Genomic DNA, 72,089 nt, shown 5'->3' on the forward strand with positions numbered 1-72,089 from the left:
CGGGTTCAAGTCTGGGCTCTGGCTGGGCCACTCAAGGACATGGAGAGACTTGTCCCGAAGCCATCTTGCATTGTCTTGGCTGTGTGTTTAGGGTTGTTGTCCTGTTGGAGGGTGAACTTTCACCCCAGTCTGAGGTCCTGAGTGCTCCGGAGTAGGTTTTCATCAAGGATCTCTCTGTACTTTGCTCCCTTCATCTTTCCCTCGATCCTGACTAGTGTCCCAGTCCCTGGCTCTGAAAAACATCCCCACATCATGATGCTGCCACCACCATGATTCACCGTAGAGATGGTGCCAGGTTTCCTCCAGACATGACACTTGGCATTCAGACCAAAGAGTTCAATCTTGGTTTCATCAGACCAGAGAATCGTCTTTGTCATGGTCTGAGAGTCCTTCAGGTGCCTTTTTAGCAAACTCCAAACGGCTGTCATGTGCCTTTTACTGAGGAGTGGCTTCTGTCTGGCCACTCTATCATAAAGGCCTGATTGGTGGAGTGCTGCAGAGACGGCTGTTCTTCTGGGAGGGTCTCCTATGAATGGCACACATACACAATCCATTTCTCAATTGTCTCAAGGCTTAAACATCCTTATTTAACCTGCCTCCTCCACTTAATCTACACTGATTGAAGTGGATTTAACAGGTGGGATCATAGCATTCAGTTGGATTCACCAGGTCAGTCTTTATCGTGGAAAGTTCAGGTGTTCCTAATGTTTTGTGCACTCAGTGTATGTGTCTTTGCTTAATCACCTTTGTATTTTTCACATTATATTTTTGCAATACAATGTTTGTATCTCTAAATACTGTGTTCCATTCTGTTAATGCTTGCGTTCTCAGAGAGAGAGGACTACTGGCTGTTGAAATACTGTACGTTATTATCAAACTAAGGGGCCTCTCTCATTAAGGCAAACCGCAGGATTATCTCTCTCTCTCTCTATCTCTCTGCCTGTGTGTGTGTGAGAGAGAGGTTGCCAGAGTGTGTTCCTGTCATGCATGTCATTGCCTTTGAGAGGTGAAGCCTTATTTAACACAAGACAGATGGAGGTATTTGCTAATTTTTTAAGTACTCTTCAAAGTATTTTGCTGTGTGTGCCCAACACCATGGTTGTTTCATCCTCCCCCAGAAACACTTTTACTCAGAGCATCGAAATAGAAACAGAACATTTAAGATGATTATGTTGTGAGAGGAAACACTAATGAAGGTGTGTGTGTGCCTGTCTGTAGGGGTGCACATATGTTATGTGTATGGCAGCAGAGCAAAGAGCATGTGAAAGAGAGTTTATGCCAACACATTTAATTTCCATTAAAACGGACAGTTAGTGTTCTTGCATTACTCGCCAAAGTAAAGAGTGGAGGCTTACCTAAAACACCCTGTGTTGTCATTCCTACTGCAGGGACAAGCTTGTTTTCATTGTAAAAAGCAGTGGAACGGAACAGTCCTTAAATCACTTCAACCCAGCATTTATTAAGGAAAGAAGGCATACACATACATCTCAGCCACCTTTCAAACCCTAATTACAGGAGCAGGCTAATGCATATGCAGTGGAGGGCCCAGCTAAGATATATAAATACAAGACCAACCCTGTTGATGTTCACTGGCTTTGGAGGTGGTCTGTATAATATTGGATTGACAGAAGGATACCAAGCCAGCGGTCCACACTGGAACATCCCATTACATGTGTAGTGTCTTAGCTCTTATTACTTAATTATATAATGAGAAAGACTCTGAAAACAAACAATTGAACTGGAGCTTCACATTTACTAAAACGAGTTAGTACCAGAATAACATAGAACAACACTGCGCATGACCACGGGTGCTCCATTCTTAAAGGGGACATCAGTAATTAACAGAACATAACAACACGCATCCCTGGGCGCCGATGACGTGGACGATGATTAAGGCGGCCCCCCATGACCTCTCTAATTCAGAGGTGTTGGGTTTAATGCGGAAGACACATTTCAGTTGAATGCATTCAGTAGTACAACTGACTAAGTATCCCCTTTCCCTTTCTCCAGATACTCATATAGTAGCCTACACACATGAGCACGGATGCACACACACACAGAACACACAGACACGCGGACGTACTCACACACACACAAACAAATGTACGCACACACACGCGCACCCACTAGGCATCCATAAACACTCAACAAAAGCATACACTTTGGCGAAACACTGCACACTGACACACTGCACACTGACTGAAGGGGAAGACTCTGTATGACCTAAGTTGGGAAACATACATTTTTAAAGACTATTCATGCTTGTCTGTTTTGTTCATTACAATTTCATCTGATCAATATCGCTGTTGAATTTCAAGGAGAAATTAGGACTTGTTGAATAATACAGTGTCAAAGACAGTGTAACTTATACTGAAACTGTACTGATGATGTTCCAGTCAGTCTCCAGAGTGAGTCAGCCTGAGGAGAAGTGAAGAATAGGAAGGTCTAAGGAGCCTCTCTCTGGATCAATGGTGCTACTACACTGTTTCTGATTATATCTATGTGGACAATTTGTGTAAAAATCATAGCTCTTTTTTCCCTGATTCTCTTGGCAGTAAGAATACCCTGGCACATGTCGAAACCTATCTCTCACTCACTCACTCTACTCTCGCTCCCCTCCTCTGTCTCTCATTTCCCTCTCATCTCTTGTCTATCCCTCCCCTTCTCCCCACCCCCCTTCACTTCCCTTGTTCAAGTTGCCATCTCAGTTTGTAACCTGGCCCCAGTGGCCTGTTTGCCATTCTGCTCATTACTAAACACAGGAAGGTTTTTTGGAGTTCAAGACTACATATTGATCAGTCACAAGACCCTGATATCAACCTCTGTCTTTTGTCTGTTAGCCAATCCTCCAACAAGGAACACAGCTATTGATCAAGATTCAAATTTACCTAGCAGATATACTCAGACAACCCCAATACAGCTCCAGAAATGCATAACCTTTTTTGTTCTTCGCTAAGACAGTGTAGCATAATTTGTAACATATTTCATAAAATCATTACACACAATAAGGCCTTGACCAATACATTTTTAGATAACAAAGTTTTACAAATAAAGTGTCAGAAATGAAAAATGTAGTCATTCACCAAGAGAACTAGTGGGTGCCCCACCTCCACCCGGAATGCCACTCGCGATGCTCTAACTCTGCCATCCTCCTCTGAATGCCAGCGCACCAGGGGTCTCGTTAGCCCTCTATTACAGATGTGACGAGCGTCCCATAATGGGCCAATTATCCCAAAACTCGAAATTTCACTCCAAAGGAAAATGACTGTGTAGTGATTAATGGGAAACACTTTAGGGGGAAGAGTAACACAACGCTGCTGGATGGGGAAGAAATATGTATCAGTCAGCCACCACTACAGATGCTTCCTCCCTTCTGACAACTGCAATTCATTTGAGATGCTATTAACATGCATAATTATGCTAATCAAGTGGTAATTAAGTGCCAATTCATCAGAGACAGTTTTTTGTGTGTGTAATTTTGTGGAAAACGGTTAGTTTGTTGTTGTTTACGTCCTCTATTTCCTTTCACAATATTGTCTAAGTGTTGTGTTCACGTTACATCCACTGTATCAGCCCTCTCCTCCATGTCTCCTCTCATATTGGACTGTACACATCATCGCATCCAACATTCACAATCAACCGTAACACTTTTCAAGAGAAGGCCTCAAATAGAAAGTAGCCTATGATGAGCAATATAAAAGGAACAGTTCCTACATAATGTACCCAAACTAAACATGGATTTTTATTCTCAAGCTGCCAGCAGCGACTTTGGGTACATACTGTTTGTTACAAAGATATTAAACCCACCATGTTTGATACAGCCGTGTTCTTAATCCTCCATACAGTCGGTCCACTACTAGCTTCACCCCTAATTAATGACTCGCTCACTTTTCAAAATCTGATATAGGCCTACTTCATCCATAATGGCATCCATCACACTTCTCTACATGGATATCACTGGGAGTGAAATAATCCCTCTCTACAGCCCGTTGACTGTGACTGGTAGTCTAATCATGCTGGGTCTGTCTTAAAGTAGCTACAGTATATATATATTTTCTCTCTCTCTCTCTCTCTCTCTCTCTCTCTCTCTCTCTCTCTCTCTCTCTCTCTCTCTCTCTCTCTCTCTCTCTCTCTCTCTCTCTCTCTCTCTCTCTCTCTCTCTCTCTCTCTCTCTCTCTCTCTCTCTCTCTCTCTCTCTCTCTCTCTCTCTCTCTCTCTCTCTCCCTCTCTCTCTCTCTCTCTCTCTCTCTCTCTCTCTCTCTCTCTCTCTCTCTCTCTCTCTCTCTCTCTCTCTCTTTGGTTCCAGGTAGAACCCTTTTGGTTCAATATAGAACCCTTTTGGTGTCCATGTAGAACCTTTTCCACAGATGGCTCTACATGGAACCCAAAAGGGTTGTACCTAGAACTAAAAAGGGTTCTCCTATGGGGACAGCCGAAGAACCTTTATGGAACATCTATTTCGAAGAGTGTAGGCTATGCCTATTATCGTTATGTGCATGCCTACTCCAGTGACCCAATTTGGTATACAAACTTCATACAAAATAATAATATTAAAAATACTACAAATATAGTTTGTTTTTTTGTCTACAATACAACTTGTAACTATTTGTGTGTCCTAGTGATTTGTGTCGGTCAGTGCACTATGCCATAGGAAAACACATCTGAAACATCATTTGCCGTGGCATCCCTCTGTCCAGTTTCACCCTGAGAGTTAGACAGGTGTTCTCATTGGACATGAAGGTCTCTGATGATTGATGTCACTCTTGATCACCACTAACGCTGGCCTGGGGTTATGAAACTGCTAGTTTCCCACCAACATGGGATCTCTTTGGAGTTTCAGCACTTTTAGGATGTTTTTGGCAGCTGCAACAACCTCCAACGCTACATCGAGATGGACAGAGTCTCACAACAAGGGGCATCATTTCTCTTTCCCTGTCTTTCGCTGTCTCTCTCTCTCTCTCTCTCTTTCCTGTCATTTCTAAAAACAAAACACTGTATTAGAGTTTCTAAAATGACCGAAGTGTACTAGCGGGCAGCCGTTTATAGCTTTCATCATTTAAAGGCGACATGGAAGTAGTGCAAAAGCATTTTGCAAAGTCCCGAAATTAACATAAACCTCATTATAAACTGGCAGAATTATTTCATTGGTAGCTTTTCATCCACAATGTGCGTTATGAAGAGGCAACTATTTATGTATTGCTCAATTTACTTCACTCTAATTAAAGAATTGTCTCTTCATATCACACATTGTTGAAGAAAAGTTTCAAATGAATTCATACTGCGAGAATATTATAATTTTTACGGTATTGTTAGGTCTTTCTACAATGCTTTTTCATTACAAAAATGGAAATGTAGCCCTAAATCTTTGTTTCCAAAATACATAGACATTGATTTAATTCTGCATCCTTAAATACTATACATGTGTGAATCTGGCCAGCTCTGTTGTTGTGGCACATGTTGTTGTCTGTGCTCCCCTCTAACAGTTAGCAGGCCTTGACAGATCTATTTAATAACCCAGGCTGTGCCCCTCTCTACACAGCACTCTGGCCCGGTTCACAGGAATAAGGCTGAGAAAACAGCCAAGCGAGAGGTCACCATAACACACTGTGCAAATGTTTGACCTCAAAATCTTTCCTCCATCTCTCCCTCTCCCTATTACTAAATGTTTTCATGACTATTTTTCTATACTCCAGCTCATGTGTGTTCCTCTTTCTACACATCTCTGTCTCGCTATCCTGTATACAAAATCTCTTCTTCTATGTCTCTCCAACACCGCTCTCCTCCTCTCCTTCCTCTCTATTCCTCTCCAGTTTGAAGACACAGAGGGCCCCAGGTTCCTCAGACTCCCCATGGTCTCCCCTGACCCCAGCCTATGAATGAATGATGACTGCATGGCCGGACACATAAAGACTCTTTATGGTGGTGGACCTGCAGCTGGTGCTCCCAGGGTGTCATGTTTATGATGTGGAGGAGAGAGGAGAGAGGCGCTGAAAGGCAAGGCCAAGGCGCTGAAAGACACGGCTGCATGCTCCCGGGATGGGGAATGTAAAGCAAAATCAAGTTACGTTGCTTCATGTAATACATACTGGACTCAAAAGCCACATGGATGGATAGTAATTTAGTACATTTATCATAGATGATCACAGAGTTTAGGGAGAACATTTATCATGCTTTTTAATTTACACCAATATTGGCTCCCATAATCTCCCAATGTTGCATGAAGAAAAAGGCCTCTGAAATAACCTGCTGTTTGAAGAAATGAAAGCAACAGTAGAGGAAGTATACCATTTCTGTATTCAACTCCTTCGTCGGAGTGGATCAATCAAATCTCAAATGATGTTGTCTGTACAGTAGGCTGTGGTTGTGTTGTCCCATTAGATTCCACGAGTGGGAGAGATACATATATCCTATTCCTAAAGGCCTGTGTGCAGCGTTTGCTAAATGACCCCGGAGAGCAATGACATGATGCTCGATCTCTTGTGTGTTGAAGGACTCCTTAAATGTCTCTATAATTCTCTCATCTCTCCGTGATGGATCTCTCTCCTGTCTCAACATGTTCCCGGCGCATTTTTCAGGCAGCGAAAAGGCCAGTCCTTTTTCAGCTCTTAAGCACACATGACAGGGAGTTGTCTCGGGAGCCTGTAAAAAGGCCCTCGGGTGCCGCGGGCGGCCGATCATAACAGATCCCAGTTAGTCCTCTGAATCATACCCCATCAAGCTTGTTTTGGGACGTTAGTTGGGCTGTCTGTTTGTCTGTAAAGCTCAGACCACTGGGAGGGGGAAGGACAGATGGACAGGCAGAGGTTGGAGAATCACTGAAAAGGCACATTTCCCATGCTTCCAATTGCTCATTCGAAACATCCTGAAATATAACTCCATTTTGAAGAATAAGACAACATAAAGGAATTCACTTGGTATATTTTAACTGGGAATTGAAATTAAACAGATGCACTATGCAGAAATCGTTCAGACAAATTAGTTTCCCTAATTTCAGTTTATGTGAAAAAATAAGTATGTCTAGTGTAGAGAATCACTGTACTATCTTTCCCATAACTAAAAGTATTGTATTTTCAGCTTTTTGAAGCTGGTGAACAAAACTGAAAGTAAAAGATGCAAAAAAACGAAACTTAAGAACGGGATGCATAGAAATAGCGACATAGAACAGATCTATGACTTCTTAGACTTGCTGTCAATGATCATGACAGATCTATAACTGAGATTTCTATGTGAATGTGGCCTGGTCGCCCAAAAAGTCACATATTGCAGCTTTAATGCTAGAGAAACACACAGTATAAGACAGAGAGACACACAGATAGGACTGCTCCATTTGATACAGTGAAGGTTGCGACAGACAGACGGGCAGGTTGGACGGAGACACAGAGGTCTTGATACAGCACGGCCGTATAGGACAAGATAGGCTGTGAGGTTTGACGAGGCAGAAGGAGGCTTATGCGAACGTCTGGCTGCTCCTTTTGACGACATGTCAGGCTTGGCTCGCAGGCCGCTTGGCCACGTCCGCATGACGCACTCATCGTTGTGGCAGGCCTGTCAGAAAACACTGGTGTGCGGGAGACAGATCCGACCTCGGCTCGCCCAACGACCAGTGTGTGACGTATGCGCCACCCTGCCAAGGAATATGTTCCCCAAACTGGCAAGCTGGTGGCAAGCCTGTTGACGAGAACGACCAGTGACATCATACAACAACATGATCACGCTCCGCTCCAGACATCTGAGGGAGCTCAAGGATCAAACAGACAGACACACCGACAGGGTGATGAAGGGAGGTGCTTTCAGATTTGGTTGTTACTGTGACTTCTAACACTCTTGATAGAGAATGCAAGTTTGCTCTTTACAGAAAGAAGGCGGGTTTGATTTGAAAAAATCTGTAACAATTGTAAAATACCAACAACACACAAAAGCAAGCAAGCAGGCACACTTACAAGCGGAGTAGGACTTTGTCAAGAGGGTCATTTTTTCAATGCCTTACCGATCCAAAGTGTTTTATGTGATATGTTTCAAGTGAATGGACAGGCACAGTGGGAGAATAATGTGTAATCATTAGCAAAGGGTTTACAAATTATTTATGTAATCTAAGCCATGATAATTTACTCTTTTTTCCTGACTGCCATTAACAAGTAACTTGGAATCCAATAAATGTCACAATCGCTTTCACTTAATTAAAACAATAGATATCATATAGCAAGGCGTGCTGTCATTCATCCCCTAGTTTCCTGCACACTGCCATTTACAGCCAATGCTTTATGAGAGAGGGTGACACAAATAATAGTCATTAAACTGTCAGCCAATGGGAGCTGGATCACATTACCGAAATTAGCTAAGATGCACCATTCTAAACAAGGCCTTCCCTCTACACAAGCACACACACACACACACACACACACACAAACATTACAGGAGGGAAACAGGCCAAAAAGGAGGAGAGGAAAGGTCTTTCTTCTTACTGCTAACACTTACAGAGCAGTTCAAAGGCATACCGCCCAGCTTTAAGGTTGTTTCCACACGGAAGGCTCTTTTGTCCCCACCATATCTGGGCGGGTGAGTTGAAACACTGTGTCTGATCCCATTAGGGCATCTGTCTTGACCATCCTGACTCCCATTAGGGCATCTGGCCAAATTCTGACTGTGACGTCCTGTTAAATAAGTGTCCATCGGACCACGCAAGATGAGACTTTGTGCTTGACCGGTGCTGTGACATCCAATCATGTCCTCTGCGTTGGCATCATACCCCTGTTCATCTCCTGCCCGTCAGAGAGACATTTTTTTGGGGGGGGGGGGGGGGGGGGGGGGGGTTGTCATCACGTATGTCCTGACAAATGTGTCACATTGAGATGAGGGGCTGTAACAGAGGTAGTATTACCATGACCCCGCTGATGCCCTGACTAACACCAGCAGGACTGGGAACTACCATTACAAAGTACGTGGGGAAAGGAACATTGAGATGAGGGGTTATAACAGAGGTAGTATTACCATGACCCCGCTGATGCCCTGACTAACACCAGCAGGACTGGGAACTACCATTATAAAGTACGTGGGGAAAGGAACAATGAAAGACAAGAGTTCGCATTATCATTCTGTAAATCGACTTTAAAGTGTTTACTTCCAGCAAGGTCCAACCTATGTTAGATGACATTAGGCAGTTTCAGTCAAACTTAATTGACACACTCATTCCTCTTAGTTGAGAGATTATAATGGCCTGACAGCACAATACAAAATTGTAGAAAAAGAGCGGTGTTAGTAGGCATCGTCACGGCAACTTATTCTACAGACAACACTGACACCTGTTGGTGTGGAACATCAGTCAAATCTTCACAGTCCAACATGATATTTACAGTACCGCCATTGCCAAACTTTTCTGAAACTACCACATGTATAACGCCAATCACATACAGGCAACCTCCTACAGTTTAACCCACAGACCAATATCTTTATACATACCCCATCTCCCCTTTAGCCTCAGCCCCATCCCTGTCCCCTCCTACCCATCCCATCCTCCACACCCACTCCTTTCCCTCCTCCTCTCTTCCTCTAATAAGCATTTAACATGGGCCATTGATTGGTGTGGCACACTATCGGTGGGACTCATTTATTTATGATCTTGTCATTTCCAATCATTGATCTGGATGTCCTTCGTTAGGGAACTAATGATATGCAGAGGTTAAAGATTCACTAATTATTGTGTTTGGTCTAGTGGAGGCTGTGCTGCAGGAGTAGAGGGCGCCAGAGGGGAGATGACTACTGGAGGAGAGGGCTCAAGAGGGGAGATGACTACTGGAGGAGAGGGCTCAAGAGGGGAGGTAACTGTAAGAGGAGAGGGCTCCAGAGGGGAGGTGACTGCAAGAGGAGAGGGATCCAGAGGGGAGGTGACTGTAGCAGGAGAGGGCTCCAGGGGGAGGTGACTGTAGGAAGAGAGGGCTCCAGAGTGGAGGTGAGTGTAGCAGGAGAGGGCTCCAGAGGGGAGGTGACAGTAAGAGGAGAGGGATCCAGAGGGGAGGTGACTGTAGGAGGAGAGGGCGACTGTAGGAGGAGAGGGCTCCAGATGGGAGGTGACTGCAAGAGGAGAGGGATCCAGAGGGGAGGTGACTGCAAGAGGAGAGGGATCCAGAGGGGAGGTGACTGTAGGAGGAGAGGGATCCAGAGGGGAGGTGACTGTAGGAGAGGGCTCCAGAGGGGAGGTAACTGTAGGAGAAGGCTCCAGAGGGGAGGAGGCGGCTCCAGATGGGAGGAGACTGTAGGAAGAGAGGGTTCCAGAAGGGAGGTGACTGTAGGAGGAGAGGGTTCCAGATGGGAGGTGACTGTAGGAGGAGAGGGCTCCAGAGGGGAGGTGACTGTAGGAGGAGAGGGCTCCAGATGGGAGGAGACTGTAGGAGGAGAGGGCTCCAGATGGGGGTGACTGTAGGAGAGGGCTCCAGAGGGGAGGTAACTGTAGGAGAGGGCTCCAGATGGGAGGTGACTGTAGGAGAGGGCTCCAGAGGGGAGCAGGTGGCTCCAGATGGGAGTTGACTGCAGGAGGAGAGAGCTCCATAGTGGAGGTTTCTGTAGACTGCAGGGGAGAGGGCTCTGGACGGGAGGGTGCTTTAGGAATAGATGGCTCCATAGTGGAGGTTTCTGTAGACTGCAGGAGGAGAGGGCTCCAAAGTGGAGGTTTCTGTAGACTGCAGGAGGAGAGGGCTCTGGACGGGAGGGTGCTTTAGGAATAGATGGCTCCAGCCTCTAACTTTCACAGGGGATGGGGGACACATGTCCCCCCCTTACACACACATTCTGAAATTGCATTTTAGTCCCAACCCAGTTTTATCATTGGAATGTTAGAGCTGTCAAATCCACAAGTGGCTCCCAGCATTATACCAAAAGCAGACATTGTCATTGACTTCACGGAGTCACATAAATCCTTTGTTCAGAAGTTTGAACACTGGAAAGTGAGATGTAACCTACACCTAAGTTAGGATGATAAAAATCATGAAACTAAATAACGATTTCTAAGTTTGGGCATTAACACTGAATGGTTAAGGTAAGGGTTAAGGGTTAAGGTTTGGGATAGGCTCAAAACAAAAATCGCAAAAAACAACTTTCTATTGCTGGATTTGAACATGCATCCTTCGAAATCAGAGGCAGATGCTTACACCCATCCACCATACGCAGCAAAACTGAAACATATGAAGTTAACGGCGCTCTCTGTTGCCCCCAGTGGCCGTTTTCACATCTCCCAACGTCGTCAGACATGGATGGATGTCACATACCGACTTGAATCTAGGCCAAAATGTTTTTTTCTCAAAGTTGTCAGGATGTCACATGTCCTACTTATTTTAATACACTCGTAACAACATAAGCATTGTGAAACTTCTATTCAATCAAATAAGCCACACAGCAAATAAGCCTCTCATTGACCTACAAACAAAAACTCCTCGCTTGGTGAGCAGGAAAAAAACTAAAAACCACCACCTGCTGGAGAACACAGATTTTAGGCCCAGTTATCCCTGTTGCTTCGCCTCTTGCTCTCTGAAATAGTCAACTGGGTTGGACTTCCAACTTCATTGGCTGATCCTTCCTTGCAACACTGTTGGAGTCAAGTCCAACCGGGTCATCAGAAGGGATCAGCCAATCATAAAGAAGAAATTGACTACTTCAAAATGGAGATTGCTTCAATGGCACTGCGCATGCTGTCACAGACAGTATCATCATGATGCACAGATACAAAGATGATGTGACCATGGTATTATGATCGGTTGGTAATGTAGCCAGGATACAGGCTACTCACATGTATTGTCATATAACCCTAGGCTGGTTCATGTAAACTGGAAATGTGGGGAATATTATTTTGAGACACTTAAATACATCCTTGACGGTCAATGAAACCAAATGTAAACTGCTGCAAAGATATATACAGTAATTAATCCACAACATGCATTATGTTGACGATTGGTGCTGCACTAGTAAACTAGACTGCACATACAACGCACGGCACTATGCATCTACACAGAACTGCATAGGTCTTTGAGTTATGTACATAATAACCAGGAAACGAGGTCAAACACTTGATATCGAGAATGTATATTATATATATTGTAATGAGAATTAAAGGCAGAAATAATGGGGGAAAAATGGTTTACCTTCACGCCGAGCCTTTCATTTAAAATACTTGTCTAACGGGGTTATTCCTGTTTTATTCAATTCTATAAAACTCAAGAAGGGAATCCAATCCTGAGACATGTCCTTGCCTTTTTAAACCAGTAGAGAGCAGTACTAGACCAGTCAAACAGATCACCTTAAACCGGTAGAGAGCAGTACTAGACCAGTCAAACAGATCACCTTAAACCGGTAGAGAGCAGTACTAGACCAGTCAAACAGATCACCTTAAACCAGTAGAGAGCAGTACTAGACCAGTCAAACAGATCACCTTAAACCGGTAGAGAGCAGTACTAGACCAGTCAAACAGATCACCTTAAACCAGTAGAGAGCAGTACTAGACCAGTCAAACAGATCACCTTAAACCAGTAGAGAGCAGTACTAGACCAGTCAAACAGATCACCTTAAACCAGTAGAGAGCAGTACTAGACCAGTCAAACAGATCACCAGACTTACTTTTTTCCCCTCAGACAGTCATGAACTATTCTTTGACAGAGATATAATTGTTCACGTTGGACAGAATAACCTTTGCTGCCATGTCTACAAAATCAGTCGTGGACAAGCGGAGGAGTGAGATGATTGTGTGAAGCTGGGTAAATCACATGACATTCCTCTGCTAATGATGAAATGCAAGAAAAGCCCTAATGTAAATTGGATTGTTGAATGTTTATCGGTTTCTTTTCTGCACTTCTTTCCTAATGAAGATAACATGTCTTCTTGTTTGTACTTTTCAAGATGTTGGTCCTCTAATAGTGTCTGAACTGGTCATTCATGTTTTGTTCTTCCAATCCAACTGTTGGATACGTATGCCTTTTTTGACATTTGAAGGAAGTCACTCAATTTCATCATTAACAGAATAACATTCTTGATCAAAGACGTTGCATTGATAAACTGTAAATATTTTTACAGCCATTGATTTCCCTCTATTATAGCTGAATAAATGGTGTGGGCTTCCAACCTAAAAATATCCTTCAGAGAGCCACCCTCCACTTCAGATCTTCACGAGGGTGAGTACACAGGGCTTTCTGGGAATTTCTGCTAGTTTGGTTTCTGCTTATCACAAATTCCAAGGCAGAATCTGTTCACGGCGTTGGCTCTTCACACTGGAATAACACATAGGTAGACTACACAGAAGCTAAAGTATAACTTTAATGATGGACCTGAGGATACAATGAAGACCATAATGTTGCAATAACATGGAGGCGCATGGTACGTAACAGTGCAACATACTGAATTATACTCCACCTACTGTAGCATTGTAACTTGAGCCATAGTGTCACAAACATCAGGAGGGGAAAATGACATACTGTATGATAAAGAACATGTCTTCAGTTCTCTGAAAAACAATGCTGAAACCTCATCATGTTGTCCTCAGAGTCTGAGCTGGAGACAGAACTGTCCTCAGTGGATGCCTGATGGAACATTAATCAGCAATCTGAAAACATTAGCATTCATGGCTTACCAGTCACATGATAGCATACAATAGTACAGATGTAGCAATGCCGTAAATTCAGGTGTGCATTGACGGAATAATTATTTTAAGCCGCTGTAGCATCGTCTATAATCCATGATGTGTGTTATAGTAGAGTCAGTCAGCAAGAGCACTCTGCTTCAGTCAATATTGGCTAGTGTGGCCTTTAACCCACTCACCTTACACCACATTAAATAATGCATTTAGGCTTCAAATGAACCAAACAATCACCTGCTAATTATTATTTATTTTCAATATATAATTATAGGCCAGTTGAGTTGGGTATTGTGTGCAAACCTGAATTTTCATGAGAGCACCTCATTTTGTGAATTTGCCAATTATTAAATATAGCACAAAATAAATCAAACAGGCTTATGGAATAGGTATTCATTTGTACCATAACTCAAGAAAGGCAGTTAATAGCTTAGATAAATCCAGCAACGAATGGAGGAAGACTACAATAGTCAGTAACATCATAAGGGTTGTGTTCTGAAGCAATTGCAGAAGATAGGAAAATGTAATCCATCTCATTTTTCCAGGAATGCAGAGAGCAGCTTTCAAAGGGAAGCATTATACAACCATAGCATTATGAATCCTCATTTAGCCTGTCAGGTCAGTCATGATTTCAACATTTCCAGGTCAATTACTTAATAAGCATATCCAGTAAACAAGTAATTTGCACAACCGGCTAATTATCATCCAGCAAATAACCAATTAGCACATCGTGCTGATATTCATTATATGCACACACACAGTATATTGTCCAGTGAATCACCATTTGGTAAAAACACCGCTTTAGAATTTACACTGAATCAGCACCTTGATTCAGGGAGAGCGGGGATGTGTTTACGTAGGCATGTGGGTTGGGGTTTAAAAGCCATAAGATTTGCAGTCATTGGCTGAGGGGAGCGTCAGCTTTTGGGCCCCACCTGCTCCCGCTTCTCTGACTCGCTGTCCAGGATGGGGCTGAGGCCACGGACCCCTGCGTACGGCTGGTGGGAAACCCCATTCATGACCGAAAGGCCCCCACTGTCTATCGGGCAGATGTAGTCCGCCAAATTATCTGGGCTCCTCTTCCTCAGGTGACTGAAGTGGGTCAAACCAAGCTTCTTGGGCTGAAATAATACAGGAAGACAAGAGCTTAAGCTAGGGTCCTCTGTACACAATACGTATATTGAACAATAACTACTGTGGATTATTTCTAAAACTCTCAATAACAGCATATTAGGCAGATTTCATTACATGTACATAGTATTCACAGCACATTATACAGTAATCATGGGCCTTCTTCCATGGACACACGGCAGTCATACCCGGACTTTGGCAGCGGTAGTGAGGGGTGCATGGCCGGTGGCGTTGGCATACTCCCGTTTGTCCAGAGTGGCCTGCGTCCCCACCAGGGCAGTGAAGGCGGTGGCCAGGTGGCGGCGGAGCAGGGTCTTCTGAGGGGGGATGTTCAGCAGCATGGCCAGGGTCTCAGAGCTGAACCATGGTTCCAGAATCTAAAGTACAGGGGTAGAGGGGACAGGGCTGGAGCTCACTCAGGTAGGAACATTCTCCAGTCTTCTTCCAAAGTGTGTACCTGCAGATGCAGATGACTGCACACTTCAGAAAAGTTTGGGGAATTGGGACGCGTGCATGGTTCTGAGGTGCAGTCCACTCACAATGAGACCTCCATGGACCCCACTGCCCCGTAGGTTGGGTGCATACTCAGCCAGGTCCACTGCCCGAAGCCACTCCATTACACGATGGTTGGACCATTGGATCACTTCTGAGGGAGAGGGGTTCCTCTGACCAGGGGAGAGAGAAATGAGAGAGTTCCTCCACTGAGCAGTAAAATCTTATTAAACAAATATTAACTCATTTCTCATCCCTCATTCTAACTTTTCCTCTCGTCCATCTTGCCAACTTTTGCTTCTCCTCTCATTTCCCTCCTCAGGGTCCCTACCCTCTCACCTCCTCTCCAGGCCTGCGTCGGAGGCAGTGGGGGTTGAACTTGTTGACGTGGAGGACGTGGATAGCACACTTTATACCGAGGTGATGAAGCTGACTGGTCACCTTCAGGAAAAGCAGGTCATTCTGGGAAACAGTTTAGATACTGTAGTTCAGTAGGAAAGCTAGGGCATATTCACTGTAGTTCAGTAGGAAAGCTAGGGCATATTCACTGTAGTTCAGTAGGAAAGCTAGGGCATATTCACTGTAGTTCAGTAGGAAAGCTAGGGCATATTCACTGTAGTTCAGTAGGAAAGCTAGGGCATATTCACTGTAGTTCAGTAGGAAAGCTAGGGCATATTCACTGTAGTTCAGTAGGAAAGCTAGGGCATATTCACTGTAGTTCAGTAGGAAAGCTAGGGCATATTCACTGTGGTTCAGTAGGAAAGCTAGGGCATATTCACTGTGGTTCAGTAGGAAAGCTAGGGCATATTCACTGTAGTTCAGTAGGAAAGCTAGGGCATATTCACTGTGGTTCAGTAGGAAAGCTAGGGCATATTCACTGTGGTTCAGTAGGAAAGCTAGGGCATATTCACTGTGGTTCAGTAGGAAAGCTAGGGCATATTCACTGTAGTTCAGTAGGAAAGCTAGGGGATATTCACTGTGGTTCAGTAGGAAAGCTAGGGCATATTCACTGTGGTTCAGTAGGAAAGCTAGGGCATATTCACTGTAGTTCAGTAGGAAAGCTAGGGCATATTCACTGTGGTTCAGTAGGAAAGCTAGGGCATATTCACTGTAGTTCAGTAGGAAAGCTAGGGCATATTCACTGTAGTTCAGTAGGAAAGCTAGGGCATATTCACTGTGGTTCAGTAGGAAAGCTAGGGCATATTCACTGTAGTTCAGTAGGAAAGCTAGGGCATATTCACTGTAGTTCAGTAGGAAAGCTAGGGCATATTCACTGTGGTTCAGTAGGAAAGCTAGGGCATATTCACTGTAGTTCAGTAGGAAAGCTAGGGCATATTCACTGTAGTTCAGTAGGAAAGCTAGGGCATATTCACTGTAGTTCAGTAGGAAAGCTAGGGCATATTCACTGTAGTTCAGTAGGAAAGCTAGGGCATATTCACTGTATGGGAACACTTTTATACTAATTGTATATTAAAATGGTGATGATATCACATTAGCACGTTAACAGGATTCACTTTCAAAAATCTAATTGTTTAGCTTTACCACGGTGAGATACTGGAGCATCCTGCCATCCACTCGCCCCTCGTGGAACTGGTCCTTGTACTGAGGAAGGCCTATGTCATCCAACCATCCTGCATGTGACCAATCAGAGCTAACCATTTAACTTCGTTTTGAACAAGGAACATTTCCCAGCAAAATATCCTACAGACAATGCAGTTGACTCATTGTGCACCTCAAATACCACACTTCTGGCAATGTCTGAATATAGTAGATTTTAATAGTACAGCTTAAGTTGTAGACATACGTGTAACCCAAATGTGGTCTAGTTCAGAGGACTTTTCCAGGGCTTTAGTACTGAACCCCCTTAGAGCCAGCTGTAGTTTCTTCCTGTGTAGCGGGTGTTTGATACCCATTTCCTGTGGACACAGAAACATTTACATTAAAATAAGGTTCCCAAACACATGCAAGGTTTTACTGTGGTTTCCCAAAGCCAATCAATGACGGTTTCTAACTTCAGAACATGATCCTGATTCCTGCTGTGTTACATGTTCTCCAGAGAGTATTATGACAATGGAGTGTCCATATGGAATCCTGCTGAGACTGAAAAGTTCTGAGTGACTGACTTGACCTACTTGCTACCCTGAGGCTGTCCTAATATAGGCACCATAGAAGCAACAATTTTGTATGTTTTTAAGTTCATCACGGTAGAAACCCTCTCGCCCTCAATGACCTTCTCAAAGTCCTGTGGCCTTGCGGACAGGAGCGTCTGTCCGTTGTCGACCCACTGCCGGGTCAGGTTGACGTACTGGCCCAGACCATAGTCCTCCAGCCAACCACACACCTGCTCCCTGGTCCACTGGCTGAATGGTATGTTCATATCCCTGAGACAGAATTTGTGAGAGCAAGAGAGAATACTGATGGAAAACCTTGTTTTGCATCGGTCTACATGTATTGTATTTGGCCAACTCAACATCTATACTATGTGAACAGTATACCCTATATTGAAACAGGTGCAGTAGCAAACATATGTTACTCATTTCCGTAAAGTAGGCATATGTCGCAAGTCAATACTATACTGGAGACCTTTTTTTATTAAAATTACATATTTTATCAAAAAGCTTTTTTTGCAGAAATGTATTCTGGAACATGTGAACTTTCATGTTCCTTTAAAAACAAACTTGTATGCTGTCTGTAAATGAAAATGGATTTTGTTAAATTATGAGCCTAGTTGGTTTAACCATGGAAAAACAGTAAAGAGGGATAACTAGTCAGTTGTACAACTGAAATCAGTTTTCTGCATTTAACCCAACCACTCTGAAAGAGATGCAGAGGGCTGCCTTAAATCAACATCAACGCATTCAGCGCATCGGGATTTTTAAATTGTCAGCTCGGGGATTCGATCCAGCAACCTTTTGGATACTGGCCCAAAGTTACTACCCGCAAGGCTACCTGCCGCTAGCCATGATTGGCAGAGATAATGGTTGGGCTGGACATGGCGAGAGGAGCTCGGATTGGTCTGCCATGTAGCGCGCTTCTGTCTATAACATGAGCTGCAAAGTATGTTAAGATAATACTTTCTAAAGTGGCACTTAGTGAAAGATTTCACAAAGAACTGCAGTGTTGCTAAGGATCTTCAACTTTCTGGGAGGACAGTGTTTTGAAATCAGTGGAATGCCTGGTGGAAGCAGAGTATGATCGCTAAGGAGATGGAGAAAATGCAGGCTTTTGATTGCAAATGCCGAGGGAGTCAGAGAACACAGAAGGCTGTAGTATACATTTGTCTGGATTACATTGTCAAACTAAGGGCAACCATGGCATTTGTGACAAAGAGGGAGAAGCGTTTATACGGTACGAGAGTCTAGCTAGCTACATTTTCTGATATTATTATCTTCTAATTTTGTTAGAACGTCATTTTTCATTGCACGTTAAAGTGTACTGTTAACGCTAGCTGGCTGGCTAATATTACGTGTATGATCTGTGTTATAATGTTATTTGTATCTCAGAGCTATTTACATTGCTAGTTATAGACTAATGTTAGCTAGCTAGCTAACATTGAACCTAGCTAGTTTGTTAGCTTTAACTACCTGTAGATTCATGCTGAGTATTAATATTATGAGTTGGGATTATGGTTCATTGTTTACCAAGCTACATGTCTAAACGAAAGACTGCAAGTAACCGTTTCACTGTACCGTTTATACCTTTTAACAAGCTAGAAAACTAAGCAAAAACATTGTTTAGAAAGTTGCCTTTAGTTGCCTGGTTTGCTAGATTGATATATTAAATGCACAGATTTATTGGTGTTAAAATGCACCAGTTATGCTATTGTTACCTAATGTAAAAAAAACATTTCAAATGTTACTACATAAGACCAAAATCAGTCACATCTTGGGCACCCTTTATTTGGATAGTCCGGAATTTTTATCTGTAGATGCTCTACATATGGGCATACTATCAACAAGCCATCTGTTGATAAGCAACTGTTTGATACTGTAAGGTTAATAATAAGGTTTAGTGTAGGGGTTAAGGTTAGTAGAAATCGGTAGATGCTCTAAATTAAGTGTTACTACATTTTTTTTTCATGCCAATAATCTACTGGGGAATTATGTGGTGTCAAGGAGTCATCCCCCAAACCCAGTCTTACCGAACAGAGCTGACAGACTCAGGGGTCCGGGTCAATCTTGGCCCCGCTGTGGCACGCAGCCCCCCTCTCCTAAACTGGTTTGGTTCCAGGTCCTCCCCCTGCAGACCCCCTGACTGGGTCCGCCTGATCCTGGAAGAGAGGACAGTATTTGATTTCATAGACATACTGTAGATAATATACATGACTTGGGTGTCATTCACATCCCAAAGCTTGCAATTTTAGGTGAGGTACATATGCCTAATTTACTGTATATATATATATATATATATATTTTATTTAAAAAATATACCCACTCACTTTCCCCAGAGTTTTCTGATACTGTTATTGTTCTTCAGGTGCTCTGGAGAGCCAATAGTCTGTTGACCTGACTCCGCCCCTGATGACTGGGGTGAAAGGTCAGAGGATGAGGTGTCGTCCATTTTCTCTGTCTTTCCTATAAGAAGGGGGGAAAGAACAAATATTTTTTATTTTCTAGTTGTTTCAATCGGGCGTTTACATCTGTGCGAAGGTTCTGGTTTAGCTTTCATTAGAGTTGCTTTTGAAAATGAAAGAAATCAACTTGTTCAAAAAAGTAATTTCTTTCCAGGTCCGCAACACAAATAGCTGATGTTATCTTTGTGCAAGTAAGTTTCATACAGGCGGGGAACCTTCAGTCTTAATGATTGAATTCTGTTTATTGCCAATAGCCTGTGGAGAGATGAGTAGCACAAACATGTTAATTAACTCCTAGCTAGTGTCATGGACACTCTTACGTGTACATATCCCTGAAAGATAAGACACATGAATGGATTGGAAATTCCAAGTTGTATGCAGTCAACTTACACAGCACTGACACACACACTTACCCCACCAGACATGTCACCAGGGGTCTTTTCACAGTCCCCAGGTCCAGAACAAATTCAAGGAAACAGTATTATACAGAGCCATGAGTGCATGGAACTCCATTCCATCTTATATAGTGCAAGTGAACAGAAACCCTGGTTTTTAAAAATAACAAGTAAAGCAACACCTCACAGCACAATGTCTCTCCCCCATATGACCATCTTGTGTGTATGTACTGACATGTATGTGTAACTGATTGATCACACACACACACTTAAAAGCGTTAACATGTTTTATATGTAAATTGTAAAGTATTTTGTCTAATGTCTTTTTAGTTGTGTGTGTCAGACCCCAGTAAGACTCACTGATAGGCCCAATAGGGGATTGGTAGCTTTGCTTTCTCATGTTTGTATTGGAGGCCTTTGGCTCAAACCGACCACCCAACAGGAGTGAGAGCACATAGAAAGGCGCTCCAGCTGCTGGGCCTATGCCTGTTTATGTGCACAGCACAAAATCCCACCACTGCATCCATAATATGGCACCATTTAAAGCCGGGAGGCCAAAATAGATTCATTTTGTGGGAGGATCATACACTCATGGGCTTGATTTGCCACTCCAAAGCCCAGGGTGGAGTTGGGGTGAGTGTGGTCCGTGAGAGAGGGTGGGGTTGTGTGGACCTTGATCATTTAGAAAGAGAAGGTGGAATTGAGGTAAGCGACCTTTGCTCCGGCTGGGACCTCTCCATTATTAGCTTTGATCACAGTGCCACTAGCCACTGATCAGAGACCTGTGTATGTGCCCTGTCTCAAAGGGAGGACCAGGGCTTGATCTACCAGGGGCTTTGTGCTCTGTGGTGTAGAAGGGGCCAGAACTCAGCACATATGTTTTCTCAGAGCAGGTCTGTCCACCATATAAACACAAGACACAGGGAAACCTACAGTATATTCTGAGGTGAAGGTGTCTGAAGCACCTATGGACAGTGTGGGGGTGGGGTAGTGCTTCTTCAGACTTACTTGAGTCTCCGTCTTCACTCCCCTCTAGAGACCTCTGGCTCGGTGTCTCACTGCACTCTCCATTATGCTCTGGTAGGGAGGACTTCACCGGCAAGGTCTGGCACCTGTTATCTACAGGCCCATTCTGGAGAACAAACAGATCAATTAAATTAGACCAATAGAATGTTTCATTTTACTTTTAATTCCTAGATTTTTTTCTGTAAAATTCAGATTGACAAGACAAAACAATGTGGTCAGAAGTGTGACCCAAACACAAAGGGAACAGTAAGATATGAAAGTGAAGAGTTTTGTTCACAGTTATAATACCGCAGTAGACACTTCAGCCTCTACAGGAATCACCACTACATGCTAGAGGTAGGAAAGGTGAAGAACAGTCATTAGATGACAAGGAGTCAGTGGTGTGATACAGATTGGGGAGAAAAGTAATGCCCTTTCTAGTCAGATTTTCCTACTCTGGTCAGTAAATGTTAACAGGTAAAAATGTCTCCACTACCTTCGGTGAAGATCCATTCTGTAGGTTGTCCATACTGCTTGATAAAAGTCGGGGATGCGTCCTGATAAAAATACATTATCATCTGATCATTCCCAATGAAAAATATTGATTAGTGCAGTCAATTGTGTCCTTGTGTGTGCAGTCCCTTGTGTGTGCAGTCCCTTGTGTGTGCAGTCCCTTAAAAGGTGTTCCATTCCCCAGAGTCTCACCAGAGTTCTCTCCCCTTCTGGGTTGGCAGGTTGGACACAAGCTGGGGGGATGAACCGCTGAAGGACATCTGGACCAGAGTAGAGATGGAGATAAGGACAGGGAACAAGGAATATGACTGTAGCGCCACAGCCTCTAATTCAATAGAAGACTTGTGGGAAAATGAGACTTCTGAACCATATTGGGCAGGATCAATCATGTTTTAATCCAAAGGCACTTTCAACTTTCATATTATGCTGATACTGAAAACTGGAGTAATTGTCAGTGTATGCTTGGGGCTGAGAGAACAATGTGTTCCCCCATCTGAACATTCCCCTTCCTCTGACCCACCTCAGTCTTTGTGTTCTCAGGGAGTGCACTGGGAGGAACTGTCCTCATCACCACTCCATGCTCCTCTTCTTCGCTGCTGCTCGACAGAGTCCTCTCATTGGATACTGAGAGGATAGTGGGTGGAGCTATCAAAGAAAGTGTCATTGCTTTAAACCATCATGAGTAATGGAAATGTTCTGCTTTATTATACATTTGAATGTAAGGAATGTTTTACCCTTTGTGGCTTTTAAGAAATAAAATCAAAATCAATAACTAGAGTATGGGAAGGTTGTTACCTTGTCTTTGGGTCACAACATCTCTGAACTGTCTGCACTGGACTAAGAGCAGTGTGAGATCCTCAATATGCCGGTCCTGTAACAGGGAGATTAATCCATACAGTACCTTTCAAAAAGTATTCAGAGTATTTCTTCTCATTGTGTACTAGAAAGTGGTATTAAAATTGAATTGTCAATCTACACAAAACACCAAAGTGGGGAAAAAAAATGTAATAACTCAAATATTCAGCACCAAGAGTCAAAACATGTTAGTAACACCTTTAGCATCAATTACAGCCATGAGTCTTCTTGGGTAAGTCTAAGTGCTTTGCACAGCTGGATTGTGCAATATTTGCCTATTCTTTTTAAAATAACTATTGTCACTTCCTGTTTAACATGAAACGAGGAAGAGCTCTGTTGTGTTTTGAAATGTTTCCTGGTAGCTAGCTAACTTTTTAGTTTGGATCCCGCGACAGATTTGGCATCAGTTGCCAACTAAGGCCAGGTCTGAGGAGCCATCTACCTAGCGGGGTTGAGGGCAGACCGCGAAGCGGTTAGCCATTGTGGCTGGGACCGCAGATCGTCCCGAGTTTATGGCCGTCTAGATCTCTGCTGTTAGGTTCAATCGTCCCTGTGACCTGCCCTGTCTGGATCTTGCGAAGAGAAACAGCGTAACCTGTGTTGCTATAGCTACCATGACAAAGTTCTACAAGCAGTTGTTACAAGAAAATAGCTTTGTGTTTTGTCAAAATATGGGTGGATTCAAGTAACTGAAGAACAGTTTGCAGTTCTCCCAGTCAGCACGATGAGTAGAAACAGAATGGTAAGATGAAAGTCATTGAGAGAGAGGAAGGGTCGGGACAAGTCTCTGAATGTCCTTGAGTGGCCCAGCCAGAACTCGGACTTGAACCCGATCAAACATCTCTGGAGACTTGAAAATAACTGTGCATCGATGCTCCACATACAACCTGAGAGATTGAGAGGATCTGCAGTGAAGAATGGGAGAAAAGCCCCAAATACAGTTGTGCCAAGAATGTAGCGTCATACCCAAGAAGACTCAAAGCAATGTTTTTGCTTTGTCATTATGGGGTATTGTGTGTAGATTGGCGAGGTTAAAAACAATAAGCATTTTTAGAATAAGGCTGTAACATAACAATTTGGAAAAAGGAGTCTGTATACTTTCCAAATGCACTGTATATTCAGTCATATCCCTGTAATGCTTAGAGAAGAGCTTACGTCAAATGTTATTGAAGTGTTGGTTGCAGGTTCACTTAGCAAATCTCAAAAAAACGTTTCATTTGGGGTGTTGCTATAGCCCACCAAGTGCTAACAGTCAGTATCTAAATGTGTAAAAAGATTGATAGTGTGATGTAAAACAGAGGTCTACTTTCATGGAGTCCTGAATATTGACTGGGATTCATCACGCTTCACTGTAACCAGTGTTTTTAAATCTGGTTCAAGTTATTAATCAACCTACGAGGGTGTTTAAAAACACCAGAGGAACAAGATCCACATGTATCGATCACATTGTTAAATACTGTAGAACTTTCTTTTAAAGCTGTGTCCGTACCCATTGGATGCAGGGATCACACTATAGTGGCTATAGTCAGGACAGCCAACTTTTCAAAAGCTAATCCTGAAATAGTGTATAAGACATCATACAAAATATTTTGCTATGACTCTTACGTGGATGTTACATATTTGTTTGTCTGATGTGATTAATGAAAGGCGCAACCAAACGCTGCACTTGAATTTATGAAATTGCTTCTTCCAATTATTGATAAACATGCACCTGTTAAGAAAACAGACTGTTAGAACTGTTAAGGCTCCATGGATTGACGAGGAACTTAAACTGTATGGTTGAAAGAGAGGGCAAAAGGACTGGCCAATAAGTCGTCTACGCAGCTGACGTACTGCAAATTGTGACTAACCTCAAAAAGAAACTGCGTTATGAAGCCAAGGTCAATTATATAAATGGAAAAACTCAGATGGCTTATTCAAAGCCATTTAAATGTTGGCAATTATTTTAATGACTTTATTGGCAAAGTGGGCAAACTTTGGAAGGAAATGCCAAACAATGAGCCATCGCAGTCATGTATAAATCTATTGATTTTATTTTATTAATTTTGCAAAGCTTGTGTGGGAGAGGTGGAAAAATTGTTACCAATCAATGACAAACCTCCTGGCATTGACAACTTCGATGGAAAGCTACTGAGGACTATAGCCACTTCAAAGCGGTCAGGTCAACTGTGCCTAGAGGAAAGTCTTTGTCCTCAGGCTTGGAGGGAAGCCAAAAGTAGACTGCTCAAAAAAATAAGGGGAACACTAAAATAACACATCCTAGATCTGAATGAATTAAATATTTTTATTAAATACTTTCTTTACATAGTTGAATGTGCTGACAACAAAATCACAGAAATTGTCAATGGAAATCAAATTTATCAACCCATGGAGGTCTGGATTTGGAGTCACACTCAAAATTAAAGTGGAAAACCACACTACAGGCTGATCCAAATTTGATGTAATGTCCTTAAAACAAGTCAAAATGAGGCTCAGTAGTGTGTGTGGCCTCCACGTGCCTGTATGACCTCCCTACAACGCCTGGGCATGCTCCTGATGAGGTGGCGGATGGTCTCCTGAGGGATCTCCTCCCAGACCTGGACTAAAGCATCCGCCAACTCCTGGACAGTCTGTGGATGGAGCGAGACATATCCCAGATGTGCTCAATTGGATTCAGGTCTGGGGAACGGGCGGGCCAGTCCATAGCATCAATGCCTTCCTCTTGCAGGAACTGCTGACACACTCTAGCATTGTCTTGCAAGGAACACAGGGCCAACCGCACCAGCATATGGTCTCACAAGGGGTCTGAGGATCTCATCTCTGGCGAGCACATGAAGGGCTGTGCGGCCCCCCAAAGAAATGCCACCCCACACCATGACTGACCTACCGCCAAACCGGTCATGCTGGAGGATGTTGCAGGCAGCAGAATGTTCTCCACGTCACGTGCTCAGTGTGAACCTGCTTTCATCTGTGAAGAGCACAGGGTGCCAGTGGCGAATATGCCAATCTTGGTGTTCTCTGGCAAATGCCAAACGTCCTGCACAGTGTTGGGCTGTAAGTACAACCCCCACCTGTGGACGTCAGGCCCTCATACCACCCGCTGGAGGTCATTTTGCAGGGCTCAGGCAGTGCTCCTCCTTGCACAACAGCGGAGGTAGCGGTCCTGCTGCTGGGTTGTTGCCCTCCTACGGCCTCCTCCACGTCTCCTGATGTACTGGCCTGTCTCCTGGTAGCACCTCCATGCTCTGGACACTACGCTGACAGACACAGCAAACCTTCTTGCCACAGCTCGCATTGATGTGCCATCCTGGATGAGCTGCACTACCTGAGCCACTTGTGTGGGTTGTAGACTCAGTCTCATGCTACCACTAGAGTGAAAGCACCGCCAGCATTCAAAAGTGACCAAAACGTCAGCCAGAAAGCATAGGAACTGAGAAGTGGTCTGTGGTCACCACCTGCAGAACCACTCCTTTATTGGGGGCGTCTTGCTAATTGCCTATAATTTCCACCTGTTGTCTATTCCATTTGCACAACAGCATGTGAAATGTATTGTCAATCAGTGTTGCTTCCTAAGTGGACAGTTTGATTTCACAGAAGAGGGATTGACTTGAAGTTGCATTGTGTTGTTTAAGTGTTCCCTTTATTTTTTGGAGCAGTGTATTTCTGCTACCCAAGAGTGGTAAAGCAGCCTTTACTAGTCCTAATAGCACACCTATAAGCTTGCTGTCAGTTCTTAGCAAATGGTTGGAGGAAACAAACAAAAAAGTTGACCAAATACAATGCTATTTCTCTAAACAAATGAAGACTTAACATGCTTATAGAGAAGGGCAATCAACATATACTGACAAATTACTGATGATTAGTTGAAAGAAATGGATAAGAATATTGTGGGAGCTGTACTGTTCAGTATAGCCTTTGATATTGACCATAACCAGTTGAGAAATATTAGCTCAGCTCTGATTCCATGACATGGCAAACTAATTGAACTCAGAAAAGCTACCATTAAAAACTCTACATTTTTGACAAAGTGTGGTGTACTACAGGGCAGATCTCTAGGCACTCTACTATTTTTACCAATGAACTGCAACGACACCCAAGTGTCCATGTATGCTTATGATTCAACCATATATATATGCATCAGAAATCACAGCTAATGAAGTCAATGATGTGATGTGGCCAAAACAACACACAGGAACTCAAGTCCTTCTGTTCACCTGATTTAGAATTCCTCACAATCAAATGTAGACCGCATTATCTACCAAGGGAATTCTCTTCGATTATAATCACAGCCGTATATCCCCCCCCCCCCCCAAGCAGACACATCGATGGCTCTGAACGAACTTTATTTGACTCTTTGCAAACTGGAATCCATATATCCGGAGGCTGCATTCATTGTAGCTGGGGATTTTAACAAGGCTAATCTGAAAACAAGTCTCCCTAAATTTTATCAGCATATCGATTGCACAACCAGGGCGGGAAAAACCTTGGATCATTGCTATTCCAACTTCCGCGACACATATAAGGCCCTGCCCCGCCCTCCTTTCGGAAAAGCTGACCACGACTCCATTTTGTTGATCCCTGCCTACAGACAGAAACTAAAACAAGAAGCTCCCGCGCTGAGGTCTGTTCAATGCTGGTCCGACCAATCTGATTCCACACTCCAAGACTGCTTCCATCACGTGGACTGGGATATGTTCCGTATTGCGTCAGACGACAACATTGACGAATACGCTGATCCGGTGTGCGAGTTCATTAGAACGTGCGTTGAAGATGTCGTTCCCATAGCAACGATTAAATCATTCCCAAACCAGAAACCGTGGATTGATGGCAGCATTCGCGTGAAACTGAAAGCGTGAACCACTGCTTTTAATCAGGGCAAGGTGACTGGAAACATGACTGAATACAAACAGTGTAACTATTCCCTCCACAAGGCAATCAAACAAGCTAAGCGTCAGTATAGAGACAAAGTAGAATCTCAATTCAACGGCTCAGACACAAGAGGTATGTGGCAGGGTCTACAGTCAATCACGTATTACAAAAAGAAAACCAGCACTGTCACAGACCAGGATGTCTTACTCCCAGGCAGACTAAATAACTTTTTTGCCCGCTTTGAGGACAATACAGTGCCACTGACACTGCCCGCAACTAAAACATGCGGACTCTCCTTCACTGCAGCCGACGTGAGGAAAACATTTATACGCGTCAACCCTCGCAAGGCTGCAGGCCCAGACGGCATCCCCAGCCGCGCCCTCAGAGCATGCGCAGACCAGCTGGCTGGTGTGTTTACGGACATATTCAATCAATCCCTATACCAGTCTGTTGTTCCCACATGCTTCAAGAGGGCCACCATTGTTCCTGTTCCAAAGAAAGCTAAGGTAACTGAGCTAAACGACTACCGCCCCGTAGCACTCACTTCCGTCATCATGAAGTGCTTTGAGAGACTAGTCAAGGACCATATCACCTCCACCCTACCTGACACCCTAGACCCACTCCAATTTGCTTACCGCCCAAATAGGTCCACAGACGATGCAATCTCAACCACACTGCCCTAACCCATCTGGACAAGAGGAATACCTATGTGAGAATGCTGTTCGACTACAGCTCGGCATTTAACACCATAGTGCCCTCCAAGCTTGTCATCAAGCTCGAGACCCTGGGTCTCGACCCCGCCCTGTGCAACTGGGTACTGGACTTCCTGACGGGCCGCCCCCAGGTGGTGAGGGTAGGCAACATCTCCACCCCGCTGATTCTCAACACTGGGGCCCCACATGGGTGCGTTCTGAGCCCTCTCCTGTACTCCCTGTTCACCCAGGACTGCGTGGCCACGCACGCCTCCAACTCAATCATCAAGTTTGCGGACGACACAACAGTGGTAGGCTTGATTACCAACAACGACGAGACGGCCTACAGGGAGGAGGTGAGGGCCCTCGGAGTGTGGTGTCAAGAAAATTACCTCACTCAACGTCAACAAAACTAAGGAGATGATTGTGGACTTCAGGAAACAGCAGAGGGAACACCCCCCTATCCACATCGATGGAACAGTAGTGGAGAGGGTAGTAAGTTAAGTTCCTCGGCGTACACGTCACAGACAAACTAAATTGGTCCACCCACACAGACAGCATCGTGAAGAAGGCGCAGCAGCGCCTCTTCAACCTCAGGAGGCTGAAGAAATTCGGCTTGTCACCAAAAGCACAAACTTTTACAGATGCACAATCGAGAGCATCCTGTCGGGCTGTATCACCGCCTGGTACGGCAACTGCTCCGCCCACAACCGTAAGGCTCTCCAGAGGGTAGTGAGGTCTGCACAACGCATCACCGGGGGCAAACTACCTGCCCTCCAGGACACCTACACCACCCGATGTCACAGGAAGGCCATAAAGATCATCAAGGACAGCAACCACCCGAGCCACTGCCTGTTCACCCCGCTATCATCCAGAAGGCGAGGTCAGTACAGGTGCATCAAAGCTGGGACCGAGAGACTGAAAAACAGCTTCTATCTCAAGGCCATCTGACTGTTAAACATCCACCACTAACATTGAGTGGCTGCTGCCAACACACTGACTCAACTCCAGCCACTTTAATAATGGGAATTGATGTAAAATATATCACTAGCCACTTTAAACAATGCTACCTAATATAATGTTTACATACCCTACATTATTCATCTCATATGTATACGTATATACACTGTACTCTATCATCTACTGCATCCTTATGTAATACATGTATCACTAGGCACTTTAACTATGCCACTTTGTTTACATACTCATCTCATATGTATATACTGCACTCAATACCATCTACTGTATCTTGCCTATGCCGCCCTGTACCATCACTCATTCATATATCTTTATGTACATATTCTTTATCCCCTTACACTTGTGTCTATAAGGTAGTAGTTTTGGAATTGTTAGCTAGATTACTTGTTGGTTATTACTGCATTGTCGGAACTAGAAGCACAAGCATTTCGCTACTCTCGCACTAACATCTGCTAACCATGTGTATGTGACAAATAACATTTGATTTGTTTTGAAAAGGGTGGCCGGTAATAAACTGGTCCTGAACAGCTAGAACCAAGCACATTTTTTTGTTGTTTTTTTTTGTTCCAAAAACAATCACCAATGGCCTCATGGTAATATCGCTGAGCAGTGTCATTCCTGTCCTGCAGCTCAGTAGGACTCTGATGTGTCTGGGTGGTTTAATAATCAACCAGATCATGCTTGAAAGACTTTCATTGTCAGATTGGTTGTTACCCATCACTACCCTTTGGGTCTTTTTCTTGAAATTCAACACTTGATTGAGGGACCTTAAATGTGTGTATGGGGGACAGAGAAAGCATTAGGGATTGACTGGATTTTTGAATGACTATTATTTCAGTGCAAGTCCAGGTAATTTGTGATATGTTAAGCCATATTTTACTCCTGAACTAATTTAGGCTTAGCTAAACAAAAGGGGATGAATACTATTCAAGTCAGTTATGTTTTTTTTGTTTTTTTTACTCTAGATTGTTGACAATTTTAATCCCACTAAAAACAAACATTGAAATAATCCAAAGGGTCTGAATACTTTAGCAAGGCACTGTAATTGGTTTTCTCCATATGCTTTTAACATAAGAGTTGAGAAATGTGGTGTGACATGGGCACAGCTGGAAATCAGTAGTGGTAACGGAGTACGTGCATGTGTTTTGAAGTGGTGCCAGTGCCCATGGCCTGGTCTAGTTTCTCTTAATGGACCAAACTCCAAAATTAGGTCTGGCATATCCAAGACTCATTAATTGTGGCTTTGCCTAAAACAGATGGCTGCGGAGAGAGCGAGAACGCATGAGGCCTATTTGTTCAAAGATACCACCCGTGGGTGCAACTAAGAGTACAAAAGCTGTGCTGTAAACTGCGGTGCTACGGATGTGGTGACGTACGCCATCAGCCTTCCAGCAGCTCCTGCCATTCTAACAGTGATGGTCGTGCTGTGTATACCTACATTGCTTAATGTATACAACTGCACCTAACTGTATACACTGTACAAAGCAATGGAATCAGTCAGTTCAATGTTTCATTTTGTGACATATAGCAAATGATCTCACTACTGGACCAAGAGAGACAAACATGCATTAGTAGTAACCTTTGACAGACACCTACTCACCTTTTCATCATTGGCAACCAGCAGCGTCTCCATCCCCGTCTTTAACCTTTGGAGCTCCTGGTCTGTAGAAAGGAGTCATACTGTAGTTGCCATCATGTACCATAATATGACAATGTATTTGCAATCTTTCATTTTCTACCCCATTTATGCATATAGTTTTGTAAAATCGATGGAGCAGAGCTTTTCGCAGATGGAAAACATCTCACCTAGCCAGGGAAAAAGCAACAATATGAGCTAGGGGTCCATACAATAAAGCAGAAATTAAGTAGAGAAAGTTGACAGGCAGCCATAGGCAATGGAAAAGATTCTGAAAATGAAACTTACTCACTTAAACATACTTCTAGTAGCAAGAGCATGATGACATATCAAGGCTGTTACTGGACACCAGTTGGCTGACATTCACAGATCAAGAGTCCCTTCCCAGTGGAAATTCTGTATTCTGATCAGGGATTCAATAATCTACTCAGCTGAAGAACATGAGCTCATAAAATGTTACCAGACCGAGGAAGCCAAGATCCATTCCTGGGTTTGATTTTCTTGGAGCCCCACAACAGGGTATGAACGAGTGAATTCATGTAAGGGACAAGATGTTGAAACAGTGTTTTAAAGTTGTTAAAAAGTGTTAAGGCTTGTGCTTATTGTTGAGCCTTCTCCTGTACATATCCTCCAACAGTGGAAATGCAAGGTGGAGAGAGAACAATTGTTAGCACCACTCACGCACAGTCGCAGCATGTTATTGATCCATGACCGACAAAAACCTATTGGCTAGTCACCAACAAAGGACATACAACCCCTTCATTACAGAATAACAAACCCTGAATACAGTTTTGAAGTGCTTACCTCTCTGGGAGGTCTCAGCGGACAGTGGTCTGGCCAGGAGCTGTGCGTGCAGGCTGTCTATCTCTGCATTCTTACTGAGCAGGAGCTGCTGGAGGTCTGATATCTGTGCCTGTGTGGGATAGGGGAACAGGGTAAGATCAGGAGCATGCATAAGTTAAAAACACATACTCATAGAAAGACAAAGTCATCACTCATAACAAAAACCTCCACATAAAACTGTTGGAGACTAAGTTTATTGTGGCGTAAACTGTTTAGCAGATGTAATAGTAGGTGCAGAAAAATGCACCTGAAGCAGATATTTACATGATTTGGCTTGTTCATCTTTCCAGAGCAGGCTATATGTTTCACATAGGGCACACTGATGTTCACAGTAACGCAACATGACCATGTATAGCGTTCAAGAAAAGGAGAAATTGAGGGGTAGAGAGAGCCAGCGAGGTATGGCAATGGGGTGTGTTAACCAAGGTATTGTAATACCGCCAAGAGACAAGGACCTAACCACCATTTAAATCCATTTCTACGAAGAAAATGGCCTGCAGATTTGTTCAGAAAATAGCCTTTTGTGAATGACTTGTCTGACTTATCTAACTGGCAGAAAAGCAGATTGGACATAGTTTAGGAAAGCTGTAGATAGCAGAGGAATCTGGGCACTACTAGTACAGTCTAGACATAACAGGAGATGAGGTAGGCTAACATGTTTAACCTTTGCTGCTTTGAGTCTCCTCTCATACTGGGACTTCTGGTCTTCAAGATGGTCTACTTTCTCCTTGAGAAGTCTGAGCTCTTGAAGTATGACCTGGGGACATTGATAAAAGGATTTACAAATTGTACATGTCATTGTCACAAATGTACATCAACAGATAATGGATTGTTTAAATAGTCTGGAGACTATCAATTAGTCCATGAGTTCTATCTGCCAACTACTCAAAACACCACAGTGAAATGCCTCTTAAACGATGCAGTACAGTGCATGCAGCAACCCCCTTATCTACACAAGTCATGGGATAGCATTGGGTTTGGGTTTCATGAACTACACAAGTTGTGGTGAGGGGTTCCTTAGTGCAAGCATAGAGCTAAGTGTCAGAGCCTTGGGATCATTCCATACACAGGGATGGGACAACTAGGGTCAAAGGTCATGCAGACATTCTCTGCCTACACTCCACAGCAGCACTGCTCCTCAGAAGTACTGGAGCTATTCTCCACGCCTGGGAATGGGATCACGTCAGGAGGCTCCTCCAGCCCACTGTCATGTACCTCCTCTGGGCTACCCTCACAGGCGAGTCCCTGGTCTGGGTTTTGGGCCTCCGTGGACCCAATGTCGCTGGCCTCCTGTGGGCTGCTGTCAGCCTGGCCTGTTTTCTCCCAGATCCTGCAATTGATCTCCTGCTGAAACTTACACATCTGCTCCTGCAGCTCACTAATCAAGTTCACAACACTCTGACAAAGGGAAGAGAGAAATAAGGAAAATAAAACCCCAAAAGAATGAAAAGGGAAAGATGTGCGTGGTGTTCCTCAACGATATACTACCTACATTTTCTACACCCATTTAGTTAATAAAGTAACAGATGGAATGTTTAAAGCCATGCAGTGTTGATATGTTGATATGCCCAGAGGGTTGATATGTCTGAGTGAACCACAATGAGAAACAAAGGGCTGTGAGATCTAAAAACCCTCTGGGCCTGTGAAATAGTCTTGTCTAAATATGCTTTTGACCTACTGGAGTGAGAACAGGTACCTAATCTCACACGTGTGCGATACTGCCACACGAAAGGAACAGTCTAGTCCATTAGAGCAGGGCATGTTATCATACTTAGAGTGTAACAACCATAGAGCTATACCTGGACTGTGGAATTATCAGATGGTGTCCAGTATAGAGGACATGACATATATGGAGAGCTGTCCACAGCTATATATAACCATGAGCTTAGGGACTCCGCTCCACAGCAGGGAGGCCTAAAAAACGAGTCAGTGTGCGTGCGCATATTCACACACATACTATACGCTTGAATGGTCACACATGGCACATCAGAGGAATGTTCAAAACAGAGGTCTCATTCTCTCCAGTCAGCTGTCATAGGGAAGGCAGTGTGTACATGACCAGAGCATAAAGACTATTGCAACACATGTCCTTATATTACTAAGTGTACTGAATATCCTCTACATTATAAACCACAGGTATGGATCATTTCCTGTCTAAAGTGTTATGCTACCCGGGCTTGAAAGGGGTGGAGTCTCCTCATTTGGAAACCACCTGCCTCTGCAGCTCATACAATAGGCCAGTCATGATTTCATAAACATCAGGACTTTAGACTAAAACGTTACACTAAAAACTAAAACCTGTCGCCGAATTAAAGCCTACTCACCCTCAGGTTTACCCAGTCAACCATCATGGCTTCACATAGTACTGGATGTGCTCTGGGGCACAAAGGCTCTTTGACAAGCCATGTTTTGACAGTAACTACATACCTGTATCAGGTTTTGCAGTAGTTCTGAGGAAAAATGTTAGACCTTACCTCCATGTGGTGATGGGTGTAGGTAACCCAACATACCATATGGGCTTAAGCAAACACACATTTCAGGTTGAACTAAAACATAGAGCCATGACGAGTAGTTTCATTCCTAGGTAGTCCAGGAAGAGGGTGGAGTACATTTTACTGTCTTTAGCAGATGTTTGTCAAAGTCAGCAGCATTGTTATATCTCCCAAAACATGATCAGGACTTGTACATGCACTCCTGTCATTTCCTGGCAAAGCTCACTTCACTAAATATAAGTATCACAAGGGATGTGAAACAAACCCCCTCAGGGAAGCTGAATTATTTCACTACTCTATAGATGTTTAATAAATAAAATATTTAAAACATTTAATCAGTCTTGCTACAGTACAGTCTGTCTCAGGGACTCAACTCTAACCGCCTCAGTCATACATAAAAGTTTAGGATTACACTCATCACCCTCATGTGTCTGTGTCCTTACCTCTGCTTTATGCTTCCTTGCTATTCCATTAATCTGTTTCTCCTCCATGTCCACCAGCTTCAGTTTAAGGGAGGACACCTCTCCCATCAGGTCCAACTTCTGACTCTCCAGTGACGTCCTGCTAAGGAGCTCCTGCCACCAGGGGAGACACTTGTTAACACCAATCATGCAAATGGAGAAAAAAAAGTAGTACAACCACACCAAGCCCAAACAGAACTTTTACACTGGACACTAAAGAAGCTACCGTTTAGCTCTGTTCAGTTCTCTCAAAGTCAGACACTGTTCACACGGCTAAATATACACAGCCTCTGGGCACTATTTTTACTGCCCCTCTCACAGGCAGACTTACACAAGTACAAATCATGCAGAGGGGAGTGTGAAGCGCCCACAGAACCCTGCACAGTTGCCATACAACAACAACAACAACAACAACAACAAGAAATACTGTAGAGGCTCAGCACTTGCCTTCCTATTTAAATGAGGATTGCTATCAATCTAACATGATGCTGATTAGGACCTTGCTTGGGCCACTAATTATCCCTCTTTATCAGAAAAACAGTCTGCTTTGAATGTCCCTATTTCACTCAACAGCTAACTAGGTTGATTTCAGGCAGGTGCAAAGTCTCAGGCTGCCCAATTCTGATTTTCTTTTCACTAATTGGTATTTTGACCAATCAGAGCAGCTCTGAAACAGTGCTGATGTGAAAAGATCTGATGTGATTGGTCAAAAGACCAATTAGTGAAAAAAATATCAGAATTGGGCTGCCTGTGTAAACACATCCTTAAAAAGGTCCAAAGAAAATATCTGAGGCAGTCCAACCATGGGCATTTAAAAATGTAGCTTTTTTTTAAAGAGAAAATGGTTTGTTTTCTAAGGTTTCTGGGAGAGTGCACATGGAAAATATTAGAGCTGTGTCACTAATAAGAGATTTGCGGCTCAGGTCCAACGCCTCATAATGACCACGTCTCAAGGAAACAAACCCGGCCCTTCAGAACAACCCTGCCGTACAGCGTTAACCAGGGGTGTATTCATTATGGAAACTGTTTATCGTTTAACCTCTACGGGATTGGTTTCTTCCCTGTGGGACGGTTGAGCGAATGTGATTAGCATGAGGTTGTAAGTAACAAAAAAAATCCCAGGACAAAGACATATCTGATATGGGCAGAAAGCTTAACTTCTTGTTAATCTAACTGCACTGGCCAATTTACATTAGCTATTACAGTGAAATAATACCATGCTATTGTTTGAGAGGAGAGTGCACAATGATGAACTTAAATGTATTAATAAACCAATTAGGCACATTTGGACAGTCTTCATACATCATTTTGAACAGATATGCAATGGTTCATTAGATCAGTCTAAAACTTTGCACATACACTGCTGCCATCTAGTGGCCAAAATCTAAATGGTGCCTGGGCTAAAATAACAATGGCCTTTCTCTTGCATTTCATAGATGATGGTGCAAAAAAAATTTTTTTAACTAATTTTTTTTCTTTTACCAGATCTATATCTATTCTCCTACATTCATTTCACATTTCCACAAACTTCAAAGTATGGGTATCCTTGCTTCAGGTCATGAGCTACAGGCAGTTAGATTTGGGTATGTCACTTTAGGTGAAAATTGTAAAGGGTCAGAACCTTGAATGGAAACAAACGGAGCAAATCAAAAGTTTATTTTGGACAAATGCTGGTAGGTCCCTCCCCATTTCATTTATTTTGCTTCTGTTTAATAAACGTTTTGCAACAGAATCGAAGTTTGCAATGGCTAGCAAATGAAATGCATTGTTGGCATTTAATGACAGTCTAACAAATTTGGCCTACTATACAGAATTTGTTCAGGGGAACTTTGGAGCAGTTGAAAGCCTCTCCCTGGAATGATGATATACTGTAACAAAAATGCTTACTAGTATACAAAGTTTGTCCTACTTCAGTTTCCAGTTTGTATGGACTGACGATAGTCCTTTTCATGCATGTTGCTGTCATGAAGTTATCTTAGCTTAGTTGTAAAGAGGATCCTTGATTCTGACTGAGATTCCATGTCTGCTCTGAGCTTGAACTCTACTGCACCTCACAGGAGTGGGAGACATGGACACCTCTACTGATGACAGATCTGTCTCTCTCTCTCACACACACACACACACACACACACACACACACACACACACACACACACACACACACACACACACACACACACACACACACACACACACACACACACACACACACACACACACACACACACAGGGGGGTTAGGGGTGTGACTGACTACGCTCCCGGTCCTGTGCACACATGCCCAGACAGACCAGCCCTAGAGCAGAGCACCACGACCAAACCTACCAGAGCAGACAGCCGCTGCACACCAAGAATCAGTCCTGGATGGGAACAGACCACACTAAATAGTTGGGTTGTCAGAGACTTTGGAGCCCGGCTAACTGGAATCCCAGGGAGGAATTTCCTCCTGGGAAGCTGGCCTCTCTAGGACGCAGTCTACCATGAGACTCAGCATGTCTAGACAGTCTGCTAGGAGACAGAGCATGTCTAAATCTAGTCTGCTAGTGGACTGAATATAAGACTATTGTATGAGGAGTATTTGTGCCATGGGTGTGTGCTAGTCTTAAAATACAAAGTAGTAGATGAAAGCTTTGGATGTCCCCTGCTCACACATGCATTATTTTAAAGCATTCTAGTCATACATAAAGCAAATGTCATCATGTCAGTCTAAGGGAGAAGGCATAATAGTTGTGCTGCTGTGATGCAGACTTTCAGATCCCAATTTGAATAGAAACGGGAAGATACAGAAGTGAACCTGATAACCACACAAATCGAGGAAGTTGATATCATGCTGAAGCCAGTCTAAACTGAGACTGTAAATAAGGTTGGTGTTCAAAGGTTTGTATGAATGGAAGAGGACCAGAGTGTGAGGTCCTTACCTGCTGCAGCATCTCTTCTGTAGAGTTGAGCTTGTGTTGGTGTTCCTCCAGAGAACTTTCCAGATCACTGATCTTTACTCCCTGAGCTTCCACCTGGTCCGTCAGAACGCTCACCTGTGTGTGTGTGTGTGTGTGTGTGTGTGTGTGTGTGTGTGTGTGTGTGTGTGTGTGTGTGTGTGTGTGTGTGTGTGTGTGTGTGTGTGTGTGTGTGTGTGTGTGTGTGTGTGTGTGTGTGTGTGTGTGTGTGTGTGTTGTGTGTGTGTGTGGAATGGAGTAGAAACTTAGTCACACCAGTAGACAGCAATACTTCAACATTTCTGACCCCTTCTTTCAATGTTGTCAACCCTCTTGACCTCTGCTCATCCTTCATTCCCACACTCTCTTTCTCCCTCCCTGGCTCCATCCTTTACTCCTCCAGACCTGGGAAGTCATCTAACCCCACCATCCATATGCACTTTCTCAAAGTCATTAAAATCACCTCTCTTTGCCTGCCATCCATTTCAAAACATATCAGCTCCTTAATTGATATAGACTTAACACTGCCAAATTAAACAGTGCAAGTATTTCCAAAGCTGAATGAAGGACTCTTTGTCCTTCAGGAGTTTTTCTCAGTTCAGCCCATCAAGCTGGCTCTGCACTACTCATGATGTAGATAAAGCTGTTGAGAAAACAAACTAGCGAAAGAGCCAATCAGTTACAAAAGGCAGGGCTCAACCAGCCAATCAGATGGAGTTTAGTGGAGGAATGTGGTAGTGTGTACATGAGACCTATACACAACAACAAGACATCACATCTGCCAACAAACAGAGGTGTGTTGTAGCCAGCAAGTCTGGACCTGACTGCAGAAAAACCCTTACTCAACAGCCTTGAGAACTAGTGTACACACACACACACACACACACTTAAGAAGTACTGCCCTTGTACCTAACCCTTGTTGACAACAAAACAACACAGCAATGAAGGCCAACCACTGGATTAGCACCCCCCTCTCATATATTTACGTATATATATATATAGCTTTCTCTCTGCATCTCTCTCTCTGTATCTTTCTCTATCTCCTTCCCTCTTCCTCTCTCTTTTTCTCTCTTCCTCTCCCTCCCTCCCTTTCTTATGACTGATACATGATAGAGATACTACTGTTTATATTTTATAGAGGGCACCAAGGGGCCAATGCGGTGTAATGTATCCTCTTGTATTGCAGTAGGCTCAAATTCAACTCTCTCCGTCTCTCTCTCTCTCTTCCTCCCTCTCTTATGACTGATACATAAGGGGGCCAATGCAGTGTAATGTATCCTCATGTATATCAGTAGGCTCATATTCAACTCGGGGGATTCAACTTCAGCTGAATTTAAATAATTTCTGTAGGTGAAGGATATATCCATTAACACAACTCTTATTGTTTTATCCGTTATTTTACCAGGTAAGTTGACTGAGAACACGTTCTCATTTGCAGCAACGATCTGGGGAATAGTTACAGGGGAGAGGAGGGGGGTGAATGAGCCAATTGTAAACTGGGGATTATTAGCTGACCATGATGGTTTGAGGGCCAAATTGGGAGTTTAGCCAGGACACCGGGGTTAACACCCCCACTCTTACAATAAGTGCCATGGGATCTTTAATGACCTCAGAGAGTCAGGACACCCGTTTAACGTCCCATCCGAAAGACGGCACTCTACACAGGGCAGTGCCCTGGGGCATTGGGATATTTTTTTTAGACCAGAGGAAAGAGTGCCTCTTACTGGCCCTCCAACACCACTTCCAGCAGCATCAGGTCTCCCATCCAGGGACTGACCAGGACCAACCCTGCTTAGCTTCAGAAGCAAGCCAGCAGTGGTATGCAGGGTGGTATGCTGCTGGATATATGCTAATGTGCAGCGAAACACACTATTCTCTCCCATACAAACACACAAAAGCAAAACATACACATGCATGCACTGTTTATGCCATAAGGTAATCTTACCTGGAGGACAAGGAACTCTTTGTCTCCCTCTAAGCGTGTCAACCGTTCTTGGTTAGTCTCACCGTTCACAGGAGACCGCTGGTTTACCTACAGAGGAGTGGTCAGTTACTGGTCAATTTGTGGTCAGTACAAATACAACTGTGAAGTGAGAGGAGTTACCCAGTGTCAGCTCTACCTTGAACCAGGGCTCTCTGAAATGAAAGCTCAGACTCTGGAGAGAACAACAAGAACACACACACACACACACACACAGCACTGGTATTACATTTTAAATAACCTATTGTGGCCGTGAGTGTGGAATTCTGTAAGAGGTTTATGCTTCTTAAGCTTTCATCAAATGATGTTGAACCTTTTAGTATTCTAATAATTTGATATTTGCTTCTCGACCAAGTGTGCAAGACCTCGGGCCTTCCTAAATAATGGCTTAGCCGTTCATATAAAGAATGAAACAAAATCAGAGCAAATTGCTGAGAAATCCAAACTTTTTTAAACCACAACCATTGTAAGTTTGTGGCGCAGTGACCGCGAGGACTATGTAAGAATACTCTTCAGATCTAACTGTTTTAGATTCAGAATCCACAGCATGTGGCTGGAGTTTAACTTCCTTCACGAGTCATAGGAAAAAGAAGACAAAGTATGCATATAGCCATATTATCTTTTGAACAATAGAATATGCAAATACATTCTCTCTTCAGCTATTTCAAGTGCTGCAAATAACACATTTTTGCCCAACATAAACATCCTGTAAACAAGTCCAAATAAGCAAGTCAGTTTGGTAAAAGAGAGAGAGACTTCGTATATAATCATCTATCAGGCCATTTTGTGTCCAAGTTAACCCCGTAACAACAAGGTCCAGATGGTACGAACCAGCAAAGAGTTAATCACATCTCCCTAATGACAACAAGATGGTGAAGGAGAATTCAGGAATGGGCTGATCGTAACTGCATCCAGTCTAGTCCTATCAGGTCTATTTCAGGTGCGTCCTGTACTGTGCCCCCAGAGGAAGGACAAAGTCTGAAGTGAAAACACATGTTGCCCAACCATTCATCAATTCTCCTCAGGTACTATGACCTCTTGACCTGTCTGGTGTTTATCTTTCACACATTCCAGTATACTCTTCTCCCGACACATGTTTCCTGCCCCTAATTGGTGATTGGTCACTGGGACCTTGATTGCTGATTGGCCGCAGGGACCGTGAAATAGGTTAAGCCTGGTGCACAAGCTCACCATACCAGATCTGGTTCCCATTTAGTGACTCGTTTAAATATTTTCCTCCTATCCTAGATAACATCCATTCAGCCACAGACTCAGATTAGCTTACACATTCTTCACTGAAATTCAGTAAAAGTTCCTCAACAGATGAATTGACAGATTAGCCATATAGCTATTTGAACCATACGGAAATTAAATGTTCCTGTTGTGATACCATGTATGAATCGCCTGCAGAGTTATGGATATAGTTTCCTTATGGAAAAGCACCTTTAGTCAATCTGTTTTCTCTGTGAGAGCTTCCCATGCCTGGAACCCACTGTCATCAGACACGCATAACTGCACCACCTATCCCACCTTCACAAAAAAACGAAGAAATGGTTAAAGGCCAATCAGACTTGTGAACATAATCCCCAGCTGTGTATTGCTGCTTTCCATGTTGTCTGTAGCATGTGAGGTGTGGAAACACTTGCTTTTATGCATTTTGTTTTGTTGCTTTTGGTGCTATTGTTCTATGTTGCTCTGCATGTGCTCACTGCTCATTGTTTGTCTGTATTGTAATTGTTTTAAGAACCTGCCCAGGGACTGCGGTTGAAAACTTTTACTGAATCGTTGTTTAATGTGCACTGTCCCTGTAAAAATAAAAATGAACTAAACTTATATTAGTAAAATATTATATTATTCCTGTTCAGTAAACAAACACAGGGAGAGTTGGGTCCCTTGTGGCTCAGTTGGTAGATGCCAGGTTTGGATTCCGATGGGGGACCAGTACGACCAAGATAATAAACAAGGTATGGAAATGTATGCTCTCACTGCTGTAAGTAGATACGAACGTCTGCTTAATGACTAAAATGTTAATGTAAATGAGAGTTCAAAGTGTTTTCCAGAAAGCTGGTTACCATGTTTTATTGAATGCTACCTGTTGCTCTTCAACAATTCCCAAGCTTTTCCCTATACCGGTCTTTTCTGTGAAGGTGTAGAAATGACAGACAACAGAACAGGTGAGTACTATGCTGCCCTACCAAGCAAAAAGGCAGTAACTGCTCATTTAGTTGAAAATGAGTTCATGTCATTTTTTGCTACATTAAATACATGCTTAATCATGTGGACAAGTATCCTGCCTCTATTGTATTGTGTTATGGAGAAAATGGGGGTCATGTTAGTAGTAAATGCATAAAGTTACTGTGAAACCAAGGTAAATTAAAGCAATTTTTCTCAGTTTCACGCTATTAGCATTTACTGCCTTTTTGCTTTTTAGGACAGCATGACGCACAAATTTCCAGCTTACGGTCAAAACAGGGTCTGTACTATCAATGTTGCCAACTGTGTTACAATGAGCAACTCCACAATACACGTCTTTCTCCATGTGCATCACCAGTATGCAAGGAATTTCACTGTCTGTGTAGAATAACAAAAAATAGATTCCTCTATACAGATGTATAAGCAAGGTAATGCATGAAAGTGAAACCTCAAAAAGCCTCTTACCTTTTTCAGCCAGGCAAAATGCTTATAACAATCGATGTTATACTCCATTCTGTTGGCCCATTGTAGCTTTCACTATTTCCTTCCTCAAACTCTACACTGCAACTTATCCCGGCAAGGCAGTGAGGCTCCACACACACACAGAGAGAGAGACAGAGACAGAGACAGAGAGAGAGAGAGAGAGAGAGATAGATAGAAAAGAGAGTGATTAATAAAGTAGGGATCAGAAAGAAAGATACTATATCACTGTTAATCTCCCTGAAACCTTCTATCTTCTTCTTCCCCTCCTTCCCTCTCTCTTGCTGCAGAGAGACTGTAGTGGGGACCCTATGGTGTGCTGTGTCTGGTTCGGACCCTGGCTGTGTGGTTTGGAGCCCAGACAGAGGCAGGCTGAGAAGTGGCTAGTCTCTAATATCAGACTGCAGCTCTACGACTCAAGACCACGCCAGCTGGCTCCTCTCCCTCCCTTTCTTCTCCCTTTTCTCCTCCCCTCTCTCTCTCTTATTCTCTTTCTCTCTCTCTCGCTCTCTCTTACGCACACACACACACACACACAGACACACACACACTCTCTTTCTCTTGCTTTCTGTCTGTCTCTCTCTTTTTATGCCTCTCCCTCTCTGTCTCATACACACCCCCCCCCCTCTCTCTCTCCCTGAAGTACCCGTCGATGTAGCTACTTTTGTGATCTCTCTAAAAGGGGCTCGGGAGAGAGGGAGCATTCTTCTACACATGCTTGTCACAGATGTGGTACAGACCAGGAATGGTAGGTAGACAGAGAGGAGGGGGAGGAGGAAGAGAATGAGGAGAATAAATAGGCGTGAGGAGAAGGATGGAGGTTAGGTGAGGAGAAAGAAGGGGGAATAGGAAGTGTAGTTAGGTGGGAAGATTATTAGATGTCCCTTTCCTTACCCTGAATGTGCATAGTAAGTATGTGATAAAGTTTATGTGCAAATAAAATCAACATCAAAATGCAAGCAGGAAGGAGTGGATAAGGAGAAGAAAGAGGAGGAAGGGATGGAGGAGGGGAACTAACTGCTCCCAGTCTGAGCAGCAGCAGCTACCTCTGGATCTCATTACAAGTGGCAGATCAGAGACCTCTTTTCTGGCTCCTACTTCTGGGTGGAGAGGAGATGGGAGGGGGAATCCACCCCTGAATAAAGACCACCACCAAACAGACATTATGCCTTCATGTACCCTATAAATACTGTACATGATCTATAGTTTTGTTCACCCAGAGATTTTGCCTCATAGTGGAGATACAGCCATCAGAGCCTTAACGCTAGCTCTCCCAGAGTCTAGCAATCCATTTTGACTTGTTTTGATTTTCTGAAATCGGATTACTATAAACTGTTCGGTGTTGAATATATTGTATGTGCCCACTCCACAAACAGGCTGTCAGGATTGCTGAGTGAAAGTATTATGTGCTGATGAATGTCTCATGTAGGTTTGATGTCACTGAATACATCAACATACTGTGTGAAATAATTGAAAACATCCAACTGCTACCTAGCCAGACCACTAGAGGGCACACTCCCACTACAACGCTATCTTCTACAGTGCCTGAATGCTGTCAGCTAAGAAAGTGTTCTCTATAGGGATATTGTAAAGACATTGTATGTTGTATTGACTGCCTCTATGAGTAAATGCAGTGTGTCAAAGTGCTGTGCTCTAATGGTCTTTTAAAATGTACACTAGTCTGCACAGATATATATTCATGATCTCATGTCACCAAAGTTGTAGCCCTATTCCGGGAATTGCTAGAATTTTCATTATTAGCATTATGCTAGCCTGTATTACCATCTCTATGGGTGATGTCACTGTTTTCTCAGTCTTAGAGCAGTCTGCTGGGGGTCATTAGCACTATGCTATCTTCATTATTAGCATTATGCTAGCCTGTATTACCATCTCTATGGGTGATGTCACTGTTTTCTCAGTCTTAGAGCAGTCTGCTGGGGGTCATTAGCACTATGCTATCTTCATTATTAGCATTATGCTAGCCTGTATTACCATCTCTATGGGTGATGTCACTGTTTTCTCAGTCTTAGAGCAGTCTGCTGGGGGTCATTAGCACTATGCTATCTTCATTATTAGCATTATGCTAGCCTGTATTACCATCTCTATGGGTGATGTCACTGTTTTCTCAGTCTTAGAGCAGTCTGCTGGGGGTCATTAGCACTATGCTATCTTCATTATTAGCATTATGCTAGCCTGTATTACCATCTCTATGGGTGATGTCACTGTTTTCTCAGTCTTAGAGCAGTCTGCTGGGGGTCATTAGCACTATGCTATCTTCATTATTAGAGCCGTGTGTCTTGTGCCCCTTACGGGAAAGAGAGTGTGTGTGTAAAGAAAATATAAATCAAACCTTACTGTTGTATTTGTCTTTCTTGCACCGATTTTGCTGACAGCTGCTTTACTGAGGAGCGTTTTTACATTCTATGACTATGACATGTGGTGTTATGGACCTTAGTTGAAGCAATTGTAAGTTGCTCTGGATAAGAGTGTCTGCGACCAATTGAGCCAGTGTCGTCCAATTGGGCCAGTGTCATCCAATTGGGCCAGTGTCGTCCTAAATGTAAATGCAATAAAAATGATAGAGTATAAATGGAATAGATCAGGTGGGGGAAGAACAGAGGCAGCTTCAAAGACAAGCAGAAAGATTGATGTACAGTAGACTACTGTCAAGGACCGTCTAATCAAAACCTGCAGTTTCCCCCAGTAAATATGCTCTAGTTGAAACAAACTCAAACTCAATCCCAGTATCTCAAAATTCAAAATCACAAGAGGAACTTTCCTTTCCTCATTTCATGTAAAATCTAAAGTACACCATTTTTTTTAGATTATGCTTAGAAAGAACTGAACACATTGTAACATTCCTACTCTAAGTTAATCTATTTAAATCTCAATTAAACCTTCAACACATTATGAAATACCAGTCTAGAGAGAGCAGTAATTGCAAACCGGATTGTCTTTGAGGAGGTCTTAATAAAATTTGAATCTTACCAGCGATAATGTCATCCATTTACTCCAAGGCTGCCTCCATTTGCTCCAAAGCTTCCTCCAGCATGTGGCTGGCATCTGACGCCATGGCAACGGGCTACTTCATACACTGTTACTCACCAGATCACCATGCACCGGTAGGAGAAATTGAAAAAGAGAAAGAGAGAGAGGGGGATGGAGGGAGTGAGAGTAGAGCTGGAGAGAGGAAGGTTTGAGAGAGACGGAGAGGGGCAGAAGGAGCAGAAGGGAGGGGAGTAAGGGATGGGACAGTTTACAATCATGAACTAAAATGCAAAACCAGTCAAAGAGATTCTAATCAGCACTCAGATGACTGCAGCTTTAAGGAGTCCTCTTTACCTCCATTTACAGCAAAACAACAACAGCTTTTTCCCCCATGTAAACATCCTCCATGGATGTGGCTTTTGACTTTTCTTGCCATTGTCAGCAGTCCTATCCAAATGGGATGGGAGCGCAACCTTGGCATTGTTTCTGTTTTTGTTTTTGTGGGCCTCCCGAGTGGCGCAGTGGTAGCCGGCTGCAACCAATTGGGCCAGTGTCGTCCACTTGTTGGCAGGCACCAGCGACTCCTGTGGTGGGCCCAGGTGCAGTGCACGCTGACACGGTTGCCAAGTGTATGGTGTTTCCTCTGACACATTAGTGTGGCTGGCTTCTGGGTTAAGTGGGCATTGTGTCAAGAAGCAGTTTGGGTTGTGTTTCGGAGGACGCATGGCTCTCGGCCTTTGCCTCTCCTGAGTCCGTACTGGAGTTGCAGCAATGAGACAAGACTGTAACTACCAATTGGATACCATGGAAAAGGGGTGGTTAAAAAATATATATTGTTCAAGTACTCCATTTGTCTTCCCTTTATTTCTATAACTTGTTAACTTCATTCATATGTCCTGAAGGTAACTGAACTAAATGACTATCGCCCTGTAGCCCTCACATCTGTCATCATGAAATGCTGTGAGAGACTAGTCAAGGATCATATCACCTTCACCTTACCCGACACCCTAGACTCAATACAATTTGCATACCGCCCCAAAAAAATCCATGAATGACGCAATTACATTCGCACTGCACACTGCCCTATCACTGCCTGGTATAGCAACTGCACTGTCCGTAACTGCAGGGCTCTCAAGAGGGTGGTGCGGTCTGCCCAACTCCTGGTGGCACAATGCCTGCCCTTCAGGACAACTACAGCACCCAGAGTCACAGGAAGGCCTAGAAGATCATCAAGGACCTCAGCCACCCGAGCCACAGCCTGTACACTCTGCTACCATCTAGAAGGTGGAGACAGGTACATCAAAGCTGGAACCAACAGACTGGAAAACAGATTCTATCTTCAGGCCATCAGACTGTTGAAACCTTAGTCACTGTTACTAGTCGGCTGCCACCCAGTACTCCACCCTACACCTTAGAGACTTATATTCCGGACTGACATTGCTCATTTTAATATTTCTAGATTTCTTAATTGTCTTGTGTTTCTTAATTTTGTCATGCCTGATATGATTCTTATGGCTGTTATTTGGCCCTTAGGCTGAGAATACAGAAGTTATAAAATACTGTCTTACTGGAAACAAGGTTGAATAAGTATAAAGATGGTACTGACCAGCAGGACGGACATACAGTAGGAGGACAGGATGATAGATACTGATAACCAATGCAAGCATGGACCAGTGGCTGTCATAACAAAGTCCAAGTGAAAACCCTATGGGTGGTGTAGACAGAATGGTGCAGTATAATTACATGCAAACGCGTACACACACAAACCTACTCACAGGAACATGTATATAAATCTTTAAACCTAATGCACATTGTCACATTATATTACATCCTCTGTTCACAGATGTAATCATATAATCCTCTTATTTCATCTATATACAAATCAAATTGTTTTTGTCACAATACAACAGGTTAAGTAAGACCTTTACCGTGGAATGCTGACTTACAAGCCCGTAACCAACTATGCAGTTCAAGAAATAGAGTTAAGAAAATATTTACTAAATAAGCTAAAGTCAAAATAAAATAAAAAGTAACACAATAAAATAACAATAATGAGGCTACATACAGAGTGTACGTGGTTGCAAAGGGCATCAGTGTCTTATTAACAGCGCGATTTACCAAGGCAGGATACTCTGAGCGCAGCCCAATCCAGAAATCTGGCAGTGGCTTCTGATTAAATTCAATTTTCACAGAACCGCTTGTTGCAATTTCGATGAGGCTCTCTTGTTCAGATATCAGTAAGTGGCAGGGCATGAAAGGGATAACAATCCAGTTGTTTGTGTCATCCGTTTTGGGAAAGTTGTGCACCCAACTCACTCAGGTGCTTCGCGATATCACATTTGACATTGTCTGTAAGCTTGAGTTCATTTGCACACACAGAATCATACAATAAAGGAAAGACCTGTGTGTTGTCCTTTTTAATGCAGAAAGAGAAGAGCTCCAACTTCTAAATCATAGCCCCAATTTTGTCCCGCACATTGAATATAGTTGAGGTGAGTCCCTGTAACCCGAGATTCAGATCATTCAGGTGAGAAAAAACATCACCCAGATAGGCCAGTCGTGTGAGAAACTTGCCATCATGCAAGCGGTCAGACAAGTGAAAATTTGGGTCAGTAAAGAAAACTTTAAGCTCATCTCTCAATTTAAAAAAAAGTGTCAATACTTTGCCCCTTGATAACCAGCGCACTTCTGTATGTTGTAAAATCGTTACATGGTCGCTGCCCATATCACTGCATAGTGCAGAAAATACACGAGAGTTCAGGGGCCTTACTTTAACCTATTAGGGCTAGGGGGCAGTGTTCGGAAGTTTGGATAAATGACGTGCCCAAAGTAAACTGCCTGTTACTCAGACCGAGAAGCTAGGATATGCATATAATTGGATAGAAAACAATCTGACATTTCTAAAACTGTTAAAATAATGTCTATGAGTATAACAGAACTGATATTGCAGGCGAAAACCCAAGGAAAATCCATCCCAAATGTTTTATTTGAGGTCACTGTCAATCTCAACGCTTGTCTATGGGATATACACATAAATAGCTCCCATATTTCAATTCCTATGGCTTCCACTAGATGTCAACAGTCTTTAGAAAGGGTTTCAGGCTTGTCTTTTGAAAAATTAGCTAGAATTTGTAGTTTTTCAAGGTGAATGTCATTTGGACTGTAGTCTTGTGGCGCGAGTGGATGAGGGCGCGCACTTCGTTATTTATCTCCGGTATTGAACACACTATTCTCCGTCTTAAATTGTATCATTTATTTACATATTAGGGTACCTGAGGATCGATTAGAAAATTTGTTTGACTTGTTTGGACAAAGTTTATTGGTCACTTTTGGGATTCCTTTGTATGCATGTTGAACTAGTGGAATGGGTGGATTACTGAATCAAACACACCAACTAAACATACTTTTTGGGGATATAAAGAAGGACTTTATCAAGGAAAACTACCATTTGTTGTGAAGCTGGGACCTTTGGGATTGAAACAGAGGAAGATCTTCAAAGGTAAGTGATTTATTTTAGCGCTATTTCTGAGTTTTGTGAAGCCTCTGCTGGTTTGGATTATTTTTAAATGCTTTTGTGTGTGGGGCGCTGTCCTCAGATACTTGCATAGTATGCTTTCGAGTAAAGCCTTTTTGAAATCTGACAAAGCTTAACAAGAAGTTAAGCTTTTAAATGATGTAGGACACTTGGACACTTGTATGTTCATGAATTTAATATTACGATTTTGACATTTGAATTTGGCGCACTCCAGCTTCACCGGATGTTGTCGATATTGATCCCGTTAACGGGATCCGTGCGCTAAGATGAACAAAGTTACCATTTAACTGTAGTGTCCAAAATGTCTTTCAAGTAGTCAGGCATTCCCTTGGCAGCAAGAGCCTCTCGGTGGACGATGCAGTGTACCCAAGTGGCGTCGGGAGCAACTGCTTGCACGCGCGTTACCCCTCCACCATATCTCCCTGTCATGGCTTTTGCGTCATCAGTACAGATACCAACATGAGCAGCAGCTACGTTTCGCTACATACGGACCGTTCGTGAAATTCCTGTGAGAGAGTAATGGTTAATGTGATTGGATCTTAATTATTTGACTAGGCTACCAGTATTTTACATTGTGTTGTTACTTTGCTGAACACTAGATGGTTTCATTTTATTTTTGGCAATGAAACGAGGCTACTCAGGCAAGAAAAAAACCTAAATAGACTATTTGAAAATGTGAAGATTTAAACCATTTAAAAAAATTATAATCTGAATCAAATTTTTATTTGGCGTACCCCCGACCCCAGTTTGGGAATACCTGCTCTACAGGATTGGTGTCCCCCTACATGGGAAGGTAGAGTTAATGTAGACTAATGTGATTAGCATGAGGTTGTAAGAAACAAGATAATTTCCCAGGACATTTCCCAGACATCAAATTCGACAACATCTGGTGAAGTTGGAGAGTGCTAAATTAAAATTATAAAATCGTAATATTAAACATTCATGAACATACACGTGTCTTACATCATTTAAAAGCTTAACTTCTTGTTAATCCAACCTCGTTGTCAGATTTCAAAAAGGCTTTATGGCGAAAGCATACCATGTGATTATCTAAGGACAGCGCCCAACATCAAAAACTTTTTCAAACCAGCACAGGCGTCAAAGAATCACAAATAGCGATGAAATACATCACTTACTTTGAAGATCTTCCTCTGTTTGCAATCCCAAGGGTCCCAACTACACAATGAATGGTCGTTTTGTTCGATAAAGTCCTTCTTTATATCGGAAAATGTCAGTTTAGTTGGCACCATTGATTTCAGTAATCCACTCTTTCAACATGCATACAAACGATTCCAAAAGTTACCGGTAAAGTTCGTCCAAACAAGTCAAACGATGTTTTTAATTAATCCTCAGGTACTCTAATATCTAAATAAACTATAATATTTAAGACGGAGAATAGTATGTTCAAATGGAAAGATAAATAACAAAGAGCATGCGCCTCATTCACACGCGCAACAAGACTCATTTTCTAATGACGGACACCTTGGATAAACTACAACTACTTGTTCCTTTTTCAAGAAACAAGCCTGAAACCCTGTCTAAAGACTGGTGACATCTAGTAAAAGCTATAGGAACCGCAATCTGCGTCCTATTTATTTGTATATCCCATAGCTATCATTGACATTTCCGGATGGATTTTCCTCGGGTATTCGCCTGCCATACAGTTCTGTTATACTCACAGACATTATTTTAACAGTTTTAGAAACTTTAGTGTTTTCAATCCAATGCTACCAATTGTATGCATATCCTAGCTTCTGGGCCTGAGTAACAGGCAGTTTACTTTGGGCACGTCAGTCATCCGAACTTCCGAACACTGCCCACTGCCCAATCAGTTGTGTTGTGACAAGGTAGATTGCGGTTCCTATACAGACAACAGCCCTATTTGGTAATATTTGGTCTATTTGGTAATAGACCGAGTCCATATTATGGCTACAGCTCAAATAAGCAAAGATAAATGATAGTCCAGACACGAAGACATGAAGGTCAGTCCACATGGATCATTTTAAGAACTTTGAAAGTTTCTTCAAGTGCAGTACCAAAAACCATCAAGCGCTATGATGAAACTGGCTGTCATGAGGAAACCCCACAGGAAAGGAAGATCCAGATTTACCTCTGCTGCAGAGGATAAGTTAAATAGAGTTACCGGCCTCAGAAATTGCAGCCCAAATAAATGTTTCACAGAGTTCAAGTTACAGACACATCTCAACATCAACTGTTCAGAGGAGACTGCCTGAATTAGTTCTTCATGGTCAAATTTCTGCAAGGAAACCACTACTAAAGGACACCAATAAGATGAATAAACATGAGAAATGGACATTAGACTGGTAGAAATCTGTCCTTTGGTCTGATGAGTCCAAATTTGAGATTTTTGGTTCCAACCGCCGTGTCTTTGAGAGTAGGTGAACGAATAATCTTTGCATGTGTGGTTATGGAGGAGGAGGAGGTGTGATGGTGTGGGGGTACCTTGCTGGTGACACTGTCTGTGATTTATTTAGAATTCAAGGCACACTTAATCAGCATGGCTACCACAGCATTCTGCAGCGATATGTCATCCCATCTGCTTTGCACTTAGTGGGACATTGACAGGACAATGACCCAACACACCTCCAGACTGTGTAAAGCCTATTTGAAGGAGAGTGGTGGAGTGCTGCATCAGATGACCTGGCCTCCACAATCACCCAACCTCAACCCAATTGAGATGGTTTGGGATGAGTTGGACCGCAGAGTGAAGGAAAAGCAGCCAACAAGTGCTTAGCATATGTGGGAACTCCTTCATTACTGTTGGAAAAGCATTCCAGGTGAAGCTGGTTGAGAAATTGCCAAGAGTGTGCAAGCTGTCATCAAGGCAAAGGGTGGATAATATATTAAATATATTTTGATTTGTTTAACACCTCTTTGGTTACTACATGATTGCATATGTATTATTTCATAGTTTTGATGTCCTCACTATTATTCTACAATGTAGAAATAGTCCAAATTAAGAAAAACCCTTGAATTAGTAGGTGTGTCCAAATGTTTGACTGGTACTGTATGTTTGCCAATGTGTTGTAATCACACACACCCAAGGGTCGATACGTAGACTACTTACTGAATCGCAGATAAGGTTGTTATTTCATAGCACTCTGGCTCCATAGTGGCAGAGATGCAATCCCCGGAGGAGTGATAACCTACCAACTGAACTGCACCACAACAAAATGTATCAGATTAGTCAGATTATATCACGTCCTTGACCAGAACCAGAGTACAGCATCATCCTACCACCCCTATATTGTCGTTATTTCAAGGTCTTTGGTACACTATTAGAAAGAAAAGTGCTATCTAGAACCTAAAAGGGTTATTTGGCTGTCCCCATAGGAGAACCCTTTGAACAACCCCTTTATTTTCCAATTAGAACCCTTTCCACAGAAGGTTATACATACAACCCAAAATGGTTCTTCCTGGAACAAAAAAGGGCTCTCCAATGGGGACAGCTGAAGAACCCTTTTTTAAACTTTTTTTTCTAAGAGTGTATAATGAACATTTCGACTTGTAGGCCTATTTTAGTCACAACCCGTCAGTTGTTGGCAAAATAAAGGCTTTTTGTCTGGCCAGGGATTTTTAAAATTTATTTTACCTTTATTTAACCAGGCAAGTCAGTTAAGAACAAATTCTTATTTTCAATGACGGCCTAGGAACAGTGGGTTAACTGCCTGTTCAGGGGCAGAACGACAGATTTGTACCTTGTCAGCTCGGGGGTTTGAACTTGCAACCTTCCAGTTACTAGTCCAACGCTCTAACCACTAGCACGTTAATGATATGGTACAATCACTGTGTTTTCTCCCACAAACCTCTGCACCGCTCAACACAATCCAAGAGGGAAGAAACAACCTTCTGGATGTACTGTGAAAAACACTGCTCAGATAGCTGTTATAGTGGGGAAGACGGCATCATAACATTGTTCTACAGTTGGAGAGTTTGAGATATTATCTACACACCCTCCCCTACCACCTGCTCTATCCCTTCCCTGTCCTCTCCCCTCTCCGGCACCCTAGGCTCGACAAAACATACCTTTTACCTTTTAAATTGAATCCCATTCCATACACTGTAACCATGAATCTGTCTTCGGGAATTGACTGAAATGCATCATTTCTATTTGATTGACCTACATTGACATATGCCATCGGGAGAATGTTCACTCGCCGTGTTATTGCATCTGTTGGGGGCAGGATGGCTCATTAACAGTGTTATAATGTACATTTTGCCAGCGGGCTGCTACAATTAATGGTACATTACACACTATGGCAACATACTGTATGTGGATCTGTTTATCTTCTGTAGTGTAATGTGTTCACATAACCCAATTGAAATGGTATTGTGTTGCAGATTCATTTGTAATAGAGCATTTATGTTTCACTTTTGCCTCTCTGTTCCATTTGCATTAATCTGTGTGTTCATTTGACAGTGTCTCATTAGCAGAGACCGTAGAGAAAGCGAAACATCTCACAGGCATTTTCTTTTCTGATTGGGCATGGTGGGGTGAGCAGGGGTGAAGGGGGACGATGTAGACCAGAGCCAGCTGTTATCTGGCAGATTCCCGTTGAAATCAATTGTGAAGGTTCCTGTCTAAGTGGGCGTTCCCTCTCCTTCTTTGAGAATGCACGGCGGAAACGCCCACTTACACAGACAGAAACCTTGACCTTTTTGTTTTTATGGTAAACAGCCTTTATGTAGCATCTTCATTATCCACCATCTTTGCTATCTGTATAGGAGAGCATGGGGAGGCAGTGATGTGCTGCTATGCCTTACAAGGCCACCAGAGAGCATCAAATCACTGCCTACAGTATGTCAATGACCAAATGTTGTGTATGGCAATCATGAATGGTGTTCTGTCTAATATACTGTTTAGCAAAAAACACATCATAAAATAGTCTAGACATCATAACATAGGCTACACATCATAACATAGACTGCACATCATAACATAGGGAACACAACTGCAAGATGGAGTGGGATAACTGAATTGATTCGCTTAAAAAATGTCAGTCCATTTATCCTATGAATCCTCCTATTCTCTCTCTCTCTCTTTCTCTCTCTCTCTCTCTCTCTCTCTCTCTCTCGCGCACTCTTGTGCTCTCGCTTTCTCTGTCCCGCTCTCTTAAATGGTTGCACACAAAGATTGGCGTGGAGAGATCAGACTGGTGCCTCCTGGGTAGTGATGATGTACAAACCTTGGCCTCTCCTGAAGACCATAACTAATGTCGTCATCCTCCAGCCAAGACCATTAGCATCCAGATAAATGCAGGGTGTGTGTGTTTCATATGGGTTTACATGTGGGTGTGTTGGTAGGTGTTTTGTAGAGGGACAATGTGTGTTTTCTTCTATGTGTGTCTGTCAGTGTGTTCATGCACTCTACCCAGTCTTCCTTTCAGACCCCTAGACACTTGTATGGCCACAGGGTGTATCCTGATGGCTTATTGGATTCCTTTTAGTGATGGCCATTAGCTAAACAAATAAAGGCCATGTCTCTGTGTTACGACCTCCACCACTGTGGTCACAGGCATGATCCACCGTTGATCACAGGATCAACATTTTAACTTCATACATGAAACCAAGCAGAACTAGGTAGGGTGAGGAATCATATACAGGTGCTTCTACACCTGCATTGCTTGCTGTTTGGGGTTTTAGGCTGGGTTTATGTACAGCACTTTGTGACATCAGCTGATGTAATAAATACATTTGATTGATTGATTGATTGATACTGTACCTTGGGACTCTGGTCTAGAGGTGTTATCTCAGTGAATGTTGCAAAGTGTTGTAATAACAGAATCAATACACACATATATCTGTATGTGTGTAGTCATTCCTGCTTATCTGCCTGCATTTGTGCGTGTGTGTACGTGCATGCGTCTGCCTGTGTGATTGACTGCTGGGTTTAGTGAACTTGACATTCCGTCATCATGATGACACTGACCTTCTCTCCACAAATGTGTTCTGGCTAATGCAGTTCCCAGAGAGTGGAGAAATCAATTGCTCAGTCAGGACAGGAGGTGGACTGGTTCACCATGGTCAGTTTACAGACTGCTGCACTGAGCACAGCGTATCCCCTCTTGATTTGATTTGATTTATTAGGATCCCCATTAGCCAACAGCAAGGGTGGATAGCTAGTTTTACTGGGGTCCGACATATAACGAACAAGATATTACAGACAAAAAACTTTACAATTTACATACATTTAGAAACATCAAATCAAATCAAATCAAATCAAATGTATTTATATAGCCCTTCGTACATCAGCTGATATCTCAAAGTGCTGTACAGATACCCAGCCTAAAACCCCAAACAGCAAGCAATGCAGGTGTAGAAGCACGGTGGCTAGGAAAAACTCCCTAGAAAGGCCAATACCTAGGAAGAAACCTAGAGAGGAACCAGGCTATGTGGGGTGGCCAGTCCTCTTCTGGCTGTGCCGGGTGGAGATTATAACAGAACATGGCCAAGATGTTCAAATGTTCATAAATGACCAGCATGGTCGAATAATAATAAGGCAGAACAGTTGAAACTGGAGCAGCAGCACAGTCAGGTGGAAGTTGAAACTGGAGCAGCAGCATGGCCAGGTGGACTGGGGACAGCAAGGAGTCATCATGTCAGGTAGTCCTGGGGCATGGTCCTAGGGCTCAGGTCAGTTGAAACTGGAACAGCAGCATGGCCAGGTGGACTGGGGACAGCAAGGAGTCATCATGTCAGGTAGTCCTGGGGCATGGTCCTAGGGCTCAGGTCCTCCGAGAGAGAGAAAGAAAGAGAGAAGGAGAGAATTAGAGAACGCACACTTAGATTCACACAGGACACCGAATAGGACAGGAGAAGTACTCCAGATGTAACAAACTGACCCCAGCCCCCCGACACATAAACTACTGCAGCATATATACTGGAGGCTGAGACAGGAGGGGTCAGGAGACACTGTGGCCCCATCCGAGGACACCCCCGGACAGGGCCAAACAGGAAGGATATAACCCCACCCACTTTGCCAAAGCACAGCCCCCACACCACTAGAGGGATATCTTCAACCACCAACTTACCATCCTGAGACAAGGCTGAGTATAGCCCACAAAGATCTCCGCCACGGCACAACCCAAGGGGGGGGCGCCAACCCAGACAGGATGACCACAACAGTGAATCAACCCACTCAGGTGACGCACCCCCTCCAGGGACGGCATGAGAGAGCCCCAGCAAGCCAGTGACTCAGCCCCTGTAATAGGGTTAGAGGCAGAGAATCCCAGTGGAAAGAGGGGAACCGGCCAGGCAGAGACAGCAAGGGCGGTTCGTTGCTCCAGAGCCTTTCCGTTCACCTTCCCACTCCTGAGCCAGACTACACTCAATCATATGACCCACTGAAGAGATGAGTCTTCAGTAAAGACTTAAAGGTTGAGAACGAGTTTGCGTCTCTGACATGGGTAGGCAGACCGTTCCATAAAAATGGAGCTCTATAGGAGAAAGCCCTGCGTCCAAGCTGTTTGCTTAGAAATTCTAGGGACAATTAGGAGGCCTGCGTCTTGTGACCGTAGCGTACGTGTAGGTATGTACGGCAGGACCAAATCAGAGAGATAGGTAGGAGCAAGCCCATGTAATACTTTGTAGGTTAGCAGTAAAACCTTGAAATCAGCCCTTGCTTTGACAGGAAGCCAGTGTAGAGAGGCTAGCACTGGAGTAATATGATCAAATCTTTTGGTTCTAGTCAGGATTCTAGCAGCCGTATTTAGCACTAACTGAAGTTTATTTAGTGCTTTATCCGGGTAGCCGGAAAATAGAGCATTGCAGTAGTCTAACCTAGAAGTGACAAAAGCATGGATTAATTTTTCTGCATCATTTTTGGACAGAAAGTTTCTGATTTTTGCAATGTTACGTAGATGGAAAAAAGCTGTCCTCGAAATGGTCTTGATATGTTCTTCAAAAGAGAGATCAGGGTCCAGAGTAATGCCGAGGTCCTTCACAGTTTTATTTGAGACGACTGTACAACCATTAAGATTAATTGTCAGATTCAACAGAAGATCTCTTTGTTTCTTGGGACCTAGAACAAGCATCTCTGTTTTGTCCGAGTTTAATAGTAGAAAGTTTGCAGCCATCCACTTCCTTATGTCTGAAACACATGCTTCTAGCGAGGGCAATTTTGGGGCTTCACCATGTTTCATTGAAATGTACAGCTGTGTGTCATCTGCATAGCAGTGAAAGTTTACATTATGTTTTCGAATAACATCCCCAAGAGGTAAAATATATAGTGAAAACAATAGTGGTCCTAAAACGGAACCTTGAGGAACACCGAAATTTACAGTTGATTTGTCAGAGGACAAACCATTCACAGAGACAAACTGATATCTTTCCGACAGATAAGATCTAAACCAGGCCAGAACATGTCCGTGTAGACCAATTTGGGTTTACAATCTCTCCAAAAGAATGTGGTGATCGATGGTATCAAAAGCAGCACTAAGGTCTAGGAGCACGAGGACAGATGCAGAGCCTCGGTCCGATGCCATTAAAATGTCATTTACCACCTTCACAAGTGCCGTCTCAGTGCTATGATGGAGTCTAAAACCAGACTGAAGCATTTCGTATACATTGTTTGTCTTCAGGAAGGCAGTGAGTTGCTGCGCAACAGCCTTCTCAAAAAAATTTGAGAGGAATGGAAGATTCGATATAGGCCGATAGTTTTTTATATTTTCTGGGTCAAGGTTTGGCTTTTTCAAGAGAGGCTTTATTACTGCCACTTTTAGTGAGTTTGGTACACATCCAGTGGATAGAGAGCCGTTTATTATGTTCAACATAGGAGGGCCAAGCACAGGAAGCAGCTCTTTCAGTAGTTTAGTTGGAATAGGGTCCAGTATGCAGCTTGAAGGTTTAGAGGCCATGATTATTTTCATCATTGTGTCAAGAGATATAGTACTAAAACACTTGAGCGTCTCTCTTGATCCTAGGTCCTGGCAGAGTTGTGCAGACTCAGGACAACTGAGGTTTGGAGGAATACGCAGGTTTAAAGAGGAGTCCGTAATTTGCTTTCTAATAATCATAATCTTTTCCTCAAAGAAGTTCATGAATTTATCACTGCTAAAGTGAAAGTCATCCTCTCTTGGGGAATGCTGCTTTTTAGTTAGCTTTGCGACAGTATTAAAAAGGAATTTCAGATTGTTCTTATTTTCCTCAATTAAGTTAGAAAAATAGGATGATCGAGCAGCAGTAAGGGCTCTACAGTACTGCACGGTACCGTCCTTCCAAGCTAGTCGGAAGACTTCCAGTTTGGTGTGGCGCCATTTCCGTTCCAATTTTCTGGAAGCTTGCTTCAGAGCTCGGGTATTTTCTGTGTACCAGGGAGCTAGTTTCTTATGAGACATTTTTTTAGTTTTTAGGGGTGCAACTGCATCTAGGGTATTGCGCAAGGTTAAATTGAGATCCTCAGTTAGGTGGTTAACTGATTTTTGTCCTCTGGCGTCCTTGGGTAGGCAGAGGGAGTCTGGAAGGGCATCAAGGAATCTTTGTGTTGTCTGTGAATTTATAGCACGACTTTTGATGTTCCTTGGTTGGGGTCTAAGCAGATTATTTTAACATGAACATGTAGTGTGTGTGTGCATCTATCAGTTACACTTACATGTCAGTACATACACACAACAAGTAAGTCACATGGGGGAGAGGTGTTGTGCTGTGAGGTGTTGCTTTATTTGTTTTTTGAAACCAGGTTTGCTGTTCACTTGAGCTATATAAGATGGAAGGGAGTTCCATGCACTCATGGCTCTGTATAATACTGTATGTTTCCTTGAATTTGTTCTGGACCCAGGGAGTGTGGAAAACTCAGGTGGCATGTCTATAGGGTAAGTGTGTCAGTGATGTGTGTAAATTGACTATACAAACAATTTGAAATTTCCAACACATCAATATTTCTTATAAAATCAAGAAGTGATGCAGTCATTATTTCCTCAGCCAAGAGAGACTGGCATCCATAGTATTAATATTAGCCCTCTAATTACAATGAAGAGCTAGATGTGCTGCTCTGTTCTGGACCAGCTGCAGCTTAACTAGGCCTTTCTTTGCGGCACTTGACCATATGACTGGACAATAATCAAGATAAGATAAAACTATAGCCGGCAGGAATTGCTTTGTGGAGTGTGATGTCAAAAAAGCAGACCTCTACCCATCTTTACAACCATTGAATCTATATGTTTTGACCATGATAGTTTACAATCTAAGGTAACACAAAGTAATTTAGTCTCCTCAACTTGTTCAACCGCCACATCATTCATTACAGGATTCAGCTGAGGTCTGGAACTTAGGGAATGATTTGTACCAAATACAATGCTCTTAGTTTTAGAGATGTTCAGGACCAGTTTATTACTGGCCACCCATTCCAAAACTGACTGCAACTCTTTGCTAAGGGTTTTAGTGACTTCATTAGCTGTGGTTGCTGATGCATATATCATTGAATTCTCAGCATACATGGACACACATGCTTTGTTTAATGCCAGTGGCAAGTCATTGGTATGAATAGAAAAAGGTGAGAGGGCCTAGAGAGCTGCCCTGCGATACACCACACTTTACATGTTTGACATTAGAGAAGCTTCCATTAAAGAAAACTCTCTGGAAGAAAGAAAGAAAGAAAGAAAGAAAGAAAGAAAGAGAGAGAGAGAGAGAGAGAGAGAGAGAAAGAGAGAATTAGAGAGAGCTTACTTAAATTCACACAGGACACTGGATAAAACAGGAGATATATTCCAGATATAACAGACTGACCCTAGCCCCCCAACTACTGCAGCATAAATACTGGAGGCTGAGACAGGAGAGGTCGGGAGACACTGTGGCCCCATCCGACGAAACCCCCGGACAGGGCCAAACAGGCAGGATATAACCCCACCCATTTTCAATGTGTTGTCAGTAGTATCCCCCTGAGGATAGACTGGTCACTTAAACCAATGATGGCCCAGGTCAATGGATACTCGTAGCTCAGGATCTAGAATAGCCGCTGGCAGAGATAGCCTACCGAAGTGTGAAAAGAGTGTGGATCTCTATTAATGGTCCTCACTGTAGTAATACGTATCTTTGTTTCACAGACTTGTGGAAGACCTCATCAATGTTACAGTCTCTAGAGGAAACAAATGGCTTCTCTCAATGTCATTGTAACTAGATCACTGTGATTCCCTGACGACTTCATGTGGATAGAGGAGTGGGTGTGAGCGTGTGTGTTTTTGTGTGTGTAGGTGTGTGTACGTGCATGTCTGTGTGTACATCTGGGTGAGAGACACTTATGTTCTGCATCTTTTCTAGATTAACAATCATCAAAAATGTACAGTATCTATGTTATGTTGATTTAGTTCCAAGTCTACTTTGTCAACAGCATGTTGATGTCAGGCTGATCTTTATTGTGGAGAGTGCACTCATGTACAACTAGGGGGTTTCTCAGGTGAGGGACAGCTTGGCTGTAGCCCTAAACTGTGTGCTGCTACTACTGCTTCTCTCAGCTCATTATCCATGCATGTAGGCCACAGGAATATGCAGCTCTGGGGTGTCTGTACAGCTGGTGACCACAGGCATGACAGAGACAGAAAAGTGCAGTTTGACCGAAATCTTCCCGGTGAGAATTCATAAAATACCTACATTCTCAAAGTGATTTGCTAACGGAGCATTTTTCACCTGGTATTTTAATACTTAATTCAATAGTTTCAAAGCTCTCTATTCTGTCACCATTCAAGGTGATAAAACGACACATACAGTATGTGTGCTAATCAATTACTCTGATGACACCAATATATCCTCCCCTCCTGTAATACAGGCAAAGAGAATGATGTGCTGTAGTATGATGATGTTCCCACCATCCTTATTTAGGTTGACTTACTTAAACAATCTCCCTGTAATCTGTTGGAAACCCACCAGTAACAAAGCATCTTCAGGTGGCTCAGATATGTGGTGATAGGAGGACTCTAGGTCTGATTTGTATTCGATGTGGGTGAATGTTATTTCATACATTACAGAATGCAATATGCTTATGGATCATTATTGTCCAAATGAACTCTATGCTGATATATTCACTCTCCCCTACCTGTAGTAGTTTGATTGTTCCCTTGGCAGTAATATTTATTATTTTTGGTGAATTCAAACAAATAGGTCTAATCTAAACATGCTGCGTCACATATCAACAGTAGTGGAAATTTGCTGCAGAAAATATGCTTTATTAATTGATCAAAGTATAGCTTTTGCTACATTGAAATGTTCATTAGGCCTATTGGCTCTTCAGAGATGCAGAGGCAGCTCGGTCTCCACTGTCAACATGTAATCAGTCAAAAAGTCCTGCAATCTCCAGCAGCATTGCATCCTCATTGGCATTATCAGTAGCAGGGGTAGTGGAGGCAGCCATATCCTTCAGCTCATTGTCATCTTCATACTCAGCGATGAGGTCTTTCAGGCTGGTCTCACTGATGGATTTCTCCATAGAGGTGTCTGTTAGGGTGGAGATCAAATCTTTAGCAGAGTCATCCTTCACATCCTCATCAGTAGTGATCATGTCCTTAGTGCTCTCAGGGGTCAGTGCCATGTCAAGAGTGGAGGTCTGGGTAATGGAGTCTGACGTGTGAAGATCTATCATGGTCTCCGATGAGACCATGGAGATCTGGCTCTGAGAGGTAGAAGTGGTCTGTGTGTCTGTGTTCATATCTGATGTCTGTGTTTCCATCTGCGCATGTGTCGAAGTGTTGGTAGAGGATGGCGTTCTCTCTGTCCTAGTTGCCATAGACGAGGTGGGCAGAGGGACTCCGGGTAGCTGCCACTCCAGCGGGAGGATGGGCAGGTTCCGAGCCAGGGAAAACTGAGAGAGGGAGCTCTACCCGGAGGAAAAGGGTGGTTAGGTTGAGGTCAGAGGGGAAATTGTCTAGATGTTTGAATCTCTGTCTGTCCGTATAGTAATTTAGAATTCAGTAACTTACGTGGGCACGTGGTAGAGTCGTCGAGTCAGGTCTTATGTAAATTTCCTCCACAGGGGTCTTCACTTGCCGGGGTGTCCTTCGATTTTCCTGCACAACACAATTGTAACACCCAATGATAACACAGCATTATGGGAAAGATATTTTGCTCAAAATAAAATATGATACAGCATGTTTGGTTGTCTCACAGAGTTAGGCCTTTGTCCTGAATTAGTGCCCTTGTCTGTTTCTGGTGTTGTACTTACGGGTTCATGGTCCTGAGATGATTTCAACAGCTGAACTTCAGTCCTTTCTTTCTCCCTGCACACCTTTCTATTAATCTTGTCCTTGAAGCTTTTGGTTGTAACATCACCTCCAGACAAGTCTGAACCTGTGTAGATTAGACATTTTGATTTTGAAGACACGTTCTTCCAAGTGGAGCCAATCTCATTCTATATCTAATCAGCAGACACCCCATAACACTCACCAGTATCAGATGCATTATCTTTGTCCTGGTCCTTTCTACTCTGTCTGTTGTGAGAGGGACGAGACTTCCTCAGCTTGACTTTCCCACCACAGCAGAAGAGAGTGAACAGCTGCAGGGCCGCCACAGCTGGATGGATGCTCTTCTTCTTCTCTTTCTGCTGGGTCTCCTTTGCTTGCTCCTCAGGGGAGACCTCAGTGTCGCAATCAGTACATCAGTTAGAAATCTACTGACATTTCAAACTACAATATCAATGTTGAATATAAGTAGCCAATGAGCTCTTGATTGGCAACAAATAGTATTTCCTAAGTGTGTTTCCATGTCAAAATGTTACCCCATAATAACTAGGGTTAGTGCTGTCCGTGATCCTTGGGACGTCCCTACCCTAAACCCTAACCTTAACCCCTACCTTAACCCTAACCCTTACCTTAACCATTTCAATTCCAACGTCAAAGGTCAGAGTTGGGACGTTCCATGGAATCTGTTTAGACTTTTCCTAATAACTATTAGGGCCTACCCCATCCGAAGGGGCATTGTGACATTATCACATTTGTCAAGCCATGTCAAAGAATCAGATTCAACACAATATGCTGTGTTTTCCTTATTGTGGTATTATCAGTTGTCAAATGCATTGGTTAAGCCTCATTAATAAGCAAGTTTGGATGTCTTACCGAGTTAGGTCTTTGTTTAATGTCTTTTTCTTTTTCCTGTGTCGTTCTGCATTTGTGGTCCTGAGATTCAATGCAATGTTTCTCTCCCCACACCTTTCCTTTACTCTTGTCCTTGATCCTTTTCACGTCACCTGCAGAGTAGTCCAAGGCTGTAAGTGAAACATTTCTAAGACACATGACCAGTTTTTTTCCAAGTGAAGCCTAGATAATTGTACAATGTAGCAGCTCTAATCAATATACACCTCCTAACACTCACCAGTATCAGAGTCATTATTGTTGTTTGTATCGTTTATCGTTGTTCCCTTTCTCCCATCACCACTCTGGGAGGGATCAAAGGGTGTTTTCTTCACCTTGACGCAGTTCAGCAGTGTAAACAGCTGAAAAAAGGTCAGGGGTTGAGGGATCCTCTTCTCCTTGAGTTTATCTTTATGTTCCTGTGTCTCCTTTGGTTTCTCCCTATGGGATACCTCAGGGACAGGGTCACTTAGTCTCTGACCCATGTCACGACAAGGTAGTGTACTGTTGTAATCAATCAAATCAGTTATAGGTTGAGAGATCGTTCCAATGTAGCTAATGCGGTCTACCTGAGCTTGTCTGACCATTTTAATGTGGTCTGAGATTATGACATACGTGTGTTTCCGTGGCAACATGTTACCTCATAATGTTCCCTTATAACAACTAGTTCCTTTTCCCTGGTAAAGGGGCATTGTGACATCACCAATTTAGTTACCTATCCACATATCCACCCAGAACACTGGAACAGCTTATGGACCTAGTCTGCCTGTATGTCTGTATTTTCCTGCTGGATCAAATTAAGATCCTACCACTGTATGTCTGTCTCTCTCATTCCTTCTCTCTACCTCTCTCTCTCTGCCTGTACTCATATTCAACCTCTGCCTTCACCCTATTGCAGCAGTTGATTTTCTCATAATTTGCCTGCATCATGTTGCAAGGGGCGGCAGGGTAGCCTAGTGGTTAGAGCGTTGGACTAGTAACCGGAAGGTTGCAAGTTCAAATCCCCGAGCTGACAAGGTACAAATCTGTCGTTCTGCCCCTGAACAGGCAGTTAACCCACTGTTCCTAGGCCGTCATTGAAAATAAGAATTTGTTCTTAACTGACTTGCCTAGTTAAATAAAGGTTAAAAAAAAAAAAAAAGAGAGAGAGAGTGGCTAAGCACAGGTCAATCACTCCCCAATGAGTATGATTATACAGTTGATTATCAAGTGCCACATTCAACAGACTACTACTGTTGGCAATCAGAATACAATGTTGTTGCAGCACAATGGGCAAGAGTCATGGCAACACGTCTATTCATACCTCCTCTATGTTTGCACTATTAAAAGCAGATCGCCGCCACATGTAGCATTAGAGACAGCAAGCCTCCCTGGCTCAGCACCTGTTAGTATCAGCTTTTAAGTGCTACATGTCAGCCTGATAATTACTCTGTGTGTCATCAGCAGAGGTGATTAGTGATAAAAGCTCACAGAACATGATAGGCTAACACCTCTGGAGGCACCTGGATGTATCACAGTAGTTTATCCAATTCACTCAGACCACTAACGATAGGTTTGCAGGTATGCACGCACAAACACACACACACACACCACGCATCCACGCATGCATCTCTAAGAACGCATGCACACACACATTACTGAAGACACGGACACACACACACTGTCAATCATGTCCTATGAGCAGGGTAAAGACAGGGCCAGCAAAAACAGCAGCTGACAGACCGTAATAGAGCCTGTCTGTCAAATCAAATGTATTAACAATCTAATCAAATGTATTCATGTAGCCCTTCTTACATCTGCTGATATCTCAAAGTGCTGTACAGATATCCAGCCTAAACCCCCAAACAGCAAGCAATGCAGGAGTAGAAGCACGATGGCTAGGAAAAACTCCCTAGAAAGGCCAGAACCTAGGAAGAAACCTAGAGACGAACCAGGCTATGAGGGGTGGCCAGTACTCTTCTGGCTGTGCCGGCTGGAGATTGTAACAGAACATAGCCAAGATGTTCAAATGTTCATTGATGACTGTCAAAAGTATGTCAGGTGCAGGAGAGCAGATTATAGTTAACAGGCACACTTTAATTCCTTTCCAAAATACATAGCACATAAAAACAATAACGTGCCAAAGACACGGAACATGACATAAGTAAAGCGCCCGACAATAATCCACAATACCAAACACACAATTACACACAAAGACATGATGGGAAAAAGAGGGCAAAACAAATGGATATATGAAAAATGGAGAGTTGATTGCTAAAAAGCCTGTGACTCCGCGATTGACGCAGAAGCTCCAGTGGCACGCCGACACCAGCTTCTAGGACGACCCGGAGGGCGAAGTGAAGGGCGATCCGGCGACGGTGAAACTCCCGCAGCAGTTCAGGATCCAAAACATCCGAAACCGGAACTCAGCACCTCTCCTCCAGACCCTACCCCTCCCATTCCACGGGGTACTGAAGACACCCCGCCCGACGCCTCGAATCTAGGATGGAACGAACGATGTACACTGGGGCCCCCGCCATGTCCAAAGGGGGTGGAGGGACCTCCCACACCTCAGATTCCTGGAGCGGACCATCCACCACCGGCCTGAGGAGAGACACATGGAACGAGGGGTTAATACGATAATCAGAGGCAAGCTGTAATCTGTAACATACCTCATTCACCCTCCTCAGGACTTTAAAGGGCCCCACAAACTGCGGACCCAGCTTCCGGCAGGGCAGTCGGAGGGGCAGTGTAACGACTCTCCTCTTCTTCTGACGAGGAGTAAGAGATGTCGGACCAATGTGCAGCGTGGTAAGTGTCCATTTTAATATATAAAACTGAACACTATAAAAGTACAAAATAACAACGTGAATGAACAAACGAAAATCGAAACTGTCCCGTATGGTACAAACACAGACACAGGAAACAATCACTCACCACTCAAAAGTGAAACCAGGCTACCTAAGTATGGTTCTCAATCAGGGACAACGAATGACAGCTGCCTCTGATTGAGAACCATTCCCGGGCCAAACACAGAAATTCCAAATCATAGAAAAAGAAACATAGACAACCCACCCAATTCACGCCCTGACCATACTAAAACAAAGACATAACAAAAGAACTAAGGTCAGAACGTTACGGGCAGGTTACGGGTCGAGAGCCAGACCCGGTCTCACTGCTGTGATGGTCCACTCTGGTTATTTGGCAGCACGCGGTTCGCTGGAGGTGTACACGGGTGGCCTCCCATGTCTCCTCCGCGCGCCTAAACCAGTCATCCACCGCAGGAGCTTCGGTCTGACCCTGATGCCATTGCGCCAGAACCAGCTGGTATCCAAATACGCACTGAAAGGGGGAGAGGTTAGTGGAGGAGTGGCGAAGCAAGTTCTGTGACATTTCGGCCCAGTGCACGAACGCAGCCCACACACCCAGCCGGTCCTGGCAATAAGACCGCAGAAACTTGCCCACATCCTGGTTGATCTACAAGTCCATGCTAGGTAAAGCTCCGCCTTATCTCAGCTCACTGGTCACGATGGCAACACCCATCCGTAGCACGCGCTCCAGCAGGTGTATCTCACTGATCATCCCTAAAGCCAACACCTCATTTGGCCGCCTTTCGTTCCAGTACTCTGCTGCCTGTGACTGGAACGAATTGCAAAAATCGCTGAAGTTGGAGACTTTTATCTCCCTCACCAACTTCAAACATCAGCTATCTGAGCAGCTAACCGATCGCTGCAGCTGTACATAGTCTATTGGTAAATAGCCCACCCTTTTCACCTACCTCATCCCCATACTGTTTTTATTTATTTACTTTTCTGCTCTTTTGCACACCAATATCTCTACCTGTACATGACCATCTGATCATTCATCACTCCAGTGTTAATCTGCAAAATTGTAGTTATTTGCCTACCTCCTCATGCCTTTTGCACACATTGTATATAGACCCCCCCTTTGTTTTCTACTGTGTTATTGACTTGTTAATTGTTTACTCCATGTGTAACTCTTTGTTGTATGCTCACACTGCTATGCTTTATCTTGGCCAGGTCGCAGTTGCAAATGAGAACTTGTTCTCAACTAGCCTACCAGATTATATAAAGGTGAAATATATATATTTTTTAAACTCTCTCTACCTGCCCGTTACTCTCGAGGTGAAAACCTAAGGTAAGGCTGATCGAGAACCCCAGACGTTCCATGAACGCCTTCCAAACTCTTGAACTGGGGACCCCGATCCGACACTATATCCTCAGGCACCCCGTAGTGCCGGAAGACGTGAGTCAACAGGGCTTCCGCAGTCTGCAGGGCCATAGGATGACCGGGCAGAGGGAGGGAGGAGGGAGGAGGGAGGAGATGACAGGACTTAGAAAAACGATCCACAACGACCAGGATCATAGTGTTTCTCTGTGAAAGAGAAAGATCTGTTAGGATATCCACTGACAGATGTGACCAAGGTCGTTGTGGAACGGGTAAGGGATTAACTTACCTCTGGGCATGTGTCTTTGAGCCTTATACTGGGCACACAACGAGCAGGAGGAAACATAAGCCCTCACGTCTTTTGCCAAGGTGGGCCATCAGTACTTTCCAGTCAGACAGAGCACCGTCAGGGATGTGTGGGCCCAATAGATCAACTGGTCACGGACAGCTGACGGAACGTACATATGCCCAACGGGGCACTGGAGGGGGGCGGGCTCTGCACGCAAAGCCTGCTCAATTTCCACATCCAGCTCCCACACGACCAGCGCTACCAGGAAGGAGGCCGGGGGTATGGGAGTCTGATCCATGGGCCGCTCCTCTGTATCACACAACCGGAACAGTGCGTCTGCCGTCTTATTCTGGGAACCTGGTCTGTAGGATAGGGTAAACACAAAGCGGGTAAAGAACATGGCCCACCTTGCCTGATGGGGATTCAGTCTCCTCGCTGCCTGGATGTACTCCAGGTTGCGGTGGTCAGTCCAGATGAGGAAAGGCTGTTTAGCCCCCTCAAGCCAATGTCTCCACACCTTCAACGCTTTAACCGCAGCCAACAACTCGCGGTCCACCCACATCATAGTTAAGCTCCGCTGGGCTGAGCTTCTTCGAGAAGAAAGCACAGGGGCGGAGTTTCGGTGGCATACCCGAGCGCTGTGAGAGCACGGCTCCTACCCCAGCCTCGGACGCGTCCACCTCCACTATGAATGCCAAAGAGGGATCCGGATGGGCCAGCACGGGTGCCGAAGTAAACAGAGCTCTTAGCTGCCCAAAAGCCCTGTCCGCCTCAGCCGACCATTGCAACAATACAGGACCCCCCTTCAGCAATGAGGTAATGGGAGCAGCAACCAGGCCAAAACCCCGGAAAATTCTCCGGTAGTAATTGGCAAACCCTAAAAACCGCTGCCCCTCCTTTACCGTGGTGGGAGTCGGCCAATTACGCATGGCTGCAATGTGGTCGCTCTCCATCTCCACCCCTGATGTGGAAATGCGATACCCTTGGAAGGAGACAGCCTGCTGAAAGAACAGGCACTTCTCAGCCTTGACATACAGGTTATGCTCCACCAGTCGTCCAAGTACCTTGCGCACCAAGTACACATGCTCGGTGCGTGTAGCAGAGTATATCAGAATGTCATCGATATACACCACTACACCCTGTGCAGGTCCCTGAACATCTCGTCTACAAAGGATTGGAAAACTGATGGAGCATTCATCAACAAATACGGCATGACGAGGTACTCATAATGCCCTGTGGTGGTACTAAATGCTGTCTTCCACTCGTCTCCCTCCCGGATACGCACCAGGTTATACGTACTCCCGTGATCCAGTTTCGTAAAGAAGCGCGCCCCATGCATTGACTCAATCGCCGTGGCGATAAGAGGTAGCGGCAAACTGTATCTCACCGTGATTTGATTGAGTCCTCTATAGCCACTGCACGGGCGTAAACCCCTATACATCTTCTTCACAAAAAATAAACTTGAGGAGGCGGATGACGCAGGGATTCAAAGACATAGGTATCCATAGCCACCGTCTCCGCTCAGGGGGGGGGGGAGACCTGGTCTGGACCTTCCCTGCCGTGGTAGTACCAACAGCAACCCCTACACACCTCCCTGAGCACTCTCGCAACCACCCCGTGAGAGCCCTCTGCCCTCTGTTGGCCTCCCTGATTATCCCGGACCATAATGGTCGACAATCCAGAGCGTGAACTGGGAAGGGTCTAACTACAGGAAAAATGGGGATCCTAAACTAATGGCTAACGCTCTATCGATAAAATTCCCAGCTGCGCCTGAATCGACGAGCGCCTTATGCTGGGAATGTGGAGAAAATTCAGGGAAACAAACAGGCACAAACAGTTGATCAACAGAGGATTCTGGATGAGTGTGGTGCGAACTAACCTGGGGTGACGCCAGAGTGCCCTGTCTGTTGCCTCGACTCCCAGAAGAACCAACACGGCACGCAGAGTGTGTCCTCTGCGGCCACAGATGGTGCATGTGATGGCTCCTGCTCCAGTCTCCCTATGAGCAGCCCCTCCTAACTCCATGGGCACCTGAGTGGTGATGCTGGAAGATGGCACCGACAGAGCCTCTTCTGGACGTCCGCGGGTGACCAGCAGGTTATCATACCAGATGGACAAATCCACCAGTTGGTCAAAGGAGATGGTGGCATCCCTGCAGGCCAGCTCACGACGGACGTCCTCTCGTAGGTTGCATCGATAGTGGTCGATGAGGGCCCTGCGTTCCAGCCTGCTCCGCCGGCCAAGGTCCGGAATTCCAGAGCGAAATGCTGGGCGCTCCTCGTCCCCTGCCTCAAATGGAAGAGCCTTTCTCACGCCGCTCTACCTTCGGGTGGATGGTCGAAGATGGCCTGGAAGCGACGGGTGAACTCCTCGAACTGGTCCAACGCCGCGTCCTCCTCTCTCCACACGGCGTTTGCCCACTCCAGCGCTCCTCCTGTGAGACAGGAAATGAGGGTACCTACTCTCTCCCTTCCTGAGGGAGCTGGATGCACGCTGGCCAGATAGAGGTCCAGTTGAAACAGGAATCCCTGGCACTTTACTGCCATTCCATCATACTCCCTGGGAAGGGAGAGATGCATCCCACTGGAATTCTCTCCGGACGGGACGGGTGGAGGCAATCCCGGTTGTACTGGTCGAGGCGCTGGAGAGACTCCCTGTCTCTCCCAACGGTCCATGGTTTGAACAACGCGTTCCATCATGGCACCAAGTTGACTTAACATTGCCGAATGTTCCTTGTCGCTCTCCTGGACGCGCTCCTCGACTCCTCTAACCGGGGTACCTGCTCCTGCTGACTCCATGGTTTGGTGTGTAATTCTGTCAAAGGTGTGTAAGGGAGGCAAAGTCAGGTGCAGGAGAGCAGAGTGTAGTGAACAGGCACACTTTAATTCCGTTCCAAAATACACAGCACATAAAAACAATAACGTGACAAAAATACGGAACATGACAAAAGTAAAGCGCCTGACAATAATCCACAACACCAAACAAACAATTACACACAAAGACATGATAGGAAACAGAGGGCTAAATACATGTAGAATGATTAGGGAATGAAAACCAGGTGTGTATGGGACAAGACAAAACAAATTGATATCTGAAAAATGGAGCGGTGATGGCTAGAAAGCCGGTGATGTCCATCGCTGAACGACGCCTGAACAAGGAGAGGAGCCGACTTCGGCGGAAGTCGTGACAATGACCAGCAAGGTCAAATAATAATAATCACAGTCGTTGTCGAGGGTGCAACAGGTCAGAACCTCAGGAATAAAGCTCAGTTAGCTTTTCATAGCTGATCATTCAGAGTATCTCTACTGCTCCTGCTGTCTCTAGAGAGTTGAAAACAGAAGGTCTGGGAAAAGTAGCAGGTATGGTGAACAGGTCAGGGTTCCATAGCCGCAAGCAGAAAAGTTTAAACTGGAGCAGCAGCACGGCCCGGTGGACTGGGGACAGCAAGGAGTATTCAGGCCAGGTAGTTCTGAGGCATGGTCCTAGGGCTCAGGTCTTCCAAGAGAAAGAAAGAAAGAAAGAAAGAAAGAAAGAAAGAAAGAAAGAAAGAAAGAAAGAAAGAAAGAAAGAAAGAAAGAAAGAAAGAAAGAAAGAAAGAAAGAAAGAAAGAAAGAAAGAAAGAAAGAAAGAAAGAGAATTAGAGAGAGCTTACTTAAATTCACATAGGACGCCGGATAAGACAGGAGAAATACTCCAGATATAACAGACTGACCCTAGCCCCCCGACACATACTCTACTGCAGCATAAATACTGGAGGCTGAGACAGGAGGGGTCGGGAGGCAATGTGGCCCCATCCGACGATACCCCCGGACAGGGCCAAACAGGCAGGATATAACGACACCCATTTTCAATGTGTTGTCAGTAGTATCCCCCTGAGGATAGACTGGCCACTCTTGTTGGAGACCTCATCAATGTTACAGTCTCTAGAGGAAAGAAATGGCTTCTCTCAATGTCCTTGTAACTAGATCACTGTGATGCCCTGACCACTTCATGTGGATAGAGGAGTGGGTGTGAGCGTGTGTGTGTTTTTGTGTGTGTAGGTGTGTGTACGTGCATGTCTGTGTGTACGTGCATGTCTGTGTGTACATCTGGGTGACACACACTTTGATCTCCTTATTGGGTAGATTAATATTTGAATTCATAGATGGATACATCTCACCATCCCTCCTACTGTCTCTCCTCTATATTCTCCCAGTCATCCCCCTGTCTTCTCTCCCTCCCCTTTCAGAGTTAATATGTTCTGCATCTTTTCTAGATTAACAATCCTCAAAAACGTCATGCTTAATTACATACATGTACAGTATCTATGTTATGTTGATTTAGTTCCAAGTCTACTTTGTCAACAGCATGTTGATGTCAGGCTGATCTTTATTGTGGAGAGTGCACTCATGTACAACTAGGGGGTTTCTCAGGTGAGGGACAGCTTGGCTGTAGCCGTAAACGATGTGCTGCTACTACTGCTTCTCTCAGCTCATTATCCATGCAGACCACAGGCATGACAGAGACAGAAAAGTGCAGTTTGAACTAAATCTTCCCTGTGACAATTCATAAAATACCTAAATTCTCAAAATGATTTTCTAACGGAGCATTTTTCACCTGGTATTTTAATACTTAATTCAATAGTTTCAAAGCTCTCTATTCTGTCACCATTCAAGGTGATTAAATGACACATACAGTATGTGTGCTAATCAATTACTCTGATGACACCAATATATCCTCCCCTCCTGTAATACAGGCAAAGAGAATGATGTGCTGTAGTATGAGGATGTTCCCACCATCCTTATTTAGGTTGACTTACTTAACCAATCTCCCTGTAATCTGTTGGAAACCCACCAGTAACAAAGCATCTTCAGGTGGCTCAGATATGTGGTGACAGGAGGACTCTATTTGATGCATGTGTAACAAAGGTAATTAGGCCCTGAGTTTGTGA

The 72,089-nt window shown here is 43.9% G+C and overlaps 1 protein-coding gene across 6 annotated transcripts; it reads right to left on the minus strand.

The window, feature by feature from the left end:
* Positions 1–13,273: 13,273 nt before the first annotated feature.
* Positions 13,274–42,563, minus strand: LOC109882514 (liprin-beta-2). 6 transcript variants are annotated; one of them, XM_031831049.1, is made up of 22 exons: positions 40,267–40,437; positions 39,559–39,610; positions 39,400–39,486; positions 37,440–37,553; positions 34,506–34,637; positions 32,235–32,327; positions 31,532–31,640; positions 30,692–30,753; positions 22,514–22,589; positions 22,239–22,363; positions 21,911–21,978; positions 21,702–21,762; positions 21,209–21,332; positions 19,671–19,806; positions 19,374–19,502; positions 17,463–17,613; positions 17,037–17,148; positions 16,775–16,863; positions 15,572–15,694; positions 15,280–15,405; positions 14,929–15,117; positions 13,274–14,730 (listed from the first exon to the last, which is right to left on the minus strand). In XM_031831049.1, the coding sequence occupies exons 4-22, from the start codon at positions 37,449–37,451 to the stop codon at positions 14,527–14,529; spliced, it is 2,121 nt and encodes a 706-aa protein (XP_031686909.1). In that variant the 5' UTR covers positions 37,452–37,553; positions 39,400–39,486; positions 39,559–39,610; positions 40,267–40,437; the 3' UTR covers positions 13,274–14,526. The 6 variants fall into 6 exon arrangements, with proteins under 6 accessions (XP_031686909.1, XP_020330214.1, XP_031686910.1 ...); XM_020474625.2 differs by lacking the exons at positions 39,559–39,610; positions 40,267–40,437 and adding an exon at positions 42,094–42,563; XM_031831050.1 differs by lacking the exon at positions 39,559–39,610.
* Between the last annotated feature and the right edge of the window lie 29,526 nt (positions 42,564–72,089).

Source organism: Oncorhynchus kisutch, linkage group LG8 (genome assembly GCF_002021735.2).
Source record: "Oncorhynchus kisutch isolate 150728-3 linkage group LG8, Okis_V2, whole genome shotgun sequence".
Lineage (NCBI taxonomy): Eukaryota > Metazoa > Chordata > Actinopteri > Salmoniformes > Salmonidae > Oncorhynchus > Oncorhynchus kisutch.

What these genes read in the sequence shown, in the direction of transcription:
- LOC109882514 (XM_020474625.2), bottom strand. Translation starts at nt 42,141, where the DNA reads ATGGAGTATAACATCGATTGTTATAAGCATTTTGCCTGGCTGAAAAAG. An exon ending in CAAGGAAGCATAAAGCAGAG is followed by an intron (nt 32,328 to 34,505) that starts GTAAGGACACAG and finishes CAATGTCCCCAG; the next exon opens with GTCATACTTCAAGAGCTCAG. An exon ending in GGGTCCATGGAGGTCTCATT is followed by an intron (nt 15,118 to 15,279) that starts GTGAGTGGACTG and finishes CCTGTACTTTAG; the next exon opens with ATTCTGGAACCATGGTTCAG.